The sequence below is a fragment of the Hylobates moloch genome, unplaced genomic scaffold, assembly GCF_009828535.3.
Source record: "Hylobates moloch isolate HMO894 unplaced genomic scaffold, HMol_V3 SCAFFOLD_13, whole genome shotgun sequence".
Taxonomy (NCBI): Eukaryota; Metazoa; Chordata; class Mammalia; order Primates; family Hylobatidae; genus Hylobates; species Hylobates moloch.
The window spans coordinates 5471030-5543118 of NW_026652288.1; positions in this window are offsets into that span (position 1 = coordinate 5471030).

A 72089-nucleotide genomic window follows, 5' to 3' on the forward strand; every position below is an offset into this window, starting at 1 on the left:
GTTTCCTGAATAAGAAATCTGTTCCTGTATTTCTTTATTTATGTCTGTACTTCATATATATCCATGGAGAAGAGGAAAATATTTTCGGCAGGAGCATTGCTGAGCTGCAGGTTTGTATTTGAAAGGAAAATGTGTGGCAGTTATTTATTTTGGAGCTGTAAGGGCCAAAGGAGTGTGTGGCTCATTGCAAAATTGAGCTGCAAGTTGAGGCCACTATGTAATTTTCCAAGATCCCACAAGAAATCATTGGTGAATTCGAAATGAGAGTCCTTATTTCTTGACTCCTCGTTCCCTGTAACTATCATAACAAGCCACTGCAAAATTCGGTGGCCTAAAACAACAGCAACCATGTACGTTTTGTTGTTGTTTTGAGATGGAGTCTCGCTCTGCCGCCCAGGCTGGAGTGCAGTGGCGTGATCTCCGCTCACTGCAAGCTCCGCCTCCCGGGTTCACACCATTCTCCTGCCTCAGCCTCTCACGTAGCTGGGACTAGGGGCGCCCACCACCATGCCCGGCTAATTTTTTTTTGTATTTTTTAGTAGAGAAGGGCCATGTATGTTTTTATGAACTACAGTTTGGGCTGGCGTGGACAGCTCGTGCCTGTTTCTTGCTGGGTCAGTTGTGTTGGCTCTGGGCCTGGCGATGTACCTCCAAGATGCTCGCCCATGAAGCCAGCAGCTCCTGGGAGCTCAGCTGGGGCTTTCATGGCTGACCTCATTACTTCTTCACATGGATCTGTCCTCTGCCTTGCTCACAGCATGGCAGCCGTGTTTTAAGACAGGAAGCAGAAGCTGGTTCCCCAAACCGGCAAGTGTCACTTCTGCCATATTCTACTGGTTTAGAAATCACAACACCTGCCAAGATTCAAGAGAACACACAGACTTCCCGGAACCTGAGGGAAGACAGTCAGCTGGTTTGTGTCTATCGTGGTCTGCCATCCTCTCAGTATGTTTCCCAAATGCTACATGGTGTCTTCATTTCACACCATGACTTTTATCACATTTTTATGTTTTTCCTGCATAGATATCTCTAATCTGCATTCAACCATTGCTTTTTAGAGTTAAACTAAAAGGTTATGTAACTGTTTACTTATGTAACAATCCTGAAGCCTAATAGAGTGAGATGATGTCCAAAATCAAAGACTGAGGTAGTAATGAAAGCATCTAGAATCCAGACGTTCTGACGTCTTGTCCGGTCCTCTGTTCATAACAGGGGATTGACCACACTGAGCTGGACCTTTGGCTACAGGAGTGGTTAGGGTCAATATTGTAGTATGAGGCAGTCATAGAAACACGTATTTCATCTGTAACATAAAATGCTTAAGAGGTTATACTCCATAATTTTAAAAATTTGTAACACTTTTGAAAAACAATATCCATTGAAGAAAGAGAATGAGCAAAGTAATCTCAGACACTATGTTATAATATTCTTAGTAGAATTTTAAAAATAGGAAAAATAAAAACCTGTCTTCTAGCTGAAGCTTCATAAGACCCACCACCTCACGAACACCTCTATGCTGTCTTTGGCAATTTTAAAATTATATCTCACATCATCAAAAAAATATTACTACAATTGATTTTCACAAAATGGCATTGGACTATAAGAAAAATATGCACGATGATGATGATAATGATGATGATAACAGCTTTTATTTGCTATCAGACTCACAAATTTGAATGGGTTAATACATTTACTTCTCACAGTAACCTTGTCAAGTGGGCTTTGGAGGCTGAGTTTCAGTGTGTTGTCCAAGGTCTGTAAATTACAGAACTGGAATTCTGTCCATTCCATCAAATATTTACTACACACCTCCTACTCCTACAGGCCTCTGCTCCATGCTCTGGGTACAGCATGGGCCAGCATGTGCTGGCTGTCCGAACTCCCATTGCTCAGGGCCTTATGGGCTTTGAGGTTGATTTTCTCTGAATTTCTGTTGGCTTATGCTATGATAGTTAATTTCATGGATCAACTTGACTGGGCCACTGGGTGCCCAGAAATCTGATTAAACCTAATCCTGGATGTATCCATAAGGGTGTTTTCAGATGAGCTGAGCATTTGGTTAAGTGCACCGAATAAAGCTGATTGTCCTCCCCAATGCGAGTAAGCCTCATCCAAGGCTTCAGCAGGAGAAATGGCTGAGCAAGCGAGATCTTGCTCTCCCTGCATTGTTGCCTTAGAGAGGGAATATCAGCCTTCTGCCTCTGGACTTGAACTCAGGCTGGAACTTACACCATTGGCTTTTCTGGGTCTGGGTTCCTCAGCCTCTGTAGTTGCATGTGTCAATTCCTTATAAAAATTGTCTTTTCTCCCCACCTCTCTCTCACACACACACACACACACACACACACACACACACCCTATTAATTCTGTTTCTCTGAATTACTCGTACACCTACACCAAACTTTTTGTGATCTATATAGTGCATCACAAATTAAAATGCATTGAGGGGCAAGGAAGTAACATGTAAATGTGTGAGGCAGCCAAGTGTTGTGAGGGAGAGTGGTCCATTTGTGAAGTGGGACCACATCTCCACTCGAAGACACCACATCGTTGTTGTTCTGAATGCAGCATGGTCTGAACGACACAGGACTGTTAGCCCTGTTTCTTGACTTGGAACAACACCGGGATGCCCCACTTAGGCCTTGAGCTGTGCTTAGACTTGGCCTTGGTGTGTTCCTTGCAGCATGTGTCAGTTCATGTAGAAATGCACAATCTGTGGGAGGCCTTAACATTTTACTGCCCACTCGTGGCTCTTGACCATTTGGCTAAACATGGTGAGATCTTTTTCATTTTGAAAAATGCTATCGGAATCTAGTTGAAAGAAGAGAGTAGTACTTGCCTTCTCTCTGTGTCTTGACATCAGTAACAGATGAGCTCCATCCTGAAGTATTTGCAGCTGATGGCAGGAAATCTTTACATCTGGATCTCATGCAGTGAGTGGTGTACTTCTCAGTGTGTGAGAAACACACATACACACATATGAAGTTTGTATGTATAATGTATATATAAAGGTATTTTTTGACCATTGTTATTTATTGAATTTAACATTTTCATAATCTTTTTATGCCCAAATTTAAAACAGCCTAACACATCTTTTTAAATCTAACTGATATAAGGAGCTGTAGCTTTGTGCTAAGCCCTAAGGTACAAATAAAGTTTATTTTACTTTTCACTTCCAATTTGCCATTGTTACTGTAGCTTAGAGAGAACAGCAACAGTCTTTTTCTTAGGAAACCTAGATGCTATGAAGGTGTTTTTTTCCCAGAAAGAAATACAAACTTGCTAAGTTTTAATATATAATTTTGACAATAAAGTAAAAAATACATTATATTTTGTTTCTACTAAAAACATATTTAGAAGCAAAGTGGAGTGTTGTTTTAACTATAAAACAATAAACAAAGAAACAGCAATGCACATCTTAAGATAAAATGATGTAAATTGTGCTACTTAAATGATGGTACGTAGAATGGGTCCCGGGGCCTACTGGGCCCTTTTAGAAAGAAACCACCTTTTTCTCCATCAGTGTCTACAGATGACCTGTTACATGCTGGCCACAGTGGTAAAGTGGGGGGATGTCATGGTAAGGAGTGCACACTCTTCTCCCTAAGAAACACGTTTGGAGGAAGAAACCCACATATGTGTGAAACTACCTCCCCTCTGGCTTTGTGGAATGTCCTTTCGGGGTGAAGCAGTCTTCTCCAGAGAAATACAGTGCGTGGCTTCTGCCTTCATAATTAAGGTCCAGAATGCCCAAAGCATGAGCCCAAGCAAGTAAAGAAGCAAAGAGAACAAAGAAAAACAATGACAAAACACTTACCCAATATCTACTACTGTTTCCAAGAACGATTCACATATATTTACTTACGTAACCTTCACAGAGCCCAGTGAGTTAGGTACCATATTATTCCACCGTATGGATGAGGAAACTGAGGCACAGAGGGGACTTCAGTAACTTGCTTTAAGTTGCACAGGTAGGCGGCACAGCCAGCATGTAACCCCAGACAGCCTCTCCACATAGCCCCTGAGCTTGACCTTGACCGCCGTGCAATTCTTGAGACTCTGTTTCCTGTGATTTTGCAGAAGTTGTGAAAATGGCTCTGCCACTGTGTCTCCCCCTCAGCTGTGTTCTCTTCTGCTCCTATTTTACTTCCATGTTCGTTCCTCTCCCCCAACTTTTCTTAACCCCAACTGTCACTCAGCCTCCTTAGATCATTGTGCACCATACCTTCTCCCATCTGCTAACCTGGAATCTTTCTCTTTTTGGTAAAAAAGTGTCAGATGATAAAATAAGCTTAGATCATACAATCTATGGGTCCTAGCCCTGCAGTGGGAATAAGAGTAAAGGAAATTAGACTTATTGAGCTACTTCAAATACAGTAGCGAATGCTTTCACCATTCATTGCTCTGGCGCTCAACAGAAAGGGAGTGAGGAGATGTTAACACACCAGGGATGTGCTTTGGCCCACGGTTTTCAAGTCTATATTCAAGACAGAGAGCTGTTTGGCTTGGGTTTCATGACAACTGTATGGTGAATTAGAAATGCTTGATGTCATTTTGTTGTGGTAGTAGGATTTAATTATGAATAATAATTTTTAAAAATATATTTTATTTATGGGGCAATGTCGTATTGAGCAAAGTGAAGAAAATTGTAAAGCAAAACAATCACCAGTAATGCCACCAGAATAACAAAGCTATTCTTATTTTCTGTTTTCCTAGTTTGTATTTTTATTTTTAATTTATTGAAATAGAACCCCCCAATACTACTCTCTTATTAGATGAATATCAAGTTGAGAGCACAAACAGTCGCCCACATTAATATGACTTCTGGGGACTGCCAAGCCTTCTATGGTCTGTCATCTGCTCAGATTTCAAGCACCATCTCTTTTTATTTATTAATTTTATTTTATGTTCCGGGGTACTGGCACAGGGTGTGCAGATTTGTTACATAAGTAAACTTGTGCTATGATGGTTTGCTGCACAGATCAACCCATCCCCTAGGTATTAAGCCTAGCATGCGTGAGCTATTCTTCCTGATGCTCTCAGTCCTCCAAACCCCCTTCTCACCGCAGACAGGTGCCAGAGTGTGTTGTTCCCATTCCCGTGTCTATGTGTTCACATTGCTTAGCTCTCACTTATAAGTGAGAACACGCAGTGTTCAGTTTTCTATTCCTTTGTTAGTGTGCTGAGGATAATGGCTTCTAGCTTCATCCAGGTCCCTGCAAAGGATATGATCTTGTTCCTTTTTATGGCTGCATAGTATTCCATGGTGTATATATACCACATTTTCTTTATCCAGTCTATCATTAATGGTCAATCACCATCTCTTACCTCTGCCCCATGCACTGTCTTAGCGGCGTATATATTGAACTCCATACAGTTACTGGCAGGTGACATCTTTTTTCCCTCACATCTACCTGCCTTTGATTAAGCTGTTTTTCTATTAATACATCCTTCCCTGTTTGTTGTCTACTTACCTTTCAATATTTAGCTGACACATCACTTCTGAGACAAGCTTTCCCTAAATTAGTTGCCAAAGTTTTCTCTGCCATTTTTTCGTCTGCAAAGTTAGAATGATAATAGTATCATGACACTAAGGTATTGTTAGAATTAAATAAATTAAATGAGACAACACAGGGTAAGCACTTCAGTGCCTGACATATGGCACTTAATAAATGTTGGCTGCTTTACTAATAATTATGTTACAAATGGGAGTCTTTACTATAATTTTTATGAAAGTCATTTGAGCTCAGTAATACCACTATTCAAAAGCAAAATCATGATGAATGTCTGAATGTAACGGTACACAGTTAACAATTTGATCACTCGGTAATCTATTGCATTATTTTCCGTAGACTGTTGCAAAAGTCATGTTTCCAAAAGAAGAGGGAATTGGGACAAATGTCATTTCAAAACCTTCCCCCTACTTGCTATTTTATAATTTCCATGAAACCATTTACAAATATTTTCTTTATGGGCAGTTAGGGCAAATTACTACTTCACATCTGGAACTTTAGGGTAAGGAACAACTCCAGCTTCCAATGGTCTCACTTGAAGGGAGAGAAAAGTGAGATGCAGAGAGTTACCTGAGCTGCCCAGTGACACAACATGAGAATCAGACGCAGGCTTTCTGCTCTGGCTGCCCTTACACCAGCATGGTGTTCACAGCGACCTCTGTGCGTGGAAGTTCATGGAATCTCTCCTGTTCCCCTCGTCTATGAGTCCTGGTAGTCTTTTAGACTTTCTTTTTTCTTTTTTGTCACAGAGTCTCTCTCTGTCATCCAGGCTTGAGTGCAGTGATGCCATCTTGGCTCACTGCCACCTCCGCCTCCCAGGTTTAAGTGATTCTCCTGCCTCAGCCTCCCGAGTAGCTGGGATTACAGGCACCCGCCACCATGTCCAGCTAATTTTGTATTTTTAGTAGGGATGGAGTTTTGCCGTGTTGGCCAGGCTGGTCTCGAACTCCTGACGTCAGGTGATCCACCCACCTTGGCCTCCCAAAGCGCTGGGATTATAGGCATGAGCCACAGTGCCTGGCCAGTCTTTTAGATTCTAAAGCGTGAAAGTTGCATGCATCAGGTTGCTATCCCAGCTGTGCTGTTGTTTTGATATTTGGCGCCGTAATGAGCTCTGCTTTATGGCTGCCAGTACACGCCTCTGATTGTGCCATTGTTTGTGTTTGCTGTGGGTGCTTTGTTTACGTGTTAAGGCCCATGGTACCTTAGGCTTGCCATATGATACTCGTCTAGCATCTTAGGCACGTAAAAATGCTGTTCTCATTAGTGGGATTTCAGAAACAATCTTAGAACACTTTAAAATAAAACCTATTATGGATGAACTTTAAGTAAGAATAAAGCATCCATGCTAATGGTAATTTTTGTAATGTGATTCTTTAGGTTAAATCTACTGTCCATCCGTTATTTAGTTTTAGGATGAACATAGCATTTAACTTTGATTAAATATGAAGTAGATGAGAATTTAAACCAGTGGAACTCAATTATTGGACTGATTAAGCAAGAAATATATATTATCTATTTTAATCTGCTTAATTACTGAAACAAGTTTTTCTTTTAAAATTACTCCATTAGTCCAAAGAACAAAATCAATGCATATTCAATTAACATTAATTATGCAACAAACGCAAAGTCGAGTCAGGATTAGCACAGTCCAATACTGTGATTTTCTTTTTGGTAAATTGAAAATTCATTTACTAAAAGCAAAAAGAGTGCTTTTGACTACATTTAAAATCAGCATGAATGCTAAAATTTAAATGTCAAACCAATCTCAAATCTGTAGGGGTTTAAGTGTGTACAGGGCCAAGGTAGGGAGGAAGAATGTGATTCTATTTCTTCTGCTTCTGAAGCAAAAACTTAAAAGGACCTGTACAATGAAACTGTTAGGTTTCTAGACAACAGGTTACTTTACCAAAATAGTATTTTAGTGGTTGAAGAGAGACAAATCAGAAGATGCTGAATGAATTTTCTTTAAGCTATACACAGGTTTATAAATGAAGGAACAAAGGCATGATAAGATGTGTCTGTGTTTCTACTACAAAATTAATTGTCTTGGGGCCACTGCCCAAGACAAGTTGCTTTGTCCACCTGATGGAAATAAAACCATGCACAGCTAATTTGTTTTGCCAACCAAACTCTACTGGTCATTAAGGAATGAACAGGAGAAAAAAAGAGAGAGTCCCAGAGGGCGGCTCTTGTGAAGGCTGACCTGAACTCTCTAGTTAGGTCTGGGCTGTGCCCACAGGTTGTATCAGACAGTGCACATTTGATTTTGTAGTAACACTTCATGTTTGAGCAACATTTCCCATTTTACAAAGCTTTTTATTTATTTTCTTTTTTAACTTCCACAACCACTCTATCGGGCCTATGTGTATTTAGCTATAGATTGTTAACTATTTATTATGTCATGCAATTAACATGTAGTTAAGTAAGTTAAATGAACATTTTATGCACGTATGAGTAATTTTTATTATTTTCCATGTGTAAGTCAGTAAAAAGGCTCCGAGAGGCAAAATCATGATATCGAATAGTGTATGAATGGCAGAGCTGGAATTTAAGCCTGCGTTTTCTAAGTCTAGGGTTCTTTTCTTGATGCCCAAACTGCCATTGAAGTCACAGAGCTGCTGACTGACCAAAATGGGAACCAAAATGGGAAAGGTGTGATAACCCCTAGATTACTTTAAGGAACCTGGACCATTTAAACTCTTTTGCCTGTATCGATCAAGTTAATGTCAAACTGACCACAGAGCTGCTTCTCTCTACCTGTTAAGCTAGAGTCTAAATCAATAAGCATATCATTCAGATGCCCCATGCGTTCATTCACTCATTTATTCATTTATTCAGCACGTGATTACCCATGATCTCTGTGGCTCCACGATTCTCCCTGGGAATAGAACAGTGCAAATGTTAGTATGAGTCCCACCCTCACAGAGGGAAAGGGACTAGCAGTGGTTTAGGAATTAGATGCAATGTAGAAAATGATAGGAGAGTCAGGGAGCTGTGGGTGCTCCGAGGAGAGGCACGGAACACAACCTGGAGGAGTCAGAGAAATCCTGGGTGACATTTCTAAGTGCAGCCCTCATGGGTAAGCAAGAATTAGCAAGGCAAAGTTGAAGCATGAAGATTTGGAGATAAAAAAAAATGTTGCTGGCAGAATGATTGGTACATGGGAAGAATCAGTTGCCTCATCCAGTCTGAGTTTTCAACACTCCTATGAGGATGCTTCCTGACAGAGAAAGCCTCACCCTCAGCAGCCATCCCTGCTTTATTTGTGTGAATGGCGAGGCTCAGGGAAGCAAACTAATTATTCCCTTCTGGAAAATAGCAATCACGCTTAACGCTTAGTTCTAGCCTCTCTATGCATTTCTTTTTTTTTTTTTTTCACAATACTATGCTACAATTAACCATGGTTTATATCAGAATTTCCCAAACCACAGTTTGCCTTCAAATAAGAATAAAATAATAGCTATTGCTGTGGCCAATGAGACTAGATCTTAAAATTATAAAATGAGTCAGGATAATTTGTTCAATGAATTCTAACAATGAAGATTGGCTACGCAATCCTACTTTTTCAGTGATTTGGGGGTCATGAAGTCCAGAAATGAAACCCAGTTTGTGTGAGCAAGACACAATTCTGCATTTCCAGTCCAGTAATTCTAAACATATACAAATTTCACCATTTCAAATTCATCAGCACCCTCATCTCCAGATGAATGGACAGAGGAAAAGAAGATGGACAGGACAAGGCTTTTAGGCTGCTTTGGGAACTATGTATTTATGTGTTTGGGGAGGTAGAGGGATTCAGGACTATCTTATTTCCTCTTTATTTCTCTACCTTCACTAGGAGGTGCTCCATGTTCACTAGGAGGTGCTCCAAAGATCCAAATCACGTAATCATGCACAACATACGTTCTAATGACCAAGCCTTACAAGTAAGTAATTTAGCGAGATGGAGAGTAATGTCATTGTCAGTCCTGTGGCCTGGCATATTGGTCATCTTTAATGTCTCACTGAATCCTTGCCCCTACAGAATGTTTGTTTACTGCTTTGTGAAAACCCTTGTCTTTACATTTTTGTGTCTGCATCCATAAACTATCATTATTCCACCTCTCTGAGCCATTCACTAACTCACAGATGGAGAATGAGAAGCATTGCATGTATTGGTATATTGATATTGGGCACTTTTGTGTCTGGTCCATGTGCATGTGTTCTGCCTGGCACACTGATGCACACACCTGGTCTCACTTTCTGCCTTCGTGATTTTCTAGATTTAGGACAGATATTGTTTATTTTTGCTTCCCCACCCACATTCATTCAAACTTCTTTTACTAAAACACACTGTGACGCCTGTAATCTCTGTAATCTCAGCACTTTGTGAGGCTGAAGCAGGCGGATCACGAGGTCAAGAGATTGAGACCATCCTGGCCAACATGGTGAAACCCTGTCTCTACTAAAAATCCAAAAATTAGCTGGATGTGGTGGTGTGCACCTGTAGTTCCTGCTACTCGGGAGGCTGAGGCAGGAGAATCGCTTGAACCTGGGAGGTGGAGGTTGCAGTGAGCCGAGATTGCGTCACTGCACTCCAGCCTGGTGACAGAGCGACACTCTGTCTCAAGAAAAAAACAGAAAACAAAAATAAACAAACAAAATACTGCGATTTATTTATTTATTTATTTATTTTGTTGTGGGGTGGGAAGGATTCACTTTTTCAAGGCTCTTCACCCATGAGGTTTGGATGGAATTGACTTCACCTCCAGCCACTGTGGTGGACTCTAATTGGCCCAATTAGAAAAATGCATTCCCCTCAATTGGCTCAGAGCCAGCAAGATATAAAAAGGCTATTGTTAGGTCTTCGTGAAACATGCAGGTATAATTGCTACTGTACTTGTAGCTGGAAGAAGTGTCATGTTGGAACTGATGCTGCCATCTTGCTACAACACGATTTGAGGATGAAGCCACCCCGACACTTAGAGAACAGACCCAAGAAAGAGAGTGAGAAAAGCAGAGTCCAGTAAAATCAACTGAGTTTTTGAGCCCAATCCTACCCCTGGTATTAGTTTTCCTACTTCAGAAATATTTCCTTATTCATTAAACCAATTTGGGTTGTGTTTTTGGCCATTTTCCATTGGAAAGACATTAACTGTTATACTTTGCCAACCCTGCCAGGCAGAATGGATTCCTCCCTTCTCTGCATTCTCAAATGCTTTGTTTATAGCACTATTAGATCACTTATCAAATGGTTTATAGTTGGTTATATGAGTTTGTAAGCCTCTGGAGGGTACTAACCATGGCTAATTCCACTTTACATCTCCCCAGCTTCAAGCACAGTGCCTGGCACATGGTAGGTACTCAATGAGGGTTTGTTCAGTTAACTAACAACTTTACTGCTCTTCCTCTGTTAGCTTCAGATTGGTTTCCCTCTCTGAGTTTATAAGCTTCAGCTCCCACAGAATGAGAAGAGCACGTATCTGTGCAATGTTTTAATGATTAAAATAATTAAAAGGCAATAGGGGCTACATTATCTTGATGACTTCCTCAAAGGTGAACCAAGTTGAACGCTGTTAACTAATTACCATCACAGGCAAACCGAATGTAGGAAATTGTCAATTGTTTGCCGAGAAATGTCACCATTGTTTTCAAAGCATATTTTTTCCAGGCTGACATTATTTCAGTCCTTCTACAGGCACTGGAGACCTTTGAAAAGTGAAGTGTGAGTATTTTATTGATAAAAAATAACCTTTAAGGGATTTTGGAAAAGAAAAAAAAAATAGTGATCCCCGAAAGTGCCTTCCAGAGCCTTGTAAAATGCTATCAACTGAATTATTACGAGATTTCTACTTCATTTCAGAAAACTCACCCCTGCCAGGATTGAAAAATACCAGCCAATTAGCCATCTCGACAGCACGAGTGCTTTCATTTGCCTTCAAATGTTTGCTGAATCCCTCGCTGGCACCCATACTGAGCAAGCAGCTCTCCCACGGATCCCATGTGAATGTCATCCATAGACCAAATTCATTGCATTTTTACTCTTGTTGCTTGGCAAACCTATCCATGTTGAGTTCACCATTACTGCCCATATAGTTTTGTTTTATCACAATTTTCACAATAATCCCTTTTCTACTTTAAATGGAAGGAAAGGCCATGTTAGACCAGTAGCCTTCATTGATCATTTCTTGCCTTGAACAGAGCTCCTGGTAACTTAAAGCCTATACATGCTGCTTCTGGCTTTCCCTAAGTTATGGGCACATCTGTCATTCCTTGGCTTTACTAGTGCTCTCCACCGCTACGTGACAATGCTCTTGAATCTCACCTTGAAAGCCTCATACCAGGTAAAGGGACAAAGCCGCAACTTTGATGGCAGGACAATAGATTAGTTTTTACTCTGGGCTCTGTGACTTGTGAAAAAATCATTTCTTGGCCAGGCACAATGGCTCATGACTGTAGTCCCGACACTTTGGGAGGCCAAGACAGGAGGATATCTTCAGGCCAGGAGTTCAAGACCAGCCTGGGCAACAAAGTAAGACCCTGTCTTTACGAAGAAAAATTTTAAAAAAATTAGCCTAGTGGTGGCATGCACCTGTGGTCCCAGCTACTTGGGAGGCTGAGGCGGGAGGAATGCTTGAGACTAGGAAGCTGAGGCTGCAGTGAGCTGCATTTGTGCCCCTGCACTCAGCCTGGGTAAGACGGTGAGTGCCTGTCTCAGAAAAGAAATGAAAAATCATTTCTCTTTACTTAGCCTCACAGGATTGTACAAGAAAAGAAATTGGTATAGACAGTCCATAAAAATCACAATATTGTTAATATATTCTGATTCTGTGTTGCTTTTCTTTATGAGGGTGGCATGCTAGTTCACATCTGTGAGATGCAGTAACACTCACCTGGAGAACACACTCCAAATTTTCTGTTTTTATTTGGTAATAGATTTTTTTTTTCGAGTTACTTTGCTCAGTTGATAACTGGGGAGCACAGGCTCTTCTAGGGGTCTCTTTCTAGATGTGAAAAGCAAGAGATGTAATCATGCACAAGAAGAAACAGTGTGCTTATTACCTCTAAGTCACACACACACACAAATACAAGCATTAGATAACCTCTTGGAATATTCATGAATTTTGAAACGTGTTACAGTATCAGGGGTTCTTCTCCCTGTTTTCTGATACTTTAACTCACACTTTCTGAACTGTAGAATTTCTAGTGACTTGTGAAATCTCCACTCAAATTGGTCCTACCTGCTGGAGGAAGCCTTCACTGATACCCTTAGCCCTGACCAGCTGCCCCTTCTCTGTGCCTGTAGGCACATATGAGTAACCGCACGCCATGCTGACTTCACGGATCTTTGGAGGTCAATCTTCTACGCTTCATATTCCTTGAAGGTAAAGAGTGTGTCCTATTCCTCTTTGTATTCCCGAGGCCCAGCCTAATGGGCAATGAATTATGGAAATCTCAGCCAATGTTTGAAAAGTAAGCTTAGGGAAAATTTATGAGCAAAAGACTTAAATAATAATGAGACACTTTTACAATACACGAGGATTCACAGAAATGTGTATGGTAAATAGGAAATGAGTTGACCAGACATGGGAGGCCATAGAGAGAAAATACAATGTCTTCATCAGCAAAGAATAGTTTGGATAAAAATAAAATGTGGTAACATGCTTTCTGTGGTTAAGAACTATGGTTAGTCCAATGTGGCTAAGGAATGTTAGAAAGTCAGATTGAGAGGAAATGATGATAAAAAGCTATGAAGGCCAGGCTAAGACTTTATAGATCTATTCTGCATACCAAGCTAAGATTTTGATGAATAGAATCTGTGGGCAATTCTGCCTTGCATATATGTTATAAAGATAGACACCATCTCCTGAGCCTCAGCTCCCTTACATATGAAGTCAGGTGGTTAGAACCCTGGCAATCTCTAAGGTTTCTTGAGACCTTCAATCTATAATTTAGGGCCGAGCTGGTTCGCCTCATGCAGACATCACTTTGGAAAAGATTATCCTCATTATGCTGCCTCATCTGAGCCCAAGATAATAAATAACTGCAATTATCAATTAGGCTTAACCTGTTTCAGCTTTCTTTCTCAACAATCTTTAAGAAAATCCTTTAAGATTGTGACTTTATAAACACATAAGATAATTAATTGAGAAGAATCAAACACATTTTCACTCAAGAAGCCTTCTCCACAAGGAAGGGCAGAGCTGAGTGAGAAACAACGACCCACAACCAGAGTTGAGCGGACCTCAGGGAGAAGAGGGTGGAGGGGACATTGACAAGGATGCCCAAGGGGAAGCCAGACTGGAGAGGGACCATTCAGGTGCCGGCTGGCCTGAGCAGGGAAGACCTGGGAGGCGAAAATCCACAGGAGCTGGGAAGGGAAGTTCCAAAGTGCCCCAAAAGGACCCAAGGGAAATAGCGTAGCCACATTATGGCCCATGGGTTTGTATTCTTCGTCACTTTCCATGGCATTTTTCCTCTATGTCCCACCCTTTAAGTTTAAGGAAAACTTGAAGGTTTCTCCCAAGTTACATATAACAGTTTGGAGACAAACCAACTCAGTAGAAGCTCAGACTGGCTGATATCAAGGCCCTTTGTGGAATAATTCCAAGAAATGTATTAATTATCATATATTATGAGATATTTGCCTAGTTCTGTGGCAAAATAAAATTGCCGTATGAATCTGTGAATGTAAGTGTGTTGCCTGGTGTAATTGACACACAAAGAGAGACTTATATGTGGCAAGTCCTCTGACTGCTTCATCTCTCACAAGACAGCTCACGGATTCAGCCTTTCATTCACACGTGTGAGATGAAATGCTACCCAAAGGGATAAGTTCAGGTTTTTGAGCTTAGGGCATTTTTCAGGAAAAACAAGGATAATGGAACACACACATACCTATACAGAGCCAGCTTCATAGGCATGCAAACTGTGCAGCCCCACACAGCCACACACAGCCCCACACAGCCCCACACAGCCCCACACAGCCACATGCTCACAGAAGTTTTAAGGCACTATTGTCTCCATCCTGAAATTCTTAGTAATTTTTGAACAAAAGGCCTAATACTTTTATTTTATACAGGTTCCCACAAAGTATATGGCTGGCCTTATGTGCATATATGGATAGATAACAAATAGATGATAGAGACAGATAAACAGATAAATAAATATGATAGTAATGACTATGATAATAGATCAAGATTTGAATAAAGAAAGCAAGCTGTGAGGATGAGAAAGAAACTTTCTATCATATATTAAGTGGTTAAATCACTATTTTTCTTCAAATCACTTGTCTTTTGCCTAATTCACATCTTGTCTGGTGAGAACATTTCAATTTGATTATTAATAGAGAATTTAAATTCTCTGAAAGACCACTGTTTATGAGTTGTGCTAAGATCAGTAACATACTTCATTAAACGGAGTTAATAATGTTATTTTTGTGGGTACTTCAATACAGAGTAGAAAGCCACTTTATCCAGGAAAGGTAGTGTATTTGTCAATAATCTTCTTTCCACTTTCTTCATTGTAACTTAATGCCCAAGAATCAGCTAATCTCAGTGAAAATAATATGCTTCATGCGCTGCCACCTCAAACATCACCTAGAGTCAAATTGTTTCAAAACATGCATTCCACTGGCTTCCAGCTGAAGTCGCAGTGAGTGCGCTTCATGCTGCTGAAACTGCAAACAGTTCAATCTGAAGGCTTCCATCTCAGGAGAACTGGATGTGCAACTAGATGACACTATAGATAAGTGAATTAATTCAGAAACTTCTAATGCTTTCTAATTCCATTCAATGCGGAAAGATGGTCACAGTGACAAGATGAGTCTATTCTTAAAAAAAAAATTGTTAGAAATCTTCTAAAACAGTGTTAATTTCCTTTGTATTGCCATTTTGATGATTACATAGTAGTGGTTTTCTGTATTTCCATCTTTTAAAAACATTATTACTATTTTATTTTTATAGGATAGGGTCTTGCTATGTTGTTCTGGCTGGTCTCAAACTCCTAGGCTCAAGTGACCCTCCCATCTCAGCCTCCCAAGTAGCTGATGTTATAGGCTTCAGCCACTCTACCTGGGTCTTTTTTTTTCCTCTTTAAGTTATTCTACATTTGAGCTTACTTTAAAATTATGTTTTCTTTCTAAATTAGAAAAATCACTGATTCTCAAACTCTTAAAACTAGAAGAACTATTTGGAATTATTCAGCTCATTGTTTTACAATTTTAAAGTATTTTGTTATGGTCTTCATATATTTTTTCCATACCTTGATTCCCTAAATACAATATAATGATTTCTATTTTTTAAAATCAGTTCATTTTTTATGTTAAAGAAATTTACTTTCGTCTTAAGCAATAGTATCCATTAAATCCTGGATTTAATAAGCTAGTTTTAAACTTTCAAAACACACACACAAACACACAATTTTTTCCCTTAAATTTGTCTATGACCACCTGAGAATAGTTTATGTATCTCTCTAATAAACATACTACAATTTGAGATGTGGAAATACAATCTAAACTTTCTGTGGTACAGACTAGCCAATTAAGGCTTAGTGAGCATATTAAAGAAAAAAAAAATGTATATATCCCATGGCCCAGTGGAAAATCTTAGGCTTTAAAATATTTTTAATTATAATCCTTACCCTGCCACTTCCTACCTCTACCTCTTTGACTAAGTTACCTAAAAATCTGTGAGCCTCAGTTTTCTTATACATAGGAATGACATTTAAGCAACAACCTAGCCCATACAACACTCCTGAGGACTAAATAAACCCAAGAAGGAGGGGTTATAATGGGTTTGTGATGGTGACAGATGACATAGATCATTGTAAAGATGGTGGATTTTATTCTGAGATAGAAAGCCATCCCTCAAGGTCACAAGGGCAGTTATTGACAGATGACAAACAAAACCAAATTTCCCTAATTCTCAGTTGAATGACCTGGGTGCAAAATGTACTAAGTTAGTTAGATGTTAAATAAACTAGTGTCATTTCTCCATCTTCAATGAACTGAGTTTTTATAAGACTTTATCTAGCCAATAATGTTCACAGACCACAGATAACTCTCTTTCCTAATGAAAATACTTAGTGTATTATTGCATGAGGATCACTGGTTCCCTAATTTTTTTCTGACATGGTTGCTTCATTGCAATTTATCTCTGCAGCAAAAGGTAGAATGATTGGTTCCTTTCTGATTTTTCCTTTCAATCTAACATATGGTTCTGTTTAAATGTGTCCATGTTTGCAACTTACAGTTGACGTTTTTGGCACTCAGAATAGTATCTTGCAATTATACTTAGTTTAGAAAGAAGGGTTTGCTTTAACAGCAGAATGCATGAAATAAAAAAGTTCAAGTCAAATTTATTGGCTGCTGAGAGCCCTCCAGAATGTAGACGTCTGGTCTGGGGGAACTCAATGGATTTCTGTTCTTGGTACATGCACCCACTTATGTGTTCATGTCCCACCCCCCATCCTCACAGCCATTACATGAAAGCATCTGAGTGTTGTACAAGGTTAAAGCTTTTTGTGTTAATCTATCCCATATGGGGTAGGTATTAAACAGACAGCAAATTCAGTCAAAGCCTGGGGCAGGCATGTATTTGTAACTGGGGACACTGTCAAGGGACTTTTGTAGCAAAGAATACGGGGGGGGGGGGGAAAACAGAGAAAAGAGCATATGGAAAGTAGAAAAGTACCTCCCAGGCTAGACTCAGCCTGCAAGTAATTGTATTTGTGAAGACTCTAAACTTCTCGCTATGGTCATAGTTGACATTTACAAACACTTGAGGAAGGGGTGCTCCTCCTGCATCACCACGCCCATGAGACACAGAGTTACCCCATTTCTGAGCCTAACTGCAGAAATTAAACCCAGAAATAACAGGGATTCAGCACAACTCAACAGTGTCCCAGCATCAGATCCTGGACACATGGAAATTAGTAAAACAAAGGAGCTCTGCAAAAGTCATAGAAAGGCACATGTCGAGCTCTTCGCCATTTAAGTGAAAAGATTTGATGTTTTAAGTACTGAATTCTGAGCAAATGAGAGAATGACTGAGAACTCTTGGTGGTTAGAATATCTATATCAAAATCAACATGTGACCAGGCCAGTTCATGACGTATATCAGAAAACGGAGATCTGGAATAGACTCAGGACAACAAAACTGTGGGAAGCCAACTAGAGGAGACGCTGGCACTGCTGACCCTGGTTCAAGGGCAGGTTGATCCCCCAGGATGGAGGAACTGGAAGTCAGTACCAAAACACAAGGTAGGCTTGTTTCTTTCTATATCTTTTTACAAACGTTTTTGCTTACTTATCAGATTTAAAGTGTTCTAAAATGTGGATACAGTTCTTCTGGGTGTTTTTATCCTCTGCTTGTGTGCACGAGATTCTTAAAGGACTCTTCTGGGTGACATAATCCTATCTATTAATGTAGATCCCTTGCACATAATAAGCCCAAGTAAAGCCTGGAAAACCATTTATTAAGTGGAATGCATGGCCAGGGAGGTTTGAGAAGAGGGAGAGTTTGGGATTAGATGATATCTAAAGTCTCTTTCAGCTCTGAGTCTATTATTCTATGAGAGGTCTCTGAGCTCAAAAAACCTCACAAACATCAGTGACCTGGCTGGACCTTTACCCTGCTACCCAGATGGCGACCTAGTAAGAGACCACCTTCTGAGTCAGCCAGATCAGCCTGCTTCTTGTTGACAAATACTGAGTAGCCACTACATGCCAGGCACTTAAGATACAAAAGTGAGCAAAACCAACATAACCTTTGTGTTCTCATGAAGTTTCCATTGTAGAGGGGGATGCAGACATTGTTCAGTAATCACAGTAAGCGTGTGTATTAAAAGTGATATAAGGCCGGGCACGGTGGCTCACACCTGTAATCCCAGCACTTTGGGAGGCAGACGCAGGCAGATCACGAGGTCAGGAGATCGAGACCATCCTGGCCAACATGGTGAAACCCTGTCTCTACTAAAAATATAAAAATTAGCTGGGTGTGGTGGTGCATGTCTGTAATCCCAGTTACTCAGGAGGCTGAGGCAGGAGAATCGCTTGAATCAGGGAGTTGGAGGTTGCAGGGAGCCAAGATCGCGCCACTGCACTCCAGCCTGGTGACAGAGCAAGATTCCATCTCACACACACACACATAAAAAAGTGATATAAAAGATCCAAATGAATCCTATGTGTCATATAATAAACTTGGCCTAGACTAGGCAGTCAGGGAACGATGTCTAGGGAAAGTGATATTTGAGCCAAAATTTGAGGAACAGGAGTTAACTAAAGGAAGGAGGAGCATGAGTTTCTGGAGAGATGAAACAAACAGGGGAAGAACGTGACATCATAAAATCTAAACGAAGGCCAGTAGGCTGGAGGAGAAATCCTGATGGGCAGAGGCAATGAAGTGTCTAAGATGCAATGTGGGAGCCAGGCTGGTCCACTTAGGGACTCAGGCCAGGAAAGAGATTCTGCCCCTGAATCTAAGTGATAATGAAGAGGCGCTGTAGGTTTTAAATTGAAGGTTAACTTAGATTTGAATTTGAAAAGACCAATTTGGCATTCACTTTCCTAGATGCAACCAAACAGTTTTTGAATCAACTTTTAACTTACACTCCTTAGGTAGGCAATTTTCAAACAATCTTCAAGGCTTGGTGCTTATTTTGCATATAAATGGCTGGGCTAATTTGTGCTGCTTATAGCTTAGACCCAAAGGATGCTGGCCAACTAGGGTTTTCTGGCCTTTCTGTGCGAATGAGTCTCTTTCATTTCCTTGAAGAGTTGAGCTCATTGGGAAAAAGCCAGAAGCATCGACAACAGTCAAGGATGGTGTTTGGAGCAGGAGTTTAATTAACTAATAGGAAGATTGACAACAGATGTTGAGAACCTGCAACGGGGGAGGGACTTCCGATAAGGTACCAGAAATTCCACTTTCACCCTTGATAGAGCACTTAGCCACTTTGGGCTTCTGTTTCCTTGTTTATAAAATAGGATTCTTTCATTCATGCATTTGTTTTTTCTTGTTTTTAAATAATGCCCATTTGCCAAATCTTGTGCTAAGCTCTGGAGATACACAAAATAAATAAAGTGTGGGGCCAGCCTTTAAGTCACGCACTGTCACTAGGGAAGAGAAGATCCAATCTTTAGTGAGTACTTACTGCATTCTGACAGTGTTCGGTACTTTCATATGCATTCCATTCTCTAATTCTTACAACAACCAGGGGAGATGATCAGCTTCTTAGCCGCACTCTTAGAAATGGGAAAACTAAGACTTAGAGAGAGGAAGTACCTAACCTAAGCTCAGGCAGATGGTAAATGGCAGAGCCAGCTTTCACACTCAAGGCTGTTTGATTCCAAAGCCCATGTTCTTTTCACTATAACACACTGTAAGCAAGTCATTACAGAACCAAGTGATAAGTGTTTTAGAGGAGGTATGCACAAAGAATTATGGGAGCAGAGTGGGGAGAGACTAATAATAGCTTCCCTGATGTTTCATAGGGCTGTCTGGAGGATCACATGCACTAATGGACTTGAAAGTGCTTTGTAAACTAAAAAGTGCTATATAAATATAAGGGATTATTGTAACCCACATATCCGGATCTGCTATGTGAGGGTGCTGAGTAATTCTCAGTGTGAGAAATACATGCTTGGACTATGGCTATTTAATTCCTTCGTTTCCAGGACTTTCTTGGCATTCACTAAACCACAGGGGTGGGTCTGGCAGCCAGCAATCTCACACATTCTAAATGGAAGCCGATGCCTGTCAGCTGTGTGGGGACATTCCTGGGTGCTGAGCGCTCAAATGGCACTTCAGGTTTTTATCTCTGAGCTGAAAGGGAAAGGACTGATTTAGCCTGGAGAGCTCCTGAGCAACTCTCCTCCCTCTCCTGCTGCCCAGAACCCAGCAGCCCCTAAGGGGGCCCTCCCAATGCCTCAACTCCCACTGAGATCCCAGTGATTTCCTGCTGGGACTGCCCACAGAGATAAGCTCCAGCAGGGGCCAGGCTGAGTCACCGTCTCCACCTTGCGGTGGGGCCCTGGGGAGAGGGATGGCTTGGAGACAAGTCCCGTTTATAATTACAGGGATTTTCCAGGCTACCCAGGACGGGGACAAGGTGGATTGTAAGCAGTCGCGCTCAGTAGCCAGGTAGTGACAATAGGGCAGTGTGACCCAACTTGGAGTCCACTAGGAGAAATGTGTGACCGGGCTAAGAACAAAGATCCTCCCACCGGCCAGTACTGTGGTTAGCATGGCCACTGCCTGTGTGAATATCTGTCTATTCACATGGATGGGCATCCTTATTTTTCCTACGTAGGAAGGCCTATCATCTTATTGTAGACTTAATTTTAAGGCCTCTCTAACTTACTAGGGCTCATGAAAACAGCTCAGACTGCTGCCCCTGCTGGTCTCTCTGTCTCCTAAACATACAGCTTTGTATCATGAAGACTGGCAGCCCAAGGGTCAGGCCTGGCTCATGCAAGCTTTTCCCTCTCCAATGCCTCACTCCTCCAAGGCAAGTCACAGTAGGACAAGCACTGGGGCAGACTTGAGGACTGGGAGAGAAGCTGACTTGCCTCCTTGCCATCTGTCCATCTTCTCCTGCTCGGCCACATCCCTATCTCATATGCATGGGGTTTTCGCCAGGCTCCCTTGCCCCATAAGTGTATTGACACAACCCTGCCTGTTCTTTGTAGTCCACAGAACAAGGATTAGCACCCTCACCTCAAGGGGTCCCTCTGCTGGTGGAAATGACCCAGAAAGAGAAGGCATCAGAAGCCCAAGGAGAACCCTACCTTTTGGAGGAGCCACGGCTGCAATGAGGAGTTTGACAGTCCCACAAATATTAACCACATCCCCACAGAAAGGAATCAGTAAAATCCGAGAAGCAGAAAGGCAGGAGAGAAGAGAGCCAGGAGAGAATCGTTCCTCACATTTCAAGAAAAGAGACAGCACAGCGTTAAGAACAAGAGGTAGGCAGTGGTTAAATTTCAGATAACATTAAATGGGATGAGGCTCCACCCAAGTTAAACCACTGATGAGTTTTACAAGAATGATATCCAGAATCTGGTGGAGATTTCAACAAATTGAAGTGGGAAGGAAGCAGATGTAGACTGCTTTCCCTAGAACTTTGGAGGTGATAAGAATAAAAGAAGAAAATCACAGAGATAAAGAGTTATTTTATTCATTTATTTTTAATATGGAATATTCTCATCATATTTATTGATTGGCAGGTGGTGTAAAGAAAGAGATTTAAGGCATGTCAGAGATAGCATGTTTGGTTGGACTAGTGCAGTCTCAGTTCAGTCCTGATGGCCCCCTATGCCCTCCCATCATAGCTTCGTTTTCCTCCGGTTTGGATGAATTATTACATGCTTAGAAGGTTAGAAAAGTAAGAGAGATTGGATTCAGGACCTCGATGGAGGGGTGAGTCTTTGTCTGGTGGAAAAATTCTGTTTCCTCTGGAGAGGTAAACAAGGAGAAAAATACCGGTGAAGACATATAAATATTTTGAAATGGATGGGAGGGAAAGGAGGCCATTGATAGAGAATCATCAACTCATCATGTTGAGATAATCTATTGAGAGTGAGAGGGCAGGTCATTTTGCAGACTGAAAGATGGCAAGCAGGTGTGGGATAGATGAGATGAAATATGCATGTGGGTTAGCCCTCAGTTTATTTACCTGTAAGGTACCTACATTAACTGATATGGGTTAGCTCTGTGTCCCCACCCAAACCTCATCTTGAGTTGTAATTCCCATGTGTCAAGGGAGGGAACCTGATTGGTGGCAACTGGATTATGGGGGCAGTTTCCTCCACGCTGTTCCTGTGATAGTGAGTGAGTCTCATGAGACCTGATGGTTTTAAAAATGGCAGTATTTCCTGTGCTCACACTTCACTTCTCTCACCTGCTGCCACGTAGGACATGCCTGCTTCTCCTTCTGTCATGATTATAAGCTTCCTGAGGCCTCCCCAGCCATGTGGAACTGGGAGTCAATTAAATCTCTCTTCTTTATAAACTACCCAGTCTCGGGTAGTATCTTTATAGCAGTGTGAGAATGAACTAATACATTAGCCAACCTATTTATATTGCACAGCTTACCTATGCATGCTACACTGGGTTCTTATATCCAATCCTAGAATGACCTGGTGTTTGGATTGCAAAGAGCTCTGTTTGGTAGGAATGTGCAGAGTCTGGGTGCCATCACTGCATGTTATTGTCCCTTGCCATATGCTGCCCTTTACAAAGATAGCTGTCTCCTGCCATCAATAGGGCACATATGCTGACCACAATTTCCAGACTTTCTCAGCACTTACGTGTCATAGCTTCCTTGAGACACACAGCATGAGTTCGAGGCAGCTGGCTAAAAGCCACCCTAATGGCCCTCCTAGTTTAGTGTCACAGATTCTCATACGGTGGGGCCGGGCAAAGGGAGAGGTGTTCTCATAGCAGGTTTCCAGAGGGAAGCAGACGTCAAGATGGATAATTCCCTAGGAGGATGATTATCTAGGATCCAGGACTGATTTTGGTAAGAACACTGAGCTTATGTAGTTTTAAATTGCCCTAATTTCATACTCTTTTCATCAGCTCTGAGGTAGTCTTGAAAATAAGCAATCTTGAAATCTGAATCATTTCAGCATGGTGAGAAAGTATAGTAGCCATGAAAAATAACAGCCCAAGAACCAATGAGGATGGGGATAGAATGAATCTGAAGCTTCTCAAACCCCATCTCCAAGGAACTGTAAAAATTTGGCCTATTTGGCAGCAACCTAAAGAGCCCCACTCCCAAGTCTTGTCTTTATTTGATCTTACTCAGAGCTCACTTTTTGCAAACAGCTTTATCTCCAGGGCATTTGTTGAAAACAATCAGCAGCAATTGTTCACTGGCTGAGGCAATAGACTTGAGGCTAATAGGACAGTGATCAAAATTTAAAAAGGAAAACTGAGGAAACCATAGGGCATATGCAAGTCTTCCGTATTCATGGCAATCTTGAAGGCTACCACACTAGCTGAACTGTGCACATGCCCAGAAAAGATCCAAGAAGACCTTGACCTCTTACCTCAAACTGACTGTGTCGGCAGGCAGTGAAGGCTAAGGCAGGGTTTTAAAGTATCTGCTGGGGCATTGAAAGCATACCTCAATATAAATAGAGCCCTTTCACAAAAGCTGGGAGATGTACTGGTTCGAAGCCTTTAAAGAAATCTCTGTTAATTGAGAATTGACAGAATTAGTTTAAAACATTACTAGTTAAATAGCCACAATATCAACAAAAGGCAACAATAACAAACCATGTAGGAGTGTATTTATAGTTTTCAATGAAAATTGTGAAACGTGCAAAAAAACCATACACAAAAAAGTATGGTACATAAATAAAGGAAAAACAGTTAATGAAAACTTTCTTTGAGTGAGTCTAGATGTTGGAATTAACAGACAAAACCTTTAAATTAGCTATCATAAAAATGTTCCAAAAGCTAAAGGAAACTGTATCTAAAAAATTAAAAGGAAGTTAAAAAAAAGGATGATGTCTCCTCAAATAAAGAATATCAATAAAGAGATAGAAATCATAAAAAGAACCAAATAGAAAATATGGAAAGGAAATGAAACAACTAAAAAGCAAATTACTAGAGGGGCTGAATGGCACTTTGGAAGTGGTAGAAAAATAGAATCATCAAAGATGTGTGAGTTGAGATTTTGTAATGTGAGCTCCAGAAAGAGAAAGGAAAAAAAAGTAATAAAAAACCTGACGTTCAGAACTGTGAGATACAATCAATCACATCAAAATATATATGATGAAAATACCAGAAAAACAGAAGTTCAGAAATAATATTCAAAGATATAACGGCTGAAAATTGTTTTAAATTTCATGACAAACAGTAACCTGTACATCTGAGAGGCACAACAAACTCAGAGTAAGGTCAAAAAAGCTGACTGTTAGGCACATCAAATCAAACTATCCAGCCAAAGACAAAGAGATAGTCTTATAAGCAGCAAGAGAGGCATGACGCATTGTGTACAAGAGATCCTCAATAAGACTAACTGATGACTTCTCATCAGAAACCATGGAGCCCAGCAAGCAGGAAAGTGGAATTTCTAGGACAATAATAATGCAAAGAAGGCAGAAGAAACGGAGCTATATTGGAGTAATGATTTTGTGTACCACTGAATTGTTTGTATTAATATGAACTAGGCAGTTTTAACTGAAAATGTTAATTATAATCTCCAGGACAATTACTGGGAAAACACACACACACACACACACACACACACACACAAATATAGTAAATGAAATAAAAAGGAAATTAAATGGTACACTAGAGAATATCTTTTAAACAAAAAATAAGTCAGTAATGGAGGAATGCAGAAGCAAATAACAAAGGGGCAGACATAAATCTTACCTTATCAGTAATTACATTAAATGTAAAATTACTGAACATGACAATCAAAAGGCAGCAATCGACGGAATGGGTAAAAAAACCACCTGCCTTTAGTGTATCTACAAAAGATGCATTTACACTCAAAGATACAAATAGCATCTTTGAATAGTTAGAAAGTAAGTGGATGGAAAAAGTTATCTCATTCAAATAATAACCAAAGGGGATCTAGAGAGCCTACATTAATCTTAGACAATATTACTCTAAGCAGAAGTTTTTGGTGGAGACAAAGAAGAACATTTTATAATGATAAGAGGTTTAATTCATCAGAATAACATTGCAAGTGTAAACATATGCATCTAACATGTGAACCCCAAAATGCATGCAACAAAACTGACTAAACTGAAGGAAGAAATAGAAACATCAACAATGATAGTTAGAAACGTCAATACCCACTTTTCAGTAATAAATAAATAAAACTAAGCAGGAGATCAACAAGGAAGTAGAAGACTCTGGAAGAGCACTATACACACTAGACCTAAGAGATACATACCGAGCATTCCACAAAACACCACAGAATATAATCTCAAATGCACATGGACTATTTTCCAGAATAGATCTCAGGCCCAAAAACAAGGCGCAATACATTTAAAATAGCTGAAATTGTGCAAAGTACATTTCCTGACCACAATGGAATGAAAGTTAAAAAATAAAAATAAAAAAAAAGAATAATTCTATTAACATGAAGTGTCCAGGATAGGCAGATCTATAGAGACTGAAAGAATTTTAATGGTTGCTACAATTTGTAGGGAGGGAAAAACTGCCGATGAGTTTCTTTTTGGGACATTGATATTATTCTGGAATTAATGTCACTCAAACTTGTGAAATACCAAAAACTATTGAATTGTATACTTTAAAGGGAAATAATATTTATGATATGTGTATTCTATTCTCTATAAATATTATGAAAAATAAAAAAGATTCGAGAAACTATAAATATTCCTTGAGCTAAACCTGAAGGTCGAAAGTGCATGATTGTTGCAAGGACAAGGTGGTACATCTGACAGTGAAATTCCTTCCTAAGCTGATCAGCCAGAAATCGTTGATACTATCCCCAAGCCTCAGACCACAAGCCAGTGAAATTTTACATTGTGTACTCATTCTTCAGAAGTAATTCTGTAACCTCCTTTGCATGCTAGTCATGGTCCTGATGGATGCACTTGTTAATTTTCTCTCACCTGAGTCTCACCTACCATATTCCAGATATTTTGGCGGGGTGGCGGGGGAGGGTTCTTAGGAAGTATTTGACAGCCTGAAAATGAGATCTGTTTATATTCTAATCTTTTCTAATCTTTTTTTCTTCTTTGTCTTCTTTTTCACTTAGCTCACTAAATGGCTCAATCCAGGGAAGGTTTAGGTTCCATTATCTTATCATTTCTGAATGTTGATATATTATCTCAATCTTGGCCACCAAGGCGAAAACTGAAGTGTCTTTTTCAAAGCAGCGCTTCCATAGTCTACATAAGGGGAGTGGATATTAACAAGTCCTTTGGACCTTCAGAGTTCTCTGGCATTGAGCCAAGACGTTTCCAGCGCTCATTTTCCTGAGCCCTGAGGCCTGGGTGAGACACATCCCATCCTGGTTAATTTCAGAGAAGAAGCCATTACTGAGTGGTTCTAGGCTTAGTGTTCATTTTAAAACTTTTAATTCTTATATCATTTGTTAAGTAATTGGGCTCAACTGTGTGCTATCAGCATATTGTATTAATAAATTGCACATGTAGCTATAATTTCTGCTTTTTAGGTTTCAGTTATTCTTTTTGTAACTCCTCTAGAGAAACATGTGTCTTTGTACATTTTTGGTCCTGTTTAACTGTGAAAACTTTCCTCTTGGCTGTTTTGTTACTAACAGATAATCACCTTTACAGTCCCGACTTTTTTTTTCTGCGGATGAAAGCTGAGCAAGTTTGTGGGCCGCCGTATATCAGCCCTGGATTTGGGGTAGACAGCGCACAGACCTGGACTGAAATCCAGTTTCCGCCACGTTCTTTGTAACTTGAGAAAATTTCTGAAAATCTTAGCATCAATTTGTTGTTATTGTTGTTGTTTGTAAAATGAGGGTACGAGTATTTGCCCCACAGGACTATTGAGAAAATTTGCTTTTCTTCCTCTTTATTGTACAATATTCAGGATTTTTTTCCCCACAAAATAAGAGATAAGATGTCGGTATTCGAGTCTTAATAGATAACTATTCTAGGTGGCATTCCTTTTCCTGGCTGCACGCCTGGTCATGAAATGGTGACCAAATCTCCACTACCCTAACGATAGCTCCATGCAGCTCCCTGCCAGGAACCTGACTGAGACTACCTTGCTGGCACATGATTTCATTCACTAAGCATTTATTGAGCACTTACTATATACTGGTTACTCTACTTGTTAGGCAAAGACAAATAACACAGGATGTCTGCTGCAGGGAAGTCATCAAACAAAATTATTTTGGAGGGAGAAAGGTATAATTGCTGCTCAACATTTAAGCATGTGATTTTTTTTTTACCCTGAATCTCATTCTATTTAGCTATGTATGATCTATTTTAAATCAGAGTGAGAGGCATAAAACCTGGAGTGAGTTATAGACACCATTGGGTTTGCTCCCCTGGCAGGGTTGTTTCACAATTAATGCTTCTAGGAGGACCCTTATTTGCTATTGGCCACCATCTTTTTCTTTAATATCAGCATGTTCAATCCTGCCATGGTATTTAAATAAAAAGTACAAATATAGTTTTAATATCCTTCTCCTTGAAAGACCTTTTTTGTTTTTCTGTTTTTTTTTTTTTCTTTTTTCTGTGACTCCATGTATCTGTCAACCAAGAAAAGGCAAAAGATCAGACGCCAAAGCAGTAAGACAAGGCCTTTATTGGGAACTTAGGAATTGCCATTTGGGAGACACAGATTTCACTATTAATAGAAGGCAAATTATGTTCCAAAGAGAAGCAGGGAGTGGGGATTTTTTAAATGATGCCGAGTGCGCTTACACAAGTTGTATTGAAATATAATAATTACCCTGGTGGAGGTGGCTGGTTTAGTACAGGAGTCCGTAGTTCATTGGTTGTTGCTGCTTAGGAGTCGCAGCTCTAGTGAAAATCAGATGTTTTCCAGGATGCTGTGGTTCTGACACTCTGGTCCGGCTCAAAGTTTCAAGGCAAATTCCCATTTTTGTGATTTTTGTTGTTTTTGCAAGGTTGCTGTCCGTGCAAGTAGTCCTTCTTAGCGCAGTTTCCCAACACCATTTCGCACGCCGTGTCTCACATATCCGCCATCTTTACGGTTTCCCAACACCATTTCGCATGGCGCGTCTCACATATCCACCATATCCGCCATCTTTACGGCTTCCCAACACCATTTCGCATGGCGAGTCTCACATATCCACCATATCCACCAGCTTTATGGCTTCCTAACACCATTTCGCATGGCGCGTCTCACATATCCACCATCTTTTCTTTGGTAACATTCTTTGGGTTATGCCACTGGGTCTCCCCTCCCCAGCCTGCCCCCAACCACAGCTGTTGTCCGCACTTCTCATCTATGCATTTTAATTCCCACCTATTAAATGAGAATGGTCACTTTAGTCTTTTTCCTCAGCCTTCTTTCTTTTTATCTAATTCTACTGGTGACTGGATAAATATTTTCAACTCCTGAAACTAAACATGATTTTGCTGATTTGTTTTTAGAGCTTTTGTGATAAGAGTTAGAAAAATGGAGAGAGTGACCACAGAAGAACCTTGGGTTACAAAGAAGGTTCATGGAACGGGGTGCTGGGGAGGTTTTTGCCATTAAAAGCAATGGCAAATGTGTAATTACTTTTGCAGAACCTAATCGTAACATGAGTTGTGCCATCATTGTTCAGGAATATGAGAGCCCTGAGAGTGAACTCCATGGGTCCACAAAATCAAAAGGGCAATAAACATTGCAATCGCCTGCACACAGTTGTTACAATGACCTCCATATGTTAGTAAAGGCTGGCTCAAAAATACAAAACTGGGAAAAAAATTCTGTTGTCAATCAACATGTGTTTCAGCAAAAATGCAATGAGAGAGTTTCAATTTTTCAGAGGACTCCTATGTAGTAGAATACACGCCAGCACCTGAATGTCTTTATTCTCCACCAGTGGGTTTGTTGAGATAAGTTATCTGAACAGAATATGAAAGATTTCTGTAGAAAGAAGCTGCCTGAGTGTCATTGCATTGGCAGTGACCACAAACTGCCTTATTTTAAAGGTGGAACATGCACATCATAGCTCATATCCACAAAAGCTCCGGCCATGTGCTGTGTTAAGAAAATCACTCAGAGATCTTTCATTTGTTCTTTTGCAAGGGCTATAGGGTTGTAGACAAAAGGTTATTTTCATGTCTGTCTTCATCATTATTATTATAAGAAATTAATATCATCCACCTTATCTAGGAATGCTTCAAAGGTCTTGACCCGACCCAAACCGTGAACCCAAAACTGAACTGAACCACATTAATTTTCAAAACCATCAGCTGAAACTGAAACCACATAGTAATTATAGCTGAAATGTATACTGAAACAACGTCTTCTGAAAACCTGACTTGGCTTGATATATTTCGAAAGGTAATTAAGGTATGTAAAAATGTCTCTGACCGACAGGTCATTGCAGCTTTATTTGTAATATGAGTCAAAGCACATGCAGTGTGACCAAAATAATTAAAGAAGAGAAAAACCACCATAGACCTTAAAATGTTGGCGCTATCAATTTTCAGACTGTTTTGCTGGTGGGGAGAGGGGAAGGGAGCATGTCTTAGGCCTAGGCGATCTGCATTTGATCTTCAGGGTGGGTAAGGGGTGCATCCAAGAGCCAGGCCTTTGAGGGGTCAGCGGGAGAAACATGGAGTGCTGAAGAGAGCAAAACTGAGCAGGGACATGGGCTGGGGAAGGAGAGAACTATGACCATAGTGAGGAAGGTCTCCTGGGGCGCTCAGCAAACAGATTTAAACATTTTCTACAACTGAAGAAAATAGCTATACCAGATCCTAAGTGATCTCTTGTGCTGACTAGAAAAAATTCAAAATTGAACTAAAAACTTTATTTGAATCACTCCCCTTTTAGAGTTTAAACCAGTCCATTGCTCAGGTTGGAGGTCTGGGAAGGACAAAAGGCTGCCTCCTGTTTCTTGTACCTGTATTCAGGGGCTCCCCGCACTCCACCTTCAGCATCTGTGTGTCCATCTGTTCCGCTCAGTGGACTGGGCAATTTAAGTCTCTCTAGGCCTGACACAGAATAAACACTTGCAGGTGAGCATACCAGATGTGGAAATTCAAAATCAGAAGTGTTCCAATATCTAAAACTTCTTGACCACTAATGTGACACTGCAAGTCAAAAATTCCACTCATCACGGCTTAACGCCAACTTTGTTTCGTGCACAAAATTATTTAAAATCTTGCATAAAATGACCTCCAGGTTGAGGATGTAAGGTGTATATGAAACATAAATAAATTTTATGTGAACTTGGGTCCCATCTTCAAGGTATCTCGTTACATATATGCAAATATTCAAAAATCCAAAAAATGCCAAAACACTTCTGGTCCCAAGCATTTTGGGTAAATGATACTCAACTTTTAATAGTTATTAAATGACTACATGAATGCATCAATGAACGAAATCTTGTGAATTTTCCGAAAGGGAGAGTTATGTGGGGCTTGGCAGGAGTCTTTTTTATCCCATCGTGAGAGCTGGGCCCAGAGAGACTGTCATCTAACCCTGCTTTAGTGATCATGGGTGTGGTGGGGGAAGGAGCCCATGCTGTGGGCATGTGTGGGCCACTGTCTCACTCGGGAGATAAATGGTGGATGTTACCAGGGAGGCTCAGGGCTGGAAGCACACACACAGCCACTATCCCACAGAGTCTCCACCCAGTGGTGACAGGGATGGGATGAGAATCAATACAACGCTTTTCTTTTTGTTTTTAGTACAGATTTTTAAATCCTAGAATAAAAGGCTAGAAATAAAAACAGAAAGAAGTCACAGTACAAGGCAAAAGAACCAACCAACCAACCAAACATCTTAAATCTGAGCTGGAACAAGGGTGGGCTGCAGCCAGTCAGTCTGGAGGTGTGTTCCTGGTGCCCATGGCACCTCACTCTGCCGAAGAGCTTGACGCGCACAGCAGCTCGAGATGGGCACATGCTCTGCTATTCTGCAGAGGAGCAGCTAAGCCTTCCACAGAGGTGGAATTCACAGTCTTCACTTCACATGAAGAATCTCTGAGCCTAGGAAAGATTTGAAATAACCTCTTTAAAGTTATAAGGAAACAATATAATTTTGACAGCTATTGTCTAAAACTGCAAAAGATGGTAATAATTTTCCAACATGTGGTATTGTACGTACAGACCCATAACCCGTCCAGGTTATTTTGATATTAGTTTCAGACCCATAACCCGTCCAGGTTATTTTGATATTAGTTTGTGCAGTTAAAAAAGAATGAAACGATTTGGATAATTGAAATTTGCAAGGACCATGGTAGATTAGTAAAAATGAATAACAATAGATTGCTTCAATTCCTTTTCATTTCTAATTCATAGCAGGAAATGAGAAAGCACATTAGGTCAGTGGTTATGAACTAATTAAGAGGGAAACTAAAAGCAATTCCATTTTGAAATAGGTTGTGCAGAGAATATGGAATACCCAAGGTATCTGCAAATTTACAGGCTTATAGCACTGGGTTTAAGCCAGATAACCCGGGCTTCTATCTTAGTTCTTGCACTTATTAGCTGTGTAACATGGAGCAATTTACTTAAACTCCTTGACTCTAGGTTTGCTCATCTATGGCATATATATAGTAATAAATACCTTACAGGTTCTTGTTAAAACGTTACTGAGTAGCTTTTCAGAATGTCTTGTGCAGTGCTGATCAGATGGTCTGTGTTTAGTATTTTTTATCTGCATCTGACTTCAGATTAGAGAAGCCAGAAAGAAAAACTTCTCACCCGACAAAGAAAATTAAAATCAGCTGGTTGGGTCCTCACCCTCACATGCTGGGAATTCCTTGCTTTGCCACATTAATATCTTCATTAAATATTCATGGGCATTGTTCATCTTTTCTGAATCCACCTTGGAACCCTTGAGGAAAAGCATGTCCTGTGTCCCTCGGAAGGCTGCCCTGAGCCTGGATGCCAGTGGTGGCAGTGGACACGCAGGTGATGACTGGATGAAAGATGAGGGTGGCTGGGTGTGAGCAGGTCACTTCCAGGGCAGCACTCAGCTTTCTGAGCCAAGATACTGGTGCCTAGAGGGCTGTTGTTCACTACCCAGCACCCAAATCTGCATTTTCCCTCTGCCCATCTCCCAAAGGGAACACTGTGGCTTGCTTCTATTTTAGTAAAGGGAACATTTTGCCCCAGGGAGCCCCCGTTTCTGAAAGCACGGGAAGTGGGATACTGGAGACTTTCCCTGCAGTCTACTCGGATGGGTCATTACGAGGGATGAGAGTCCCATCTAGCACTAGGAATAGCCACTGCTCACAAAAACACCACACGGGCTTACCCTGTCTTCACAAGCACAACCTCATCTATGAATGAACCATTTATGTCTGCAAAGGGTAAAGTCAGCAGACTGAAATGAAGGCCTTTATGATGATCCAGTTTTATTTAATGACGAATAAATATATTTTTCTCTTCTGTATGATTTTCTGAATAACATTTTTATTTTCTCTATTTTATCATGAGAATACCATATGCAATACATATAATATGCAGCATATGTGCTAATTGACTTTGTTATCAGTAAGACTTCTGGTCAAAATAGGCTACTAGGAATTAAGTTTTTGGGGAGTCAAAAGTTATATGCAGATTTCTGGCTGTAGAAAGTTTCAGGGAGTTGGTACCCCTGACCCCTACATTGTTAGAGGGTCAATTATAAATGAAACATCCAGGCAAATTCATAGAGAAAGAAAAGAGATTGTTGGTTACCAGGGACTATTGGGGAGGGTGACTGCTTTATGATACAGGGATTTTTTTGAAGGTGATGGAAATGTTTTGGAACTCAATAGTGCTGATGGTTGCCTGCACACCATTCTGAGTGGATTGAATGCCACTGAATTGTACCCTGTTGAAATGATACATTTTAAATTTTGTGTATTTTGTCATCATAGTAAAACTAGTTGTAAGGGCTTTCCGTATTTGAATCTAGCTTTATTTTGTTAGTCAACAAACTAACCGTATTGATGTTAAATAAAGCTAGCAAATTAACTTTCTTTATTGTGATTCTTCCATTCCAGTGCTGTCCTCCACAGTCTGACCAAACTGAAATGCTCACACTTCAAAGAATAGACATGTGACTTCTTATCTTCATTTCTGCCCTCCACTGCCTGGCTAATACTCACTGGCGCACACATTCATATTTCAAGATAGAACTCATATCACCAACTCATGAAATCTTTTTTAAACTACTCAATATAGACTTTGTGCGCCCACCACAGCTGGCCAACTTTTAATCCAATCCATGATATTGTTTAGGTACTAAACATGGGCTGCATAACAAACCACGCCATAACTCAGTGGCTTAAACCAATAATGTTTCTTTTATTCACAAATCTGCAGTTGGGGCAGGGCCTGGTGAGGATAGCTCCTTTCTGCTCCATTTAGCCCCAAGCAGGGCAGCTTGAAGGCTGGACTTGTGAAAAAGCTCATCCACTCACATGCCTGGTGGCTCATGGGGCCATTGGCTGTGGCCTCAGCTGGGACTGTCAGCTGGGATGCCTACACGTGGCCTAGCCACACGGCCTGAACTTTCTTACAGTATCCTGGCTGAGTTCCATGGTGAGTCCCACAATAGAGAAAACCAAGCAGAGCCCTACTAACTTTGATGTCTAACCTCAGGAGTCACATGGCTCCATTTCTGCCACATCCTATTCGAAGTGGGTCACTCAAGTCAATTTAAGAGATGAGGTGATATAGACCCTACTTTTTGTGGGAGGAGTATCAGAGAACTGATGGGCGTGTGTTAAAATCACCACAAATACTCCCTGATCTCAGACAGGTGCACCCACCCTGGACTTCCATGGTCCTTCTCACTTCTACTAGAATGTCCTTCCTGTCTGTCTTCATTCCTAGACTGCTAACTGCATGAGACTGTATCAACTTTGCTCAATATCATATCAGTAGGTAGCACTGTGCCTACATGTTTATTGCATAAATAAATATTTTCTTGCACCCAATTGTTTACTAGATTTTCTTTGCCACTGGTTGCCTGAAGACAGGAATAGTGCCTTATAAAGCTCTATATCCCCAGCACAGCCATGGTGGTGTCCAGCGCAAAGCAGGAGCAACAGTTATTTGTGAAATAAATTAATACATGCATAGATGGATGGCTGGATTTGTTAGCTGAGAATATATGTATATTTGTGTGTGTAGGTGGAAGACTTTTTCATCAGATAACCCCAGTAAGGACAGAAATTTAATTTTCTTACCTCTCTACATTCAGGATTAGGAAAGCACTTAAAATGGAATAAGTAGTCAGTATGTTCATTCAATTTACTAATTAAATGAATAAATAAATGAATTCGTAGTTTGCTCTTTCCTACAGAAATAAATTGAGACATATTAGTTGTCAAATGACTGCAGCTTATGTTATATTTAATGAATTCTATTGTAATTTGATATTTTTTTCAATGGCCACTTTGTTTAGTATTAATTCTGCCCTAGTAATCATACTAACGTAGTGATTCTCAAGTGGCATTGATTTTGCCACCCGAGAGATGTAGAGCAACGGCTGGGGAGGTTTCTGGTTGGCTCAACTAGGAGGATGTTACTGGCATCTAGTGGGTAGAAGCCAGGGATGCTGCTAAAATCCTACAATGCACAGGTCAGTCCCGCTACAAAGAAGAATGACCTACTCACAAATTTCAATATGTGCAAAGGTTAAGAAACACTGGATGAAAATTCAGGGAAACAAAGGTGACTAAGACATTGCTTTTGTCACTAAGAGACTCACAAGAGAAATAGGTAAATAAATAATTATAACAGGGTGACTTAAATGTAATAATCTAAATGTGTAGAACAAATAGAGATGGAATAGGGTGGGAGTCATGAACTCACCTGGACTTCACATAAAAAATTCTATAGAAAGGGGAACAGCTTGTGCAAAATCATATACAAAACATAGACTGAAATATATACATTTAATAATGCTGAGAACTAGTAGGAACTGATTAGAAGGAAATGGAGATCCCCTTTACCAGAGAATGAACACGTAAGATGGACGTTAAGGCATCTTTTGATATCTGTAAAGGATGTTCAGCACCGCAGCCATCTTATTAAATATTTCAGTGTAAATTTTTGATTTAATGAATGACAGATAGATTCATGGAGAAAAGGAGGCTTTACTTTAATATTAAAATAGAAAACCTCTAAGGCTGGCTGTGGATTCTGACTTTTCTTGGGAGGTGAGGACCCTTCTGTCATCTACATATTCTCTACCCTCATCAATTTATTGCCTCTCAGCTCTAAATCCACCCTTCTCTCCCTGCTGTGAAATCTTGCAGCTGGGCCCTGTAAACATTTCCTCTCTGTCAGCTGGTAGAGTGTTAGGCTTTCTCAGTAGAGATCAGTGGTGTCATCCTGAAAGGGGCTGATGGAAGAGAGACATTTTTCTTCTAGGTTTCTGTCCTCAGTAGTTGTTGTTGCTACTATTATTACTCTTCAGTGTGGGGTATATGTAATGTATATATCAATACACATTTTGAAGACATACTTTAAAACTTTTTATAATGTCCACACACCAATAAAAAGTTGGGGCCAGGCACTATGGCTCACACCTGTAATCCTAGCACTTTGGGAGGTCAAAGTGGGAGAATCTCTTGAGCCCTGGAGTTTGAGACCAGCCTGGGTAATGTAAGAAGATCTTTTCTCTACAAAAGAAAAATTTAAAAGTTGGCCAGCTATGATGGTGTCTGTAACCCCAGCTACTTGGGAGGTTGAGGTGGGAAGAATGAGTCGGGAAGTTGAGGCTGCAGTGGGCCGTGGTTGCACCACCACACTCCAGCTCGGCTGACAGAGTGAGACCCTGTCTCCAAAACAAAACAAAAAAAAGTTGTAGGTGAGAGATTGAAGACAAAAAGACCAATCTCTCTTGCCCTCCTATAAAGACTCTTTTCAGGTTCTACTTTCTGGTTGCATTCCCCTTTATTTTATTTTATTTTATTTTTAGTTCCACAGGCTTTTGGGAAACAGGTGGTGTTTGGTTACATGAGTAAGTTCTTCAGTGGTGATTTGTGAGATTTTGGTGCACCCACCACCCAAGCAGTACACACTTGAATCCCCCTTTAGCTTAGGCAATTCACGTGATGAATTACTTTGAGTTAGACTTCCTGGTTCCTGGATTTAACACTAACCACATCTATAGCTTTGGGCAAAGTATGTAAATTTTATGCATTGGAATCACCTTGTTTTATAATTGAGAGTATTTTAAATTGTTATTAAAAGGGAATACACTTTACATAGTGCCCTGAAACATGTAGATAAAAGAGAAAAAAATGCTTTAGAGAGTACCCTGGCATACAGTAAGTGTTCAATAAATGTTTTTTTTTCCCTAAGCCAAAAATCTGTCTTCTAACACAGAGATGTGGCCTTATCTTTGAAAGCATTAGCGGGACCCTGTTACGTGAAGACTATGACTCCTACACAAATATAACAAGTACTGCATATCCAGTACTGGCGAACTAGTAAGTTAGTAAGATAGTTGTGGTAGAATTAGGACCATTGAATAGAGTAATAATAGCAGTTAACATTTACTGTGCAAAACTATGGATGAAGCAATGTTCCAGCTGGTTTTGCATATATTAGCTCATTTAATTCTTAACAGCGACTGCATCAGCTCATGTAACAGCAGATGTTCTCCCATCTTGTAATCGGGGATACTGAGGTGTCTACTGTTTAGACAATTTGTCTGGGTCACAGAGCTAAGAAGGGGCAGTGAGGATTAGAAGCCTATGAGTCTTCAGTGATTCTAATGGCTGTATTATACTTCCTCTAAAAACCACAGGTATATGTGCTTTGGCTTAAAAATATATATTAGAATGGTGGTGCTTGGAGGGACTTTGGCAATCAACCAACCTAACTGCTTGAAAGCCAGGAGAGATACTGACAGCCAGGCACCAAGTAACTTGCACAAATCTTTAAAGTTAATTTAGTGTTATTTCTGGAACTGGAACCCAGGTCTCCAGGTCTCCTTAGTCTCAGTTCTATGCTCTTATGTGTCTCTTGCATTCTTCCAACAACATAATTAATATTCCAATGTGCATTATTAATTTCCTACGTGGTTACTTTTTTTGTATCCATGTCTCCCCAGTCAACTATATCCTTTCCATATGGAGTCTTAAAGTCATATAACTTAAATGAGAACAACGTGTTATAGAGGAATAAGGGAATAGTTGCTGGATTTTTAAAAAATAAAATGATTTCAGTCGATAGGTATTTATGGAAAAACACTAGAATCTTTATAAATATCTTTATGCTTAAATATATTTTAATCGGCAGCACTAATAAAAGAGAAGAACTTCAACAGAAGCTTTGGGATTAATAATTACTTTGCTAAAAATGATGAATTCTTGGCTGGCATGTTTGCAGGGGTTGGGCTGTGAGTCCCTGAATGGCTGGAACCCTGGCAGAGAGGATCCCGGAGTGTCGGAAGAGGGGCATCACAGACAGATACATCCTACAGAGATTGCAGGACTCCGAGCTTGGGGAAGAGATAGTTAAAGCTTCCCCGTGAGAGCGAGTTATATCACGCAGCGCCAGTGCCAGGTCAGCAGTCTGGCTGGAGCTGGACCGGCTGGTGGCGCCAGGCAGTGCCAAGCACCCCTGGCAGCCCCGCAGAGGGTTCTCAAATCCAGATTTCATTCTGCAGTCCCGGCAGTGCTTTGACGACTGCCTCACTAAAGGAAGCTAAAAGCTGTGCTGATGCCTCCCAGACGAGCCTCGTTGGAAGCACAGAACCTTCACGGCTCGGAGCCGCTGACACCGTGACAAAGGGAGCCCTGCTCAGGTGAGACGAGGCTCGGGGGTTCAGATGCTGGTCATCTGGTACAGGTCTCTGTCGTGTGCATAAGAACAAGTCCGTCTGCCAGGCTGGACGCTGCTATCAGACAGATTGATTTGCGGAGTGTCTTTCAGCATTTCCCTAATTCCTTTTTGAAAAGCAAGAGCTAGGCTGATCATGCACCTGGGTCATAAAGCCCACTCTAAATCAGGGAGATGGCTTTAGAGAGGATCCAGCCTAGGAGAAATCTAGTTCTGACTCTCGGATGTGTCAGCAACTGCCCGACTCTGCTCAGTAGGTCCCCAGAGGTGATTCGTCTCCATAGTCTGTGAACTCATCATGGAATGCTGGCAACGGACTATTCCACGGGGTCTGGAGTGCTGAGTTCTACTTCAGAACCTGTCCTAGCGGCACCAGGAAGCCCTGTGGTGTTGGGCAAATCACATAACCTCTTGGTGTTTCTGTTTTCCATTGAAAAAGATGGTTATGTATTGGCCATGACAGGTTCAAACTCCTTAGGGGTAAAATTGTGCCCTATTTACCTTTGTTTGCTGAGTCCTTGGCACAAAGCCTGATGTTTGACACACCTAAAAATTACCCATGGACTCTGTGCTTCGGGACAAAATAGGTGATGACAACATGCAGGTGTAAACTTGGAAAGGCCATGAGATCTAGGTTATGGTCTCAGTGAAGTCAGCTACCCATTCAGAGCCCTGTAAAATGAACACAGCTATGTTTTGCGTTGTGTGATGACATCAGTGCAGATGTGAGCCAGACTTAGGCTCATGGTGGGCACTTCAGCAGGTGCTAGCCCTGGTGGCCTTAGCTTTGTGGGTGTCAGACCCCAGTGACAGGTCTAAGGGTTGGAGAGGAGACCGGGAGTGATCTCAGGCTCTGGGATGAGGGCGTATTTGGAACAGTATGGCTGAAGCCCTGTCATGATGACCAAATGGTTCTGATGACTCTGAGCCATTCCCCAGTTGGAGTCAACCTCCAGGATGACTGATCCACTGGGCAGGGTCTGGTGTTAAGAGACAACACGGTGCTGGCAGTCAGGCAGATGTTCTTGTTTCAATACCAAACAGATACATCCAGAAGGCAAATAGAATGGTGTTAGCTTCCTGATTAAATCTCACTTGCCTCCCCCACTGCCTTGGGGGCCCTTAGAATAATGCCCATTATTTCAACACACAGTATGAAATAATGTGTGTTCGAGCTTCCTCCTTTGCCTGACTGTGTTGATATTGGAGTACGTCATCTCCATTCTCTTGCTGCTATATTCCCTTCTGGCCTTATTTTGGGAGATGCCCTGCTTCATTGCTTCCGTGACAACTATTGCTTGTATTTTCCTGCTTTCTTCCTGATATTTCTCATCTTCATGCCTCTGCTTAGCTGGGCACCCTCTCCAGTGACCTGAATGACTTGAATTCATTGTTTAAGGCTACGCTGAGCTCCTGCTTCCTCCAAAAGGCCTCCCCCTGATCTTTTAGGTGTTTCTTTCCTTGTCCTGAAAAGCACCCAGCGTTGTATCTATTACATAAGATTGTACTGCCATTATCTACACCCTGTCCCACTCATCTGTGCTCCTTGAAGGCAGGAACTGTGGTTTCACATCCTGATATATCCAGAGTCTAGTGCAATGTCTGGCTTACAGGAGGGAGAGCCTGGGGAGGAAGAAAGAATATCCAATTTCTGGGAAGATGACAGGGGGCTTCCAAGAGTTTCATGGTCCTCAAGAAGACTGTGGCTCTGGTTGACAACAACAACCAGGAAACCAAAGTAGAAACCCAGAGCCCAGACACCAGCACTGGGGGTCTCAGGGAGGCTGCAGCTCAAGGGCTGGGGGACACGGCTGCTCTGGGCTCACTGTAGAGAGAGAGATTCCTACAGTTGAAGGCACCCGGCTCCTCCAGGGCACCAGCCTTGGTTTGTGCTATGCTGAATGGGGTGGAGGCTGAACCCTGGTCTCACAATGGAAGTAGGATTGAATGGTGGGGTAGACAGTGAGGTCAAGCACTCAGTGACAATCAGTTGCATTGTTAGATTATTTATTCCAGCATCGATTTGCTCCCAGATGACAATATGTCATTTTAGGATTTGGGTAATTTGCAAAAAGAGGTTTTTAAGGCCCTGACTTTGTCCTGGTGTAGACATTGAGGAGATCTTCCTGGTGGAGCCTGGGTGCATGCATGCCGTGTTTCTAATTAGCCATGCGGCAGGACGAGGAGGACCACAGCCTCCATGGTTCTTCCTGTCGGATGTGACCATCCTTTGAGCAGAGGTTGCTACAAAGGCAAAGCTGGAACAGCATGGACGCCTAACTGTGCCCATGAGGCAGAGTCTTTGAGTTGTGACCGACACATCTCACACTAGTTTAGGCAAGAGAGGAGAGGAAAGGTATCAGGTCAGGTGACCAGGAAGATTAAACACAACTTTGACCCAGCTGGACCCATGGGCTGAATAAAGTCAACAAATACAAGTATTGTTTTTTATTCATTTTTTCTCTACTTCTTAAGTTTGCTTTTTTTCTGAATTCTCTTTCATACAAGAAAACACTCTCCATGGATTGTCAGAGAGAACTCTGACAGTTCTCATTAGTAACTCCAATGATAAAAGAGGACCCCTTTCCCTAGAGTTCTCACAAAATCCTCAGGTCCTTTGTTTGGCCTTGTTCGGCTCGCAAACACATCGGGGGATGCAGTGTTCTGAAGGGGTCCGGGGATGCAGTGTTCTGAGGGGGTCCGGGGATGCAGTGTTCTGAGGGGGTCCGGGGATGCAGTGTTCTGAGGGGGTCTGGGGATGCAGTGTTCTGAGGGGGTCCGGGGATGCAGTGTTCGGAGGGGGTCTGGGGATGCAGTGTTCGGAGGGGGTCCGGGGATGCAGTGTTCGGAGGGGGTCCGGGGATGCAGTGTTCTGAGGGGGTCTGGGGATGCAGTGTTCTGAGGGGGTCCGGGGATGCAGTGTTCTGAGGGGGTCCGGGGATGCAGTATTCTGAGGGGGTCCGGGGATGCAGTGTTCGGAGAGGCCCAGCGTGGGTCAGTCCCTTCCCTGGCCCTGCCCCTGCCCCATCTCCATATGAGAAATGCATGCAATAAAGCTACAACTCAAACTGACAGGGCAAGAGAGGAGCTCAGAAATTATCTGGTTGACTTCCCTCATTTTAGGTTTATTAATTTGGAAAAGGAGCAATGCTGTGAATATTTTATGTACTTACTGGTTATAATTTAGAGAATTAAAATGAAAATAAAAGCCACGCATAATCCCCTACCATTTAGATGTACTTCTGATCATTTGACATTTTCCCCAAATACTTTAAAAGTTATCTACATCATTTGAAATATATTAATATTTTGGAGCTCCGGATTTCCCTTAACCATTTTTCCTTGTCATTCACTTTTTAAAATTATTTAATGACCTTCTTTAGCACGAATATACCCATTTATCAAAATTCGTTCAGCCATTCCCCTAGTATCAATACCTTCTTTTTAGGGGTGAAGAAATTGAGGTCTAGAGAAAGTAAGTGATCTTCCAAGATTGGCAGCAGAGCTAAGACAATCTTGTTTATACCTTATTTATCAAAGTTAAATTACCTACCTAAGATCTTTATCTCTCTCTATATATAGATAGATATCTGGAAGACTTGGAAAAGTGAGTCCATTTTTTTTTTCTTTTTGGTGGCTTTAAAAATTGGCAGATAGGCCAGGCATGGTGGTTCATGCCTATAATCCCAGCACCTTGGGTGGCCGAGGAGGGTGGGTCACCTGTGGTCAGGAGTTCGAGACCAGCCTGGCCAAGACAGTGAAACCCCTTCTCTACTAAAAATACATAAATTAACCTGGAATGGTGGCAGGCACCTGTAAGCCCAGCTACTTGGGAGGCTGAGGCAGGAGAATCGCTTGAACCTGAGAGGCAGAGGTTGTGGTGAGACGTGGAGGTTGTGGTGAGCCACTGCACTCTAGCCTGGGTGACAAGAGCAAGGCTCCAACTCAAAAAAAAAAAAAAAAAATTGTCAGATAAAAAAGAGAGACGTATTTGATCTGAGTAAAACGCTCCTCCCAAAATGAGGCCACCTGAAGCCCTGATGAGAAGTTAACCTCAGAGGAGGGGCCGGTGTAGCAGATAGAAGTTGGATTAGTTACCGGGGGGTGGGAGGAGGGCATCAGCAATGAGCTTTTCTACATTTGCAAAGATGGAGAGTATATTGACAATGCACACTCTTCATGAAGGGCCACATGTGGATGCTGCATCTGCCTGTACATTTTCATCCATTCCACGGATACTGATTGCTCCCCTGCTCTTTGCCAGGCACAGTTCTAGGCACTGAGGATAAGCAGAGAAAAGATAGGAGCTGTGCTCCCAGGGAGCACAGCTAGGCATGAAAGGTGGCACAGAAAATTAGATAAAGACATAAATGAAAATGAAGAAGACAAGATGGAGATGGATGTTAATTCAAATGGTGAGCAATGATGAGGACAGGAGAGCACTGGATTGGGACTAAGTTGTTAAAGTGGCTACTTAGGAGGTGAGGATTTGGTTGAATTGTGAAGGAGAAGACAGGCTGGGAGACAGAGCATCACAAGCCAAGGTGAGCTGGTGCAAAGGTCCTGGGGTAGGTGGTGCAGGGCTTGTTTGAGGAACAGAAGGAAGGCCAGCCTGTGTGGCCCATGTCTGAGCCTAAGAGAAGGGTGTGGAGCCAGCCTAGACTGAGGTCAGGGAGAGGCAGGGCCAGGTGAGGGCTTTGTATTTCTTTCAAAGTGTTCTGGGAAGCTCTGGGGAGTTTTCCAGCCTGGTAGTGCCATGCTTTCATTTCTATTTGGGAAGATCACACCGGCTTCTCTGAAAGCGCAGATTTTATGGAGCCAGGAATGGCAGCCGTGAGACTGATGAGGAGGTTATTGTGAAGGTTCGGGCAGAACACCCTGGTGCCTTGTACTGGCTTGGAAAAATCAGCTGGGAGGGGCTGCGTGGAGATCAGGCCACAGGTCACAGCGGAACTTAATGGGGCTGGTGATGGGTGGTGAGTGGTGGCCTGTTTAGGGAAAGGGGAAAATTAAAGAGAAGCCTTACAGTTTTTTAAACATACGAGAATTTAACACCCAATCTGTTTTTCCTTCATTTTCTACTTCATTGAGGACAAGAGGGAGAAATTGAGATTCAAATAACCTAACACTCAGGCAGATTGCCTGCTAGCATGCCTACCTCTCATCAGCACAGTGAGGGAGGGGCCTGCGTCACTTTACAGATGAGGCAGAGGGTCCCGCAACTCCTCAAGGGTGGAACTAGGATTGGAAACCACTCCTCCTGGCTCCTCTTTTCCTGCCAAGAGCGCTGCACCAGCTCTGGAGGAAGCCACAGGAGAGGTTACACAGGTCTCAGCTGCCTGTGGTATTTGAGTGGCCATGGAGGATGGAATTTATGCTGCTGGAATAATTAGAGCCACTGCCCCTCATCTGCAGAGAAGACACGCTGTCTTGTAATTGCAGAGATCCTGTACCTCGCTTTCGAAATTGGTCATAAGCTGGAGGCTGATGTTATCTTTCCTCACCCTTCAGACCCAAGTTCCCCAACTCCTCTCACAGCCTCGAACCACCCCCTTTAATGACCCGTAAACAAGCAGCTAAATGCGCCATGCACTGAGGGGCTCCAGTGAGGGGAGGAGGTGACTCTTCTGAAGCAGGGCTCCACCTGAGTTACTGAGTCAGCGAAAAGGCACCTTTATCCAGGCCTAGAGCAAAACACAATCAGCCTTCACAGGAGTGGTTTCCCAGCCATGAGCTTGCGGCACGGGACGGGGCTGGCTGCAACGGGGACTGCCAAGGGCCCAGGTTCTGTGCTGGAAACAAGGGCACTCTGGTGGACTCGGAAATACAGCGCTGAGGTGGGTGGGCTTTAGTCGGAGCCACCTCCCGACATTCCTGCCCCAGGCTTCTCTCCCAGGCTTTCCTTCCAGGCCCTGCCATTCTGCATTCCTTAGGAAGCTGCCGATTCCCACTCTAGGCTGCCAGGAAGCCTCCTCTTCCCCCGAGCTTTACAGCATTCATTATTTACCTTCCAGTTTGCACAGTTACATCACTGGAGTTTAAGAACACTTTCTATGTGCAGAACAAACATTTGTACATGCCACAACATACAGTGGGCTGTTTTGTGCCATGTGTTGTGCTACTGTATGCAAATTAAAGATGAAATTAACATTCTCTGTTGCTGGCTTTTCCCAATGTGTGGGTATCCATTATAGACTTCGATTCTTTGTAAATATTTCAAAGGAAGAAATTCAAAGAGATGATGTGAAGGTTGTGAAATTCCCCATCATAAAATCAGAAACTGATTAAAGCTGGAACATGCAAAGCCAATATTGATTTCAGCAGCAAAACCAGAATCGGGACAAGCAGACACAATATTTTCATAATTAAAAAAGAAAATGAGCTCATGTGAAGAGATGTTATCATCACTCGTAACTTGAAGATGCTTTTGGATACACTGCAATAATTCAGCTAACGTTAACATAAAAATGAAAGTAATTTTTCCACATGTGTATTATTAGCAAAGGAATTAGGCAATTAATAATCTGTTTGCTTTAAAATGTCATTTTCATAAACACAATTTAAGCATGATATATTTATGATGATATCTTTCATTTTAAAGTTATTTTTACTTAGTGTTTATTGTATGTTAATGCGCTCTCTTTCTGTTCCTTTTTTATTGTCAAAAGTCCATATTAGGTAGAGATAATTTTTGCTGGCTATTGTAATAGATAATCTTGTTAGAATATATTCATCAGGAAAAAAAATTCAGTGTTTATTATTTTGGTCCATTTTTATTTTCAATTTTCAAAAAGTGCTTTCACAAATACCGAATAACTAATCTACTTATGCTCTAAAATAAGGACTCTAGTACAGATAGCTGCAGAAGCATAGATCAAAAAATCACTTATGTTGCCTGAGGGAGATGGTTAGGAAACAGTCCTGAGATAAAATATAATTTAAAATGGGTTTTGAAGAATGCATAGGAGTTTGTCAGGCTGTAAAGGAAGAGAAGGACATCTCATAGTGTACAGCCTATACAAGCAAAAATCTAAATAGAGAAGTATATAGTATATAATGTCAGAACAGTAGGAGCTAGAAGTAAAAAATACGAAATCTGTGCAGTGCAACAAAAGCTATAACCCCAGAAGAAAGGCTGCATGTTAATGAACACAAAGGGACGCCGGGCGAGGTGGCTTGTTCATGCCTGTAATCCCTGCACTTTGAGAGGCCAAGGCGGGAGGATCACTTGAGGTCAGGAGTTTGAGGCCAGCCTGACCAACATGGTGAAACCCTGTCTCCACGAAAAATACCAAAATTAGCCAGGCATGATGGTGGGCACCTGTAATCTCAGCTACTTGGGAGGCTGAGGCAGGAGAATCACTTGAACCCAGGAGGCAGAGGTTGTAGTGAGCAGAGATGGCACCACTGCACTCCAGCCTAGGGGACAGAATGTGACTGAGTCTCTAAATAAATAAATAAATAAATAAATAAATAAAAAAGAGACAGTGAAATTGGGCTAGGCCATGAGAATAGGATTTGAACCCCCAGCATTCTCCATTCTATTCTCACCTCTGTCTTCTCCAAAGCAGCCCAGCTTTGGAGCTCCAGGTTGGTGGCGGCAGGAGGCTTCAGATCTAATTTAATCGGTCTTTTCAGGGCCACCTGTCAGCTCGCACCTCTTCCAGGAAGCTGTCCTGGCTCTCCAGCTCCCACAGACATGTCCTCTAACATCTTGCAGCCCCTTCGCGTGAATGTTTAGAATCAGTGGCTCCTGTCCTTCTTCTTCCCATTTTCCACTTCTCAGGTCTCTCACTTGGCCTGGAGCACCTTCCAGACCCAAGAACTGCCCACTTCCTCCACATTCTGGCTCACAAATTGAATAGAGATGCTTGTGGGGCACACACAGCCCACTGCTAACCAGCAGGGGTAAACCCCCAGGGCTGAGCAGGCCCAATCTTGGTACACTTGGAACCAGAGACTACTGCCAGGAGGATTGTGCTGGCCCATTGTCCTGCTCCTGAAGTGTTTGGTCCATGAACCAGCAGCATCAGTGTCCCCTGCAGGCTTGTTGGAAATGCAGATTCTCAGGCGCCACCTCCAGACCCATGCGACATGTATGCACCAGGACGTCAGAGAAGCTCTGGTGTTGCCCCCACATGCTACTCTCCTGGGTTAAGCAGAGCCAGGTATAGGTAAGGAGAGGAACTTCCAGCAAGGCCTGGGACCTGGCTACTTTCCTGGCAGGGAGCCTGGCACGTCAATGGCAGTGGCACTTAATCCTGCCTGCACACAGGCATTGTCCAGTGTGAACTGATGCCGGGCCCTTTTCTCAAATATCTGATTAAATTGGTCTGGGACGTGCCCAGGAATGGGTCCTGTTTTGTTCCAAGGTTATTCTAATCTGTGCCCAGGGTGGACCCGGTGGTCATCATAGGATAGAACATTCTCTTCCCCAAGAGAACAAGGGATGAGGAGCCCAAGCTGTCCCATTGGCATGGCCCTCAGCTGCCAGGGCCAGGTTTCTTTAATCAGCCTGGCACAGGGTAGCTGAGCACTGAACATTAGACCTGGCATGAACCCAGGCCAGAGAATAGCTTCCAGGGAGAGCCAGTATTCTAACTATATCAGTGGAGAGCCTCTGTCCAAGAAGAGCCCTCTGGGATGGTGGAAATGATTCCTTCATTCACTTGTAGAGAAACTGGGCTCCAATCCTGGCACTGATGGGAAGTCACTCCTAAGAGGCCCTCCAGCAGCCCAGCTTTGAAGCTCCCAGTTGGTGGCTGCAGGAGGCTTCAGGGTGCAGCCCTGCAGTGGCCTTTGCTGCTAAGATAGAATCAGAGTCCTTCGCATGGCATATGAAGCCCCATGGCCTGGCGCTCACTTGCCTTTCAAGCCTCATTTTTGCCATTCCCTGCCTCAAAATTCGCATGGCAATAAGGAGTTGCATACACATGACAGTTCTGCACACACATGACAGTTCTCTCCTCTGACTGTTTTTGGATGCCTGTCCCCTTCCTCAGGGGCTCGTCCACATTCATGCTCCCCACATGTGAAGCATCATCACTTTCCCTAGGATGACTTCTTGGTCCTGGCCCAGTCTGGGCTCGGCATTCTTCTCTGTGATAGGCGGTTGCCACCCCACCACGGGCAAGGACGTCGAAAGCCTCCCTAAGTCATCTGTTGCCACCTCCGTCTTCCACAGAGCCTGTGTCCCATGTCCATCTTTAGAATTACAGTAAACTGAGCAGTGTCTAAAATCTGGCATTGCGCAGTCAAGGCGTCTAACATTTGGGCAGGAAAACGTGAACCACCCTGGGAAACCCGCACGGGACTTTTCCTGACATTCAGCTGGACCTCTCCAACTGAAGCCTTTCTCTTGGTTCCTGCCCTAACATGAAAAGCTCCGTGGCATGGAAAAGCAAACCCTAGAGCCAGGGTCTGCCAACTGCAGCCCACAGGCAAAGGCCCAACACTGCCTATGTTGTAGCTAAAGCTTCACTGGAGCACACCACACCCACACCCACTTGTCTAGATGTCGATGGTGGCAGCTTTCAGGCCGCAGCCGCAGGCAGAGTTGAGTCGTTGCAACGGGAAGCGCATGACCCGCAAATCTGAAACGATCTGGCCCTTGGCAGGGGAAGTTTGCCAGCGCCTGCTCTAGAGAACCCTGAAACCAACCCCTGGCACCTGGGGTACTGCTTCTTGTCCTAAGCCTAGTCTTATTTTCTTATTGCACGTGAACATAGATAACAAATTATGTCTAATATGATTGAGTTTTAGGGTTCCTGGAAAGGTGTAGGACTTCGGGTCAGATGGCCTGGTTTTAACTTCCGGTTCTGCAATCCACAAGGTCTGGGGCCTCGAGAAAGTAAGAAAACGCCTCGGTTCTTGGTCTCTTTATCTGTCCAGAGATCAGTCTCCACCCTCCAAATGGACCTAAGGTCTTGGTGAGTAAAGGAAAGCCCTTCATGCCGTTGAAAATGCTGCCCGATGGCCCTCCAGAGGAGAGGGCGTCTTGCAGATCCATCTCGTTGGGAGGGGTCTCTTTGTGAGTGACGTTAGATCTCTGTCCAAATTTGCCTTAAACTGCAGCCAACTACTTCTGGTGCCAAATTCTACCCTGTCCCCTTCTTACTTTCTTGCTTTTGCTTCTAGTCTCTTCCACCAGGAATGACCCCAACCTTCCGTCTCTCCTTCAGGCCAGGCCTTGATGACGCTGCCCAGGAGCACCTGCCTCAGGCAACTTTGATCTCAGTCCAGCCTCATCCCACCCTTTTCTGACCATCCCACCCCAGGGGCACACACACCCACCTCTCCATCCAGGGTACTGGCCAAGCTGAGCCTTTCCTGGTCATACCTCCTTCTCCCCAGCAGTGAGCACAGAGGCTCAGCACGTGTTTGCTGAATGGACTTCACCCATTCCCTGTTTTCTTTCTCTCTCTCTCCTTCTCCACTTCCCACTTGTTACCTGTAGCTGACAATTACTCAACAGCAGAGAGAGGTGAAGCAGGCAGCTTGGGGCCAGAGAATAGACAAGAAGAAGTGAACTAGCCCTGTGTTGCACCCATAAGCTCAGATTTTGAATAAAACCTTCTCTATCCGACAGGACTTACCATCTGTAGAATTACCTGGAAGGTAGTAGAGTGAGAGAGTTTGTCATTTGTGGATTGTGAGTACAGAAGTGTGTGTGTGTGCTTCCCTATTATTTGTAAAGAGGTAGCCACTATATCCCGATTCATTTTGTACTCATATTCTGCCCCTGGATGGCAGGGTAGAATTGATTAGAAATAATGGCTGGAAGCAAGCAGGGAAGAGACGGCTAACACAGGCTCAGCTTGCAAACCTGAGTCTTGCTCACTGTTTTTTTTTTTTTTTTTTTTTGAGACGGAGTCTCGCTCTGTCGCCCAGGCTGGAGTGCAGTGGCGCAATCTCCGCTCACTGCAAGCTCCGCCTCCCAGCTTCACGCCATTCTCCTGCCTCAGCCTCTCTGAGTAGCTGGGACTACAGGCGCCCTCCACCACGCCCGGGTAATTTTTTAATATTTTTAGTAGAGAAGGGGTTTCACCGTGGTCTCGATATCTGGACCTCGTGATCCGCCCGCCTCGGCCTCCCAAAGTGCTGGGATTACAAGCGTGAGCCACCGCGCCCGGCCTCGCTCACTGTCGAGCTGATGCTGGGTGCAGGCAGAGTGACCACAGAGCCTGCTCCTCTACAGCCTGGTCCAGGGCTGCGAGGAGCTGAATCTTGGCTTCCATGCCAGCCCAGGTCTCACACAATTTTCATAGTTTTATTGACAAAAGTGATTTAATGACTAAAATTAAACAGTCAGGCATTTGAGGCCATCATTGATTCATTCCCACAATGAATCAATGTGGGAATGCGAGTTGCCCAGGAGGCTGAGCATTCATCTTTTAGGCTTCTTAACTTTTTCATACTTAGGTCATTTTGTATATAGATCCTTCAAATTTATTATATAATTTTCTTTCTCCTTAAGAAGAGCAAACAACTTATATTGTGATGTAGTGCAGTGATATTTTCGGAGTTCCACAGTAAAGTTTTTCTGCTCTTTTAAACAGCCCCAGGTTACCATATCTTTAGAGTTTCTATGTTCGTTTTGGTTGTTTTCAATGTTTTATCTTTTTTTTTTTCTCTGTCAGTTGTCAGCTCTTACTTTTGCTATTGGTAAATTTCCCTATAATAGCAATATTTCTTAGGGAATATTTTTTTCTAATCTAGAGAGAGCTAGAAATATGAATGAGGAAGCTGGTTAAATATACATATATAAATTAAAAGCAATCTGAATTTGAGTGAAGATTTAGAGAGTTCTAAAGAAAGCCAAGGACATGGCATTTATAACAAGGATTTTGTAGATTTCACTTCAACTGATACAAAGAGGTTTTATTTATGCATGTTCTTATTTGTATCTTACTGTTAGTTTCTTATTTTGTAGCTTTTGGCTATTTTACTAATTAGTGAGATTGCCAAAAGGCTAGGTTACGACTGTTTGAAGTATTTTGACTGCAACATGAATATGTCACTTTATATAATGATATAAAATGTTCAGATTCAATTAAGTTGTTCAAATGCCTGATTAAGTGGCTAACATGTATGAAACCCTCCTAAGTCTAAGACACAATTCTGTTCTCTGAAGGTGACTCAGGAAGGGTAAGGGAGTTCATAGCCCACATCCTAGACAAGAGCTTGAGTGCCGTGACATATGGACTCTCTAAGCTTTCTTGGAGAAATTTTCTGGATAGTTGAACAAGCTCACTAAGAAAGACAACTTTCTCTTTTTCTCATTTCATTAAAAAGATGACTGCAGGCATTCACCATCTCGATTTTGGTTACTCGTGTATTCATATTATGCTTTAAATATAAAATGTGCATGCTCTTGGCCATGAGTGCAAACAGGATGTCCTGAGCAACATTTTTTTTCTGCTGCCTATAGCTGGTGCCTTTGTGTATTTGTGTGTGTGTGTGTGTCTGTGTGTCTGTGTGTGTACATAAAATTTGTCAAAAGGATGCTTTGATGGCCTTGAGTCACAGGTTTGTATTTGCCAGATGAATGACTGTGACACCCTCAGTTTGTGAATTCCATGCCTGTATATATTTGTATAATGGACTAAGTGAGGGCTCCTGCCACCCCAGATCTGAGCAAAGAAAAATGGTTCTAGGAAACTCAGTCCCTTTGACACAGACATGGCAAACCCAAGGAGCCACACAGGTCAGTCAGCTGACACAAGGAGTGGAGTAACAGGCGCAGTGCAGCAGGGAGATGTGCCCCATCTGACTTGGATGGCTGGTCATTGCCAGGTGACACACACAGGCCCGGGGATGACACATAGTCTAGAGTCCTGCAGGAAGCTAGAGATCTCAGACAAGGAATCTCCCAACCTTTAAAACCCTGTGCAGAGTGAAAAACTATGTCTATGGAAGGAATGTGGCTTGAAGGCTACAAGTTTGTGACTTCTGCCTGGTATCATTAACAGAGGACAGATGTCCTCTACCGGGAGGTCCAGTCTCCAATCCAGACATAGAACTATTTTCTGAGTGTGGCTTAGTGATGAAACATATATATATATATATAAATCTTTTTTCTGTTCGCAGTTGTGGTTTCCAGTCTAGTCAGGGAGCTAACACAGCAGAACTGTTGACTAGCAGAGCCTAGAGTGGTATGAATAAAGCCGTGTGGCCTGGCAGTGAGGGAGGGTGCAGCATTTGCCCTCAGCTTTGATTGGGGTGTGGTGCGGCTTCTTTCTTCTTGAACTGTAGAGTCCTGGTCTGTAACATGCAGAGTTAATTGCGACATTAGAAACAAAACACACAAAGCGTAGATTACAGTGCCCGACACCTCATAGGAACTCAATATGTGGAAACTCATTATCACTGTGGTTATTATTCTCTGATGATTATTTTTATCAGCGTAGCTTATGTCAATGGACAGGAGTGATAGCTAAACAGCTGTGGAATCACCCAGTGCAGAAATGCTTATATTCATAATCTTCCAGGGCTCCCAAGCACGGTGTTTCTTAGATGCAAATACAATAGACGTGGAATTCTAAAGCCCCAATTAAGTGGAAAAGGTCGCTTGAGAGGTAACAATAGGCCAGAACCAAGCAACAACAAAAAAGCTACTTAGTTTGGCAACCTTTGTTCAGAAGAATCCTTCAAAAAAGCCCCCCTCGGAATCCTATGAATGGGGCCTGAACCAGCCTCCATCCTCTGCCTGTCACACACAGGGTTAATTGAATACTTGGGTTGGGGGTGGGCCCCCCTTTTGTGGCAGTCACTGGTCACAAAACAAAAACCAATTGCTAGGTTCAGAAAGGGCTTTCCAGCTTACACTCTGTGCTAAAATAAGCCCTCCGATTCTTCTTCCTGCTTGGCCAGGAGGAGGTGAGGAGAAAATTAAATCTTTCAAATACACAGAGTTTGCTGGAAAAGGTGAAAGTTTCATTGCAAATTCCTGATGGAATGCGGACTCTCGGTGGAAGCTTTGCTCCCTTTGTCTTCTGTGCCGTGGGTGGGTGCATCGCGCGTTCCTGCAGCAGCGCGGGTGGGGGATGGGAATCTGTCCAACTGAAACCCCAGCCCCCCACCTCCCTGTCCCTTAAGTCCCCCAGTCTCCCCACCCACCCTCGTCCTCACCCCAAAATATTAGTCTGCACGCAGTAATTACATCTTGAGGACTGGAGATTTTGGATTCCAGTGGAGGAATGAGGCGCTGAACACTGGTCCCCGAGTCTGCACCCTTGCGCTGGGAGGTGTCTTTAGTCACACATGGTTTCCCAGGTAAACACGCTTGAAAACAGTTCCAGGCGGGAATTGAATGAGCACCTTACCCTTGCTTGTCATGAACCAGTTTGTTTAATTACACAAGCATAAAATTATAACACTGGAAAATATAAAACTGTAGCTAAAAATGGAGAGTTCACCTAGCTTTTGCAAGCCCTTCACATGATATCTTTCCTAAATAGGATGTTTTCTTGGCCACTAAACATGTTTATTTTCTCTAATAGACAAACGGGCATAGTGAAAGATAAGGGCTCTTGTGATCTAACAACTGTGCTGAAGGATATTATGTGTTCTTAGCCAAATTGTTTAACTTCTTTGGGCCTCAGCTTCCTTCCTGTAAAATGTGTGTGCCTATCTGAGGATTTAATCTGGGGATTAAATCTGAATTTTTTTCTGGTTTAATTTTTCTAAATACTCAGGCCAAAATTCAGATTAAATTCAATTGCTCTCATTAATATATTTGATTATTTATTCAATAAAATAATGGTAATAGGCACTTTTTGAACATGTAGGTGTGCAAAGCACTGCTCTAATTCACCTGCACATGGCATTGTTTTAATTCTCAGAGTGGTTTTGTACTTGGACACTTTTATTATTCTAGGTAGACAGACAGTGACACACTGGGCAAGTGAGGTTAAGCAGCAGGCCCAAGACCACAGAGTTAGCGAGAGACGAACCTCAGATTCAAAGTGAGTTCTGCTGACTCCCAAGCTTATGCATTGAGCAAGACCCTATCCGTCCTCAGTCTGTGAACGATAGTTCATGTAGAGGCAACGTTCACAGGCTCACTCCATTTTCGTGTCCTTTTCTCATTTCTCCTGGCTCAGTGTTTGGTTGGAGATCTACCTAGGAATGTTATAACCTCACGGAGGTTCTGGATGGACAGTCGGTTAACAAACAGGTATTTTATTTCTGAAGTAATCCTGCCCAGTTGCTGTCCACCTGGGAAAGAAGGGAGGGTCAACATGTCATAAAAATGTCTCAGAAATGCACCAGGAAGGCCCCACAAGCTGCTCTTGGGAAAGGTCCCTTGTGTCCAGGACTCTCTCTTGGTCTTTGAAGTGGTAGAATGGCGTCTTTTGGTATGTTCTGTAGGTGGATGTGTGCACCCAGGCCTGAAATCTCCATGCTGTGGAGTTCCAGTCACCAAGGAACAACAAATTTAGTTCTAGTCCCCAAGGTCACAGAGGAGTGAGAACGGTAGGTGGCCTTTTCTAACCACCATCCAGACGCCTGGGTCTCCATCTTTCTTCCCACCATGGTGAGTGTCACCTTCAGGTGTGGACCATCAAGAGGCAGAAGACCTGGGTTCCCATCTTGGCCTCGCCATTTCCCAGTGACGTGACCCCTGTACCTATCCTCCTCCTATGCCCATCTCTCTGAGTGTGAGGTGGGAAAACAGAAAGGCAGATAAATAGTAAGGGAGAATTCCTGGTGTGACATAGGATATTGGTGATTTAGGAGATGTGGAGAGATTTGAGTTTTCTTTTCCTTCCTGCTCAAGGCACATTCTGAAGAGACTTCCACAGCAGGCATGAAGGGAGCCATTTAGAAAGAGAGATAGGCTACTGGGGTCAAGGGGAGGTTTGGATGCCAGGTTCTTGGTGGGATTCTGGGATGTGATCGCCGGTAGTATTAGTAATGGTGGCGGTGGTTATAGTAATAATAGCAGTAATACTTATTATAATTCCTGGATGTCCTTTTGCTTTACAAGGAATTTCTAATTCTCACAGATCTTATAAGGTAAGTAATTTATTTTTCCTATTCACAGATGAGGGACCTGGCACCTGGGGAAGTAACTTACACAACATTCAGGGCCACCAAGTGGAGCTGCTTGTTTTAGCCTAGACTGATGTAAGCCCAGTTTTGCCCTCAGCGGGTAGAGAGCTCTCTCCCAGCAAAGCCCAAGCCTCCCTTACCCCTGGGACCTGGTGCTGAGCCCCAGCCAGTAGACAGAGACGCTCTGGTAAATCGCCCCATTTCTTCCATCTGCCAGGGCAGTGGACTCACTGTAGATTGGGGCAAATGCTGTTGTTTTGCTTGTCTCTGTATTTCTATCTTCATTCTTCTCTCCACTCTTCTCCCCTCAGACACAGTAGTAGAGAAAGTAGTAGAAAAATATTGTATGCTACTTGATCTTATCTGAAAGGTTTTCTACAGTCCTACTGTAATGTTTGTGTGTAGAGAGGGAGGGAGGGGAAGAGGGTGCATTCTGAATTGCGTCCCTTGCAATCTGTTTCTGTTTTCTCCGCGTTCACCAATTGAAGGCAATCCTATTTTAAGAACAACTCAGTTTATCTCCCACTCTTCTGCATTTTGCACTGCCATCAGAGAGATTTTTTCTAAACATTCATGTGGATTACATAAATGTCTAATTGGCAAGTCAGTATTAGCTGCCCATGACCTACCTGTAGGGCAACATCAAAGATGCTTAGGATGTCATGAGCAGCCCTCCACATTTGCTCCTCACCTGCCTGTCTAACCCGTGTTCTCTGCCTCCCTGCTCTCCCCACTCCACCCCACATGTCAACATGATCTCACCTCTGTAATGTCGATCTCACAGATACAATTTGCATATCTGTAGTGGACACTTAAGATGACTCAAGGTATATCTGCTGAATCAATGCATAAAGTAACGGTAGCCAAACTGCACAATCCACAGTCCCACCATGGCAGCCTCTCAGCGGTCCCACCTGCAGTGCTTTCTTCACCCATCCCTATCATACGCTTCAGCCTAGAGGATTCCCAGTTGTCCTTCAAGGCTCAACTCAAAGTTTCCTCTTCTTCTCTGAAGTTTTTTCTGTCTTATCTTCCCCCAAATAGGGTTAGCAATTTACTCTCCTTGGGGCTCATTTTCTCAGAAGCAGAAGTAGTAGGAAGGAAGCCAACCAGGTGCATTCTTGGGGAATCCTGGGGATTCTAGTGAGCCTCTCGTGTTGTTCTCCAGGATCCTCTAGAAGAAATACTTTGATTCCTCATTTTGTGGGCTATGCAAAGTCTTCTCCTAGAGGTTGTAGGACTATGGCATTGAACAAGGCACGGACCCTCCCCTCAGGTGTTTATCATAAAGGAGGTATAATAGATATATGCCATTGACTAAAACACAGCCATTTGAAAAGTACTATTGTAGCTTAGAGAAAGGTACCCCTTCCTCTGCAGGAAAATCAGGGAAGACACTAAGAAGCAACAGCATTTAGTCCTGACCTAAAGAATGAATATGTTTTAATAGGCAGTTTATGGGGCAGCTGGGGTGATGGGGAAGTCATCTGGAGCTAGAGAAGCCAGGTAAGAGAGATGCAGTTTGATCATAGGTGACAGTTGAGCAGGGAGTGAGAAGAGGGAAATTTTATGTCAGGTGAATACCCTTTGGAATCCATGTTTTTCAAATAGCCTGAGATCCTAAGAAATGACTGAGTATTGAACAGACCTTAAGGATTTAAAAATGTTCAACACAAACACATCCGTTAAACAGGAGTAACATCCACCTAGATGCACATGAACATTTATCATTCCAAATATTTTAGCTTGACACTATGCTGATAACCCCTAATTAAGACATTGGCCAATAGTTAAATAAAAGAGATATAAAATGGGAAATTAAAGGCCGATACAGACACAGGGCACTGACTGAGTTGATCAGTTAAGTTCATGTGGACATTATTTAACATCCATTCAGAATGCTTTCATTATTCAAATTATTGTACACAGACTCTAAACCGGAGAGTGGTGTACATATAGACTGGATCACCACCATCTGTGACAGGCACTGAGTGTATGGCACAGAACAAAAGAGCTGTGGACTCTGCTCAGGAAATCTGGAAACTCGTTATGCATTTGATGTGCATGTGTGCCCCTGTATGGGTGTGGCCTGGATTCCTCTGGAAGAACTGTTGGCAGCCCCCTGCATAGACCCTCTGCAGGTGAGCATGGACAGTCATCACAGAGACTCACTTGTGTCCTGGGGGCTACCATCAAACAGGGGGGCAGAGCCCCGGGTGGATTGGAGCTTTGGAAAGGTCCTGATCATCCCCAGACTCAGGTTTTCCATTCAAGAAAACTTAGCTCAGAAGGTCATGGAGAAATTTCACGAGACAGTACCTATAATGTCCAAGACAGCGCCATGTGGGGCGGCATCCAGCAGGCTTTCCCTGAGTATCAGTCTCCTTCCTCCTCCTCTGTCCCCAGATGATGGAGTAGAGATTTAGTAACAACTTTTTCGTAGCAATGAGGTCCAGCAACAATTCCAGATCCAATTTTTCTCCTGGTTTGGGAACTTGGAGATCATTGTGTAGTGGGTGCTGATGACTTTACCCTTGAATGGATCCAGTTGTTCTTAAGAGCACCCCTGTTGCTAAGCCACAGTTACAATCCCAGGGTGCGAACACATCCCCATTCCATAGACAGCCTTTGTCTCATTTTGTCTGCCAGGGTCAGGATTGCCAAGAGATTTCCCTGGTATAACCTCTAGGAGCCCAGGCCACTCTGATTACCATGCAATTGTTCCCTTATTTTGCAAGAAAATCCTGCCTTCCAGGGATGGAGCTGAGAAGAAGGAATGGACAATGGGAGCTGGTTAGATACTCCTAGCTGAAGAGCTGTACTCGGCTCAGGCTAGCTGGTGTGTGTCATTCCCAGACACACAGGGAGAGGAGGCACCTAATCTGCGGGAGTCCTTTGGGGGAGCTGTACACACAGGAGGCCCTGGACTCCGGCTTCATGGGCAGAGTTTGCACAGCCAGCAATTTTCCAGCCACAGCCAGTAGAACCACCAGCAAGCATTTAGAAAATGGGGGGTAAGGCAAACCTACCTTTCTCCAGTGGGTTGTAGGGAGACTCTAGTCATGCCTCAGGCATGAACTCCAGAGAGCAGCCTAAGCCCAGCCTGACCACAGCCTCCACAGGCTTCTCCACTACCTGGTTCCAGGCTGAAGTTCTAATACTGGTAATTTCATGCCATGATTATTCTCTCACTGGACCCCTTCTCCATTGGGCAAGGAGACCCTTCAGGGAGGGATTGTGCCTTATTCATCTTTGTGCTCTGCCTAAGACCGCAGAAATCAGGGAGACTTCCCGATGAAGAAGCACACCCGTGTAGCAATTCCCCTCATTTATCACATCAGCTCCAAGCGGACCTCTTCTCATCAGGCCCCTGTGATTAAAACAACAACGTCAAAAGCCCTGTGATTTTGAACACTTACTCTTTAGTTTAAGTTAGCTTGAGACCCCATGCCTTTGCTCTGCCAGAACTTGCAGTTTCTTGCTAATGTCTGGTTTTCCCTGCACACCCAGCACTCCCCTGCCACAGGACCTTTGCACTTGCTATTTCCTCCACAAGAAATGCTGCTCCCATAGCTCCCTGCATTGGCCCTCTCCCACATCCTCTAGGACTCTGTTCAATGTCACTGTATCATAAGTCCTCCTGACCACCTTCTTGAAAATTGTAACTCCTGTGTTCCTCCATCCATACTCTATCCCACCTCCCTTTTAATTTGTATCCATAGCTCTTATTATTATCTAATTTGCAGTATGCTTTGCTCTTTATTTGTTTATAGTCTGTTTCCCCCTTTTAGACTGTAAGCTGCCTGAGCACAGGTATGCATGTGTGTTTTGTGCACTGTGAAATCTCCGGTGCCTAGAAAAATATGTGACACACCATAAGCAGAAAGTAGATACCTGTTGAATGAGTGAGTAAACCATGGATTGAAAGCTTAACTAGTGAGTTTATCTGTTGGTCATTGCCAACACATGATGTGTCTTCTGTGGTCATAGAGCTCTTAGCAGGTGGGACAGCTACTATATCTTGCCAGGATACAGCCCCAGTGACTGGGATAAACTGGCTTCTTGGAGATTGGCTCCCTTCCTCCAGGACTGGATTGGGAATTGCGAGGAAGCCTCAACACAGAAACAAAGGGTGGTGCTTGGGGTCCACTTGGAGAGCCTGTGATGCCAGGAGGAAGGTGTGGGTTTTAAGGTCTGATGGATATGGCCTCTGTTCCCTTCTTTCACATCCGGATATGTTTCATCTGGCCAGTCTTTTAACTTTTTGAAGTTTTGAATTTTCCATCTGAATAATTAAAATAAAGTCACTAATTCTTAGTTTACTGGGTTTCTGTAGATACTCAATAAATGGTTGTGGAATGGCTCGTAAGAAATTAAAAATATTTGTACACCTCCTAGCACATAGTAGGCACATCAAAATGGCATGTGGTATGATATGAATGGGGGCAATATTCTTACCTCCGATAGCTACAATCTCAAGAAGTGCCCCATGGTGACCACCAATGGGGAAAGGAAGGCAGTGTTCAGTGGACAATCCAGTTCCACTATTTACAAGCCATATGCTACCCTTCTCATGATCTGAACCCTGAGCCTCACCAGGAAGCAGGAGACAATGATCATAACCTTAGTTAGAAGGTGTTTTGATGATCAGATGGAAACCCAGGCACAGCATGTCTGCAATAAACATTTCATCTTCCTTTCGTATATTCCCACTCATCTCAGTGCCTCCAAAATTTCTACCCATGTTTTCTTATTATTTAGATTTTCAGAAAAAATTTTTGTGTGTGTGTCTGTGAATCAGTTACTATTGCAGGGTACTAGGCCTTATGAAGAAGACAGTGAGCACCAGTATTCAAATATTTAGACGGGCAAAGTAAGACATTTATTCAAATGGTTACCAGATCAGGCACCTCTTGTCAGTACTAGACCGCTATGATAAATATCATGGGGCCTAGGGACAGGAGAGCCAGTTCTTCCTATGTAGAAAAAAGGAAGCTTAAAAGGAAGTGAGTTCACAAGGCACAGAAATGCATGGAGAAATTCTAAATGCAAATTAGTAAGTGAAAGAAGCCAACCTAAAAGGCTACAGTATGATTCCAACTATGTGACATTCTGGAAAAGGCAAAGCTATGGAGACAGTAAAAAGATTAGTGGTTGCCAGGAGCTAGGGAGAGCAAAGAATGCATAGGTGGAACACGGAAGGGTTTTAGGGCAGTGAAACCACTCTGTATGATGCTGTAATGGTGGATACATGTCGTACATTTGTCCAAACCCATAATACTGTAAAACACAAACAGTGAACCCTCATATAAAATGTGGACTTTAATGATAACGTGCCAGTATTGGTTCATCAAGTGTAACAAATAAAACAAGCTAAAGTAATATGTGAATAGGGGAGACAGTGTTGGAGGAAGAAAGAGAGCAACATTGAATTCTGTACTAATCTATTATTTTACTGATATTTAGTGATTATACATATTTATGTATAATATGTGATATTTTGTTATATGCATACCATGTATGATGATCAAATCACTATGCTTAGAGTATCACCTCCAATACTTGTTTCTTTGTGTGGAAAACATTTGAATCTCATCTTCTAGCTATTTTAAGATCTACAATAAATTATTGTTAACTATAGTCACCCTTCCATGCTGTAGAACACTAGAACTTATTCCTTCTATATAACTGTATATTTGTATCCATTGACCTACGTCTCTTCATTTCCTCTCTGTGGTATCATTCAGCCCTTTACCTCTATGAGATCCAGTTTTTTGGCTTGTGCATATAAATAAAAACATGTGGTATTTGTCTTTCTGTGCCTGGCTTATTCCACTTAAAATAATGACCTCTAGTTTATCCACGTTGTTGCAAATGACAGGAGTTCCTTCTTCTGTATGGCTGAATAGAATTCCATTATGTATATATACACCACATTTTCTTTATCCATTCATCCACTCATGGACACTTAGAATGATTCCATATCTTGACTATTGTGATTAGTGCTGAAATGAACATAGGGTGCAGTATTCCTTTGATGCTTATTTTCTTTTCTTTGCATTAATACTCAGTAGTGGGGTTGCTGAATCATATGATATCTCTATTAGCTTTTCTTTAGACTCTCCCCTACTATTTTTTAATTGCTGTACTAATTTATATTCATATCACTCATTTATAAGAGTTTCCTTTTCTCCACACCTTTGCCAGTATTTGTTATATTTTGTCTTTTTTATAATAACCATTCTATATGGATTGAGATTATATTTGTTTGTGGGTTTGATTTGCAGTTCCCTGATAATTAGTGATGTTGAACATTTAAAAATAATATGTATTGGCCATTTGTCTACCTTCTTTTGAGTAATGTCCACACAGATCCTTTGCCCATTTTGAATGGGATTACCTGTTTTTGATGTGAGTTGTTTTAGTTCCTTGTACATTTTAGATATTGATCCCCTGTCAGGTGAATAGTCTGCGAATATTTCCTCCCATTCTACAGGTAGTCTCTTCACTCTGTTGATTGTTTACTGTGCAGAAGCGTTTTACTTTAGTATATTCAGTATATTCCCATTTGTCTATTTGTTCATTGTTGATGTATAGCAGTGCTATTGATTTTGTAGCCTGTGAATTTATTGAAATTATTTATGAAATCTAGGAGTCTTTTGGGAGAGTCGTTATAGTTTTCTAGATATACAATCATATCTTTGGCAAACGGTGATTGATTTTCTCTTTTCTAATTGGGATGCTCTTTCTTTCTTTTTCTTGCTTGATTGCTCTGTGTAAGACTTCCAGTACTATGTTAAATAGAAGAAGTGAAAGCAGCCATTCTTGTTTTGTTCTAATTCTTAGGGGGAATGCTTTCACCTTTTCTCTATTCAGTGTGATGTTGGCTGTGGGTCTGTCATACATGGCTTTTATTGTTTTGACATATGTTCCTTCTATGCCTGCCTACAGTGTTAAGAGTTTTTATGATAATGGTATGATGGGTTTTAGTGAGTGCTTTTTCTGTGTCTATTGAGCTGATCATATTTTTTGTTTGTTTTTAATTTGGTTTTTGTGGTGAATTACATTTACTGATTTGCATATGGTAAACCATCCTTGCATCCCTGGGGTTAAACTCACTTGATCGTAGTGTAATATATTTTGTGTTCTGTTTGTTGAAGATTTTTGCATCTATGTTCATGAAGGATGTTGGCCTGTAGTTTTTTATTTTGTTATTTCCTTCCCTGGTTTTGGTAGTAGGGTGATACTGGCTTCACAGAATGAGTTAGAATGGGTTCCCTCTGTCTCAGTCTTTTGGAGTAGTTTCAGTAGGAATGGTACCAATTCTTATTTGAATGTCTGGTAGAATTTGGCTGGAATTCATCTGGCCCTGGTCTTTATTGTTGGCATTTTTTATACTGATTTAACCTCAGTGCTTGTTACTGGCTATTCAGGATTTGTGCTTCTTCCTGATTCAAGCTAGGAGTGTTGTGTCTTTCCAAGAATGTATCTATTTCCTTTAGACCTGCTAGTTTAGGTGCATAGAGGTCTTTATAGTACTCTCAAATGATCTTTTGTATTTCTGTGGTTATCAGTTGTAATGTGTTCATTTTCATTTCTAATTGAGCTTGCTTGAATCTTCCCCCTTCCTTTCATGGTTAATCTAGCTAGTGATGCATTGACTGGTTTCTCATTTCAAAAAACCAACTTTTTGTTTCATTGATGCTTTATATTTTTTTGTTTCAACTTTATTCAGTTCTTCTCTTACTTTGTTATTTATTTTCTTCCACTAGCTTTGGGTTTTGTTTGTTCATGTTTCTCTAGTTTCTTGAGGTATGACATTAGGTTTTCAATTTCTGATTTTTCAGACTTTCTGATATAGGTACTTAGCACTATTAACTTTCCTCTTAGCACTGCTTTTGCTGTACACTGAAGAGATTGATAACTTATGACACTATTGTCAATCATTTTGAAGAAGTTTTACATTTTCATCTTGATTTTAGCCCAAAAATCATTCAGGAGCATATTGTTTAATTTCCATGTATTTGTATAGTTTTAGGAGTTCCTTTTGGAATTGATTTCTGTCTGTATTCCACTGTGCACTGAGAAGATACTTGATGTAATTTTGATATTTAAAAATGTATTCAGACTTCCGTAGCCTATTATATGGTATATCTTGGAGAATGTTCCATGTGCTGATGAGAAGAACATATATTCTGCAATTCTAGGGTAGAATATCTGTAAATATCTATTAGGTCCTTTTGGTCTAGATTGCAGTTTAAGTCCAGTGTTTTTTTTTAACTTTTTTTTTTTAACTTTTTTTTTAACTTTCTGCCTTGATAATCTGTCTGGTGCTATTAGTGAAGTGTTGAAGTTCCCCACAATTATTGTGTTCCTGTTTTTCTCATTTCTTAGGTCTAATAGAAATTGTTGTATAGATTTGGAAGCTTCAGAGTTAGGTGCATATGTATTTATGACATTCTATTAAGCCTTTATTATTATATAATGACCTTCTTTGTCTTTTGTATTAGTTTGTTCTCACATTGTTATAAAGAACTACCTGAAACTGAGTAATTTATGAAGAAAAGATGTTTAATTAACTCACAGCTCCACAGACTGTATAGAAAGCATGGCTCTGGAGACCTTAGAAAACTTACAATCATGATGGAAGGCAAAGAGGAAGGAGGCACATCTTCACACAGTGGTTCAGGAGAGAGAGTGTGAAGGGGGATGTGCTACACTTTTAAACAACCAGATGCCATCATAATTCACTCACTATCATGAGAACAGCAAGGTGGAAGTTCGACCGCATGATTCAATTACCTCAAACCAGGCCCCTCCTCCAACACTGAGGATTACAATTAGACATGAGATTTGTGTGGGGACGCAGAGCCAAACCATATCATCTTTTCTTTTTGCTATTGTTGCTTTAAGGCTGTTTCATCTGACACAATGATAGCTACTTCTACATGCTTTTGCTTCCCATTTGGGTTGACAATTTTTTTTTTTTATCATCCCTTTACCTTAAGTGTATAAGAATCTTTACAAGTTAGACAAGTTTCATAAAGACAGCAGATATTTGGTTTGTAACTGTTTTATCCATTCTGCAAATCTGTGTCTTTTAGGTGGAGTAGATTATTTATATTCAGTAATAATAAAGAGATGAAAGATACTGTTCCAGTTATGTTGATTGTTACCTAGATACTTTGTTTTCTTCATTGTCTTACTGATCCTGTGAGGATTATGCTTTCAAGTATTCTATTTTGGTGCATATTGAACTTTTGTTTCAATATTTAGAACTCATTTTAGCATTTATTTTAGGGCTCGTTTGGAAGTGATGAATTCTCAGCATTTTCTTATTTTAAAAAAGACTTTATTTCTCCTTCATTTATGAAACTTAGTTTTGCTGTATACAAAATTATTGACTGACAATTATTCTATATAAGGAGGCTAAAGCTAGGACCCCAATCCCTTCTAGTTTGTAAGGTTTCTGCTAAGAAGTCTGTTGTTAGTCTGATAGGTTTTCCTTTGTATGCTGTTAGTCTGATAGATTTTCCTTTACAAAACACCTGATGCTTACTGCTCTTAAAATTCTTTCTGTTACGTTGACTTTAGCTAGCCTGATGTTTATTTGTCTTGGTGATGTTATTTTTGCAATGAATCTTCCAGGAATTATTTGAGCTTCTTGTATTTGGATGTCTACATCTCTAGCAAAGCCAGGGAAGTTTTCCTCCATTATCCCTCAAATATATTTTCCAAACTTTTTGCTTTCTCTTCTCCCTCAGGAGCACTAATGATGCCTAGGTTTGGCTTTTTTACATAATCTTGTATTTCTCTTAGAGCCATTGTTCAATTCTTTTAATTTTTTTGTTTATTTTTATTTGATTGGGCTAATTTGAAAGCCTTAGCTTTGAGTTCTGAAATTCTCTCTTCTACTTGGTGTAGTTTATTGTTTAAACTTTCTGTTGCATTTTGTAATTCCTTAAGTGTGTCTTTCATTTCCTGGAGATCTGATTGTTTTTTCTTCAAAATTATCTATCTCTTTGGAAAATATTTCATTCATTGGTTTTTGAAACTGGTTTTCGAAATTTTTATGTATGTGCATTTTTTAATCTTTCTCTTGTATTTCCTTGAGTAGCTTAATAATTAACCTTTTGAATTCTTTATCTGGCATTTCATCTTGGTTTGGATCCATTGCTGGAGAGCTGGTGTGATATTTTGGAGGTACGATAGTATCTTGTTTTGTCCTGTTGCCAAAATTATCTTTCTGATTCCTTCTCATTTGGGTAAACTATTTCTTCTAATTATTTTAAAATTAATTTTTTATTCAACAGTGTTTTTTAATTTCTTTTTTTCCTTGAGAGTGTGACTTTAATGCTTTTAGTTTGTTGTAGCCTAACTTGGCTCTTGGTGCTTCCAGTGGTAAAGTTTCTGTATGACTTTTTTCTTGTAAAGAGTCTTTGTATGATGGCTTTCTCAGATGCTGGTTATGGTAGCAATGTGCTCAGTGTGTGAGCAGGTTCATCATCTCCTGCAGGGTTTGAATGACAGAGGTCTCTTGATGCTTATCTTTTCCCCAGTGGTGTACACCTTTTATTTACTTATTTTTTCCCTAGTATTTTATTTACCAGATTGAATAGTTCAGGCTTCAGACCAGTAGTGTAGCTGTCCATGAGTAAACACTAGCTGTGGCTAACACAGGTGGGTAAATGCAATACCCAGTGATGGGTAGAGGTCCCAGCCCTGACAGAGGCAGTGCGGGAGCTCTCAGTGAAATACACTGAGGTCTTTTCAGGGGAATGGTAGGGAGCCACTTCAGCTCCTCTGCCAGGCCAGCAGGAAAGCAATCCACCTCCCAGTCACACTCCTAACCTAGTGTTCCAGCAATTCAGGTCAGACAGCCATCTCCTTTCATCTGAAGGAATGTTGATTTTTGATGTAGAAAAGGATGGTGACTCTACCGCTTGTGCAAGCCTGAACCTGGAGAACAGTTTTCCTGTGGAGACGCAGTCACCCTGAAGTGTTCCAGAAAGGCTGACTACAGGTACACCCAAACTGAGCTCTCAAGGGAGAAGCCCCAGTTGTGACTGCTGTGCTGGATGAGGGGGAGTAGAAGTCCCCTTCTCCAATATTCTTCATGAGCACCAGCGCTGCCCGACGGGTAGAATAGAACTTCAGACATTCCCCTCTGAGCCCAGCACCACCGCTTCGACTTTGCTAAAAGAAATTTCCACAAATGGAAAGTTCTAGGACTCAAGCCCTGCCGTCTGAATTTTTTTTTCCCACAGGGTTCTCCCTTGATGTGGTGCACTTCCCTTTCCCATAGGAGTAGGAGTCCCCGAGGGCCAGGCTACTGTGAATCCTGTTGCTTCTCTGGGTCTGTCCCCTCAGTGGGTTTGCTGTACTGCAGGTTTGCACTGGGGAATGTGTGCAAAGGATCCAGTGATATGACCTGTCCTCAAGTCTCCTGGCAGAGGGTGCAAGCCCCAGCTCTGGCAGGGATGTCAGGGGAGTTACATAAACTCTGTGAGATTCCTTGGTTATAAATAGTCTTAGTGTGTTGGTTCTCTCAAATGCCGGTTGTAGTAGTAATGAACTGGTCACATGGACAGACTCAGGACCTCTTGGTTAGCCAGAGTGGTTCAGGCAATGGTGATAGCTGAGGATACACGCAAGATTTTTTTCTTCCTGGATGCTGCGTCATTTTGCCTGCAGATGCTATAATGGACTGTGTCAGTTGGCCTCCAGCCAGGAGGTGGCACTTACAAAAGCGTATCAGCTGTAGTGATAGTGGTGGTATTTGTGTTTGCCTTATGTTACCCAGGGGAGGTACTCTGATGTCTCATGCAACGACTGGGGCCATAGAGCTCCCCAGAGTTTCTGTCCTTTGTGTTACACTACCAGCGTGGATGGAAAAGTAAAACCAGATGGGGAATGGGTCAGGGACGTCTGTATTCTGGCTCTCCACATGAAGGTGCAAGCAGCGGCCCCAGTGGGAATCAGAGGGCAATTTCCTGGCCACTGGGGTAATGCTCCAGGTGGGAGAGCAGTTGCCTCTGCTGTACAAAAGGGTCTGCACAAGAAGTGGGGAGAAGTAGGTGGGAGTAAGCCTTACCCAGCTTCCATGCACCTAGCAAAGCAGGTCTTACATTCATGGTGTTCCACTAGCAAGAGCTAGCTAGACTCCAGGCAGTCTATGCTCAGAACTCAAAACAGCCCCAGTCCATAAGGCTTCTCTGCCAGGAAAGAAACTGACTTTCAGACCATGCCTCTCCCTATCTGCTTTCAAAGCTGGGGCGACCAGCTCCTGTATTTGTGGCTGCAGCACACTTGCCATTCGTCCCTTGGTTCTGGCAAAGGGGTTCCTTCTCCTCTTTATATCATATAACGAGTCTCAGTTGGGAGTTTCTCTCAACCTCAAAGAAGGACAATTTGACTTCCTCTTTTCCAATTTGGATGCCTTTTATTTCTTTCTCTTGCCTGATTGCTTTGCTTAGGACTCCCATTACTGTGTTAAATAGGAGTGGTGAGAGTGGACATCATTGTCTTGTTCCAGTTCTCAGTGGAAAGACTCAACTTTTCTTTATTCAGTATAATATTAGCTGTGCTTTTGTCATATTTGACCTTTATTATGTCATGTTTCTTTTATGAGTGATTTGTTGAGAGTTTTTTATCATGAGACATGTTGAATTCTATCAAAGGCTTTTCCTGCATCTATTAAGATAATTATATGTTTTTTTCCTTCATTCTGTTGATGTGATGTATCACATTTATTGACTTGTGTGTGTTGACCAGCTTTGTAACCTGGCATAAACCCTAATCATCATCGTATATTTTCTTTTCGATGTGTTGTTGGATTTAGTTTGCTAGTATTTTGTCATAGCTGTATTCAAGGATATTGGCTTATAGCTTTCTATTTTGGTTATGCCCGTGTCTGGTTTTGGTATCACAGTAATACTGGCCTCATAGAATGAGTTATGAAGAATTCCCTCATTTTTATTTTTTTGAAATATTCTGAGAAGAGCTGGTTTTAGTTCTTCTTTATAAGTTTTGTAGAATTTGGCAGAAAATCCATGTGGTCCTGTGCTTTTCTTTGTTGGTGGACGTTTCATTGCTAGTTGATATGGTTTGACCCTGTGTCCTCATCCAAATCTGATTTGTAGCTCCCATAATTCCCACTTGTGGGAGGTACCCAGTGGGAGATAATTGAATCATGGGGGCAGGTCTTTCCCATGCTTTTCTCGTGATAGTGAATAAGTCTCATGAGGTCTGATGGTTTTATAAGGTGGAGTTTCCCTGTACAAGCTCTTTCTTTGCCTGCCGCCATCTACATAAGATGTGACTTGCTCCTCCTTGCCTTCTGCCATGCTTGTGAGGCTTCCCCAGCCATGTGGAATTGTGAGTTTTCCATTAAACTTTTTCCCTTTGTAAATTGCCCAGTCTTGGGTATGTCTTTATCAGCACTGTGAGAAGAGACCAATACACTGATTCAATCCTGTTACTCAGTATTAGACTGTTCAGGTTTTCTATTTCTTTTTGATTCAGTTTTGGCATGTTGTATGTATGAATTTATCCACTTCTCCTAAATTCCCCAAATTTTTAGCATACAGTTGTTCATAATAGTTTCTAATGATTCTTTGTGTTTCTGTGGAATCAGTGTAAATGTGCCTTTTTTTTGTTTCTGATTTTATTTATTTGACTTTATTCATTGGTTCAGCTATCTTGCAGTTTCTGGTTTTATCTATCTTTAAAAAAAAACTTTTCGATTTATTGATTATTTGCTTTTGTTTTTTTTTTTAAGTCTGTATTCATTTAGTTATTCTCTGATTTTTATCATTTCTTTTCTTCTACTAATTTTGGGTTTGATTTGTTCATGCTGTTTAAGTTGCTTGAGGTATGTAGTTATGTTATTTATAATGAAATCTTTCCACCTTTTTGATGTAGGCATTTATTGCTATAAATTTGCCTTTTAGCACTACTTTTTTTTTATATCTCATGAATTTTGGTAAATCTTGTTTCAATTTTTGTTTCTAGAAATTTTTTTGATTGTTTTCTCAAATTTTCTATTGAGTCAATGGTCACTCAAGAGCATCTTGTTTAATTTCTACATGATTGTTCAGTTTCCCAAGATCCTCTTGTTATTGATTTCTAGTTTTATTCCATTGTGGTCTGAGAATATCCTTTTTTTTTTTTTTTTTTTTTTTTGAGACAGGGTCTCATTCTGTCACCCAGGTTAGAGTGCAGTGTTGCAATCTCAGCTCACTGCAACCTCTGCCTTCCCAGGTTCAAGCGATTCTCCAGCCTCAGCCCCCCAAGTAGTCAGGACTGTAGGCATGTGCTACCATGCCCAGCTAATTTTTGTATTTCTGTAGAGATTTTACCATGTTGCCCAGGCTGGTCTCAAACTCCTGAACTCAAAGCCGTCTGCCCATCTAGGTCTTCTAAAATGCTGGGATCACAGGCATGAGCCACTGTGCACAGCCCTAAGAAGATACTTGATATTACTTTGATTTCTAAAAATTTGTTGAAATTTGTTGTTTTACCTACTGAATGGTCTATCCTGTAGAATTTTTCATGTGCTAATGAGAAGAATATATATTCTGTAGTTGTTAGATAAAGTGTTCTATAAATGTCTATTAGGTTTATTTTGTTTCTAGTGCAAGTTAAATCTGATGTTTCTTTGCTGATTTTCTGTCTAAATAATCTGTCCAATGCTGAAAGTGGGTATTAAAGTACCTATCTATTATTGTTTTAAGGTCTCTCTCTCTGTTTTTAGCTGTATTATAATAATATGTGCTTTATATGTTTGGGTACTCCAGTATTGGGCACATATACATTTATAATTGCTATATCCTCTTGCCAAATTGATCAGTTTATCATTATATCATGGCCTACTTTGTCTCTTTTTATGGTTTTTGACTTAAAGGCTATTTTTTCTGAAATAACTGTTGTTTCTTCTGTATACTTTTGGTTTGTGTTTGTGTAGAATATTTTTTTTTCCATCCCCTTACTTCAATCTATGTGCATCTTTACAGATGAAGTTGGGTTTATTGTCGGCAGCATATAAGGTGGTCTTTTTTTAATCATGCCATTCAGAAACTCTGTATTTTTTTAACTTTGGAATTTAAACTGTTTGCATTCAATATTGTTATTGGTTGGTGATGTCTTGCTTCTGCTATTTTGTTAATTTTTGCAATTTCTTTCCATTCCTTTTCATCTTCCTTCCATTTTTTTGTTTATCTTTATAATTTAGTATTCTTTTGTAGCAATAATGATTGGCTTTTTTTCTTTCTTATTTGTGTATCGGCTCTACCAGTGAATTCATATTTTTGTGTGTTTTCATGATGGCAGATGTGTTAGTCTGTTCTGACTCCGCTGATAAAGAAATAGCTGAAACTGGGTAAATTATAAAGATAATAAAAAAAAGAGGTTTAGTGGACTCACAGTTCCACATGGCTGGGGAGGTCTCACAATCATGGTGGAAGGTGAAAGGCATGACTTACATGGCAGCAGGCAAGAAAAAATGAGAGCCAAGTGAAAGAGGAAACCCCTTATAAAATTATCAGATCTTATGAGACTTATTCACTACCATGAGAACAATATGGGGGAACCACACCCATGATTCAATTATCTTCCACCAGGTCCCTCCCACAACATGTGGGAATTATGGGAGCTGCAATTCAATATGAGATATGGGTGTGGACACAGCCAGACCACCATATCATTCCACCCTTGGCCCCTCCCAAATCTCTTGCCCTCACATTTCAAAACCAATCATGCCTTCCCAAAAGTCTTCCAGAATCTTAACTCATTTCAGCATGAACTCAAAAGTCCACAGTCCAAAGTCTCATCTGAGACAAAGCAAGTCCCTTCTGCCTATGAGCCTGTAAAATCAAAAGAAAGTTAGTTACTTCCTAGATACAATGGAAGTACATGAATTGGATAAATATTCCCATTCTAACTGGGAGAAATTGGCCAAAACAAAGGCACTTAAGGCTCCATCCAAGTCCAAAATCCAGCAGGACAGTGAAATCTTAAAGCTCCAAAATGATCTCCTTTGACTCCATATCTCACATCCAGGTCACGCTGATGCAAGAGGTGGGTTTCTTTTTTCTTTCTTTTTTTTTTTTTTTTGAGACGGAGTCTTGCTCTATGGCCCAGGCTGGAGTGCAATGGCACGATCTCGGCTCACTGCAACCTCTGCCTTCCGGGTTCAAGGGATTCTCCTGTCTCAGCCTCCTGAGTAGCTGGGATTACAGGCGCCTGCCAACAAACCCGGCTAATTTTTGTATTTTTAGTAGAGATGGGGTTTCACCATGTTGGTCAGGCTGGTCTCGAACTCCTGACCTCGTGATCCACCCACCTTGGCCTCCCAAAGTGCTGGGATTACAGATGTGAGCCATTGTGCCCGGCCAAGAGGTGGGTTTCAATGGTCTTGGGCAGCTCTGCCCTGTGGCTTTGCAGGGTACAGCCTCCTACCTGGTGGCTTTCACAGGCTGGTATTGAGTGTCTGTGGCTTTTCCAGGTGCATGGTGCAAGCTGTCAGTGGATCTACCATTCTGGGGTCTGGGAGATGGTGGCTCTCTTCTCACAGCTCCACTAGGCAGTGTTCCAATAGGGACTCTGTATGGGGGCTCCAACCCCCTCACATTTCCCTTCTGGACTGCCCTAGCAGAGGTTCTCCAAGAGGGCCCCACCCCTGCAGCAAACGTCTTCCTGGGCATCCAGGTGTTTCCTGAAATCTTGGTGGAGGTTCCCAAACCTCAGCTCTTGACATCTTTGCACTCACAGGCTCAACTCCATGTGGAATCTGCCAGGGCTTGGGGCTTGAACCCTCTGAAGCCACAGCCTGAGCTGTATCTTGGCCCCTTTTAGCCATGGCTGGAGCAGCTGGGATACAGGGCATCAAGTCCCTAGACTGCACAGAGCATGTGGGCCCTTGGCCTAGATGGGAGGGGCTGCCACAAATGTTTCTGACATACCCTGGAGACATTTTCCCCATTGTATTGGTGATTAACATTTGGCTCCTTGTTACTATGCAAATTTCTGTAGCAGGCTGGAATTTCTCCCCAGAAAATGGGTTTTTCTTTTCCATTGCATCATTAGGCTGCAAATTTTCCAAACTTCTATGCTCTGCTTTCTTTTTAAAACTGAATCTTTTTAACAGCACCCAAGTCACCTCTTGAATGCTTTGCTGCTTAGAAATTTCTTCTGTCAGATACCCTAAATCATCTCCCTCAAGTTCAAAGTTCCACAGATCTCTAGGGCAGAGGCAAAATGCAATCAGTCTCTTTGCTAAATCATAACAAGAGTCACCTTTACTCAAGTTCCCAACAAGTTCCTCATCTCCATCTGAGACCACCTCCACCTGGATTTCATTGTCCCATATCACTATCAGCATTTTGGTCAAAGCCATTCAACAAGTCTCTAGGAAGTTCCAAACCTTCCCACATTTCCCTGTCTTCTTCTGAGCCCTCCAAATTGTATGAACCTCTGACTGTTACATAGTTCCAAAGTCTCTTCCACATTTTTGAGTATTTTACAGCAGTGCCCCATTCCCAGTACCAATTTACTGTATTAGTCCATTCTCACACTGTTGATAAAGACGTACTCGAAACTGGGTGATTAATAAAGAAAAAGAAGTTTAACAGACTCACAGTTCTACATGGCTGGGGAGTCCTCACAATCCTGGCAGAAGGCAAAAGGTATGTATTACATGGTGGTAGGCAAGAGAGAATGAGAGCCAAGTGAAAGGGGAAACCCCTTATAAAACCATCAGATCTGGTGAGACTTACCACCACAAGAACAGTATGGGAGAAACTGCCCCCATGATTCAATTATCTCCCACCAGGTCTCTCCCACAACATGTGGGAATTATGGGAGCTACAATTCAAGATGAGATAGGGCAGTTGGTGGGGGGCAGACCCAAACCATCAGCAGATTTTGTGTTTTTGCTTCCAGATGTAGGACTCCTCTGAGCATTTCTTGCAGGGTTGGTCTAGTGGGAATGACTTATCTTTTTTTGCTTGTTTAGGAAAAACTTCATTTCCCTTTCACTTTTAAAGTATAGCTTTGCTTTTTTTTTTTTTTTTTTTTTTCAT